Here is a 69,190-nt window from a genome sequence, read left to right as displayed (position 1 = left end):
AGTACACTGGAACTAGAGAAGTTCAGCTGTAAAATAAGTTCTTTCCTAAATGTCATTTACTGTAGCACAGGGCAGATGGACCTTGCCCCATTATACAACACAGACCCAATTCCTGCCAGATGCTGAATGTCATCCATCAATCTCAAATCCTCTTGCTGGAAATATTTACCTAGAAGAGGATATTAATCAGCTATAGCAGTGCCTCCCAAACTGGGTGCCTTGGGGCTCATGCAGGGGTGCCACAGTTTAGTGGTCCAGGAACAAATCAAATTATGACCAATGTGACTGGAGATACCAGTGCTGGCGTCTGCCAATCATAATATAGGTGGACAAACAAAAGTGCACCATGTCTCCCACCACTTACCCTATGGATGACAGATAAGCACAGTCCTACTGCATCACATGACTAACCCTATGGATGACAGATAAGCACAGTCCTGCCCCATCACATGACTGACCCTTTGGATGACAGATAATTGATATAATGGCAGAGTGAGGGATGCAGCTACATTGCTCTTTCAACCCAATATTGTTCTCTTTAGCCAGTCCAGCAGACACATTTAATAGCAGATGCTTGCAGTGTAAGATTATTTATTATATATGTCACATGAAAGTAAAATGATATAGTACATACAATATGGAACAAACAGGTATGTGGTGACACAGGTAAAAGCAGAGGACAGTCCTTTAGATACTTTTTGCATTGGTGTCTCTCAGTTGGGACTGGTGAACATGGTATTGCTCACTATTTGGATGATTTTCTGCTGATAGGTCTCACTGGGTCTCCTCGATGCGGACAGCTGCTATTTGACATTGGCATTGTTTACCGAGTTGGGTTTTCCGGTAATGTAACATAGTAACATAGTATCTGAGGTTGAAAAAAAGACAATTGTCCATCGAGTTCAACCTATTTGTGGTCTCCTATGCATGATGATTAGACTAAAATTTCTGACTGATGCTGCTGTCAGCCGTTGCATTTTATCCCTATTTATAGTAACTATAATGCATGACTATGCACCATACCCCTGGATATCCTTATCCATTAGGAATTTATCTAACCCATTCTTAAAGGTGTTGACAGATTCCGCCATTACAACTCCCTCGGGCAGGGAATTCCAAACACGTATTGTCCTTACCGTGAAAAAGCCTTTACGCCGTATTGTGCGGAATCTCCTCTCCTCTAACCTGAGCGAGTGTCCACGAGTCCTCTGTGTTGATCTAACCAAAAACAGGTCCCGCGCAAGCTCTGTGTATTGTCCCCTTATATATTTGTAGATGTTGATCATATCCCCTCTTAGTCTCCGCTTTTCCAATGTAAACATGCCTAGTCTTTCAAGCCTTTCCTTGTATTCCATCGTCTCCATGCCCTTAATTAGTTTGGTCGCCCTCCTCTGTACCTTTTCTAGCTCCAGGATATCCTTCTTGTAGTACGGTGCCCAGAATTGTACACAGTATTCAAGGTGTGGCCTCACTAGGGATTTATATAACGGGTGTATAATACTCTCGTCCCTAGCATCAATACCCCGTTTTATGCATGCTAACATCTTATTAGCCTTCTTTGCTGCAGTCCTACTTTGGGTACTAGATATACTTTGTGTGATATAACGGTGGGTCCTTTGACTTTTCTGGTTTATCTGGGGATTGACATTGATACAATTGGAGGGTAATACCCATGGGGCATATTTTCTGATGCAAATTGGAGTGGGTCTCGGCCAGAGTAGAGAATCCTCATCATCTCATTCGCTTGTTGAGTGAAGTGAGGAGAGATTTAGTGGTCTAGGATTAATTTTTGGTCACTTTTAATGATGTGCACATTTGGCTGTCCACCCCACTGTCGAATACTGCTCTCCAGCTGTTTTCAGATGCTGCCGGTACCCCTGGTTTTGGTGCATATCTGGACAGTTGTTGGTGAGCCATTTCATGTCCGGAGGAATGGAGGGCAGAAGGGTGGACCGGGAATTTGCTGCTGTTGGAATTTTTTCCCCATTATGCTATCTCTGGAGCTATGGCATGCTTGGTTGGAGACAAGTTGGTAATGTTCTGGTGTGACAACTTGGGGGTCAATAGGCAGTGAGCGTTGGGGTTGGAGGTGCTTTGCGGGGGGTCGAGAATGATGTGGCCAATGCATTGTCGTGCTTTTACTGGCCTAGATTTTGTCAATTGGTTCTGCAATGGGTTGCTTTGAGTGACCAATGCCCTTCTTATGTCTGGAAGGTGGTCCAGCCAACTTGGAGGACCTAGCGGATCGATCTCTGGCCCCAACCACAATTAGAGCTTATCATGCAGCCGGGAATGAATGGGAGAGATACACCTGGTTGCAGAAGAACCAAGGTAAGAGAAACACATCTGTGCTTCTAGCCTTTGTTTAGCAGTAATATAAGGACTGCAGGTCGCATGCTTCGGTTGCAAAGTTCTTGGGGGGGTCTTTCCTATTTTGTCTGTTTAGAGGGTAGATGTGATATAACCAAGTGATGTTTATTAACAAGGGTTATAAAAGAATGGGCCCGCATTGTTCTAGCTTCCCTGTATACCTGCCAGCCCATTGGCGGCGTGATGTTGCGGCGTTTATTAGGGGTACTGGGTAAGGTATGTAGTTCATCGTACGAGATGTTGCTTTTCAGGGGGCATTTCGGGTGGGTGAGTTGGTGGCTCCCTCTAGGAGGGAGAATGCCCCATTGTTGCAGAAGCATGTTGTGCTAAGAAACAATGCGGTTATGTGTAGAATACATCGCTATAAGATGGATCAATTGTGCAGGGGCACTGGGTTACCTTGTGTTGGTGCCCTGATAGTGGGGTATGTCCGGTTAGACTTGTGGAATGGTATGTGTTTCGAAGGCCTGGTACTACTGGTATACAAGAAAAAGGTGTATATCCCAGTGCAAAACTCCTAATTGTTAACAGTACAATGACAAATGATGTATCATAAAAGATTATTTTAATATACAATTTCAAGAGTAAGGTTAGTGAATACCTAATACCGGTAAACAGAAGAGCATGACATAAATAGTTAAAAATAAATACAAATAAAATGTTAAAATTAAACACTAAAAAAATTCAAAGATGAAGCAGGAAAAATGAAGGTGGGAATCCTAATGTAGTTATAAGAATAAATCCACAATACTCTGATAACAAAGTCATTTGTCCATATTTGGAGTGATATTGATCCCTAATAACCAAAATGATAGATCCAAAGGGTAATAGGAATAGTCATATAACAGTGAGGATGTCCAGGAATCTTAGGTAAAAGGTCCTGGCAATCCTTTAGCTCCTCTCACAAATGTTTCACCTTGCGGCTTCTTCAGAGCAATAGAGGATGAGCTTCTTCCTCCTGAGTCATCTTATGATGGACTGTGTTAATTGCACAGCTGAATCGCGGCAACCTGCATGACATCACTTCCGGTCGGTGACCTGCAAATGTCACGTCGAGTTACAGCTGTATCTGTAAAAGACGGGATTTAGACATAATATGTCAGTCAAGCTGTGTGTAGATATTCCATATTATTAGATGGTTCCATATTATTAGATGGATGTTGCGATTAACAGAAATGTGTATACACACACTGAATATTAAGATTGGAACTGAATACCACATAGTAGAATATAATACTCGTTTCTGGCTGAAGTTCTTATTTCACTGCAAAGGTGCTTGGGAAATGTAATGCAGGAGAGGAAAAAACATTTAAAAACAACATTAAAGGGCAAGCATAAAACTATTAGATAACAAAAATTAGATAAAAAAAAGGGTACAGCTATTATATAAATGAGAATGAGAATTCCTTAAAATATATGAAAAAATAGATAATAAGTAGGTGTTATCCAAAATAATTATAGGTGTTATAAATAAAATATAAATCAAAATAAACAGTACAGACTCTCCATGGAGCACCAATATTAAAATGACAGATAACTAAAACAATAAAGAGACGTTATATATTATTCGAAGGTTAGCATTAAAACATTATAGTATATAGAGCTGGAAGAAAATTCTGCCATATTGTGTTAATATTCAAGCCATTCAGTGTTAAATTCTCCAGGTTATAGATAAACTTAGATTCTTCTCTAGACAGCAATTCATCAAAATTTCCTCCTCTCCGTGTCTCTGAACGGTCATAAGTCCTATGATTGTTAGGCAGTATCTATCACTTGAGTGAGTTTCTGTAAAATGCACAAGAACACTGTGATTCTCCTTTACATTTTTATGTTGCAAAGATGTCTCAGTGGTGAGTTGTCTCCTGGTTTTACCAACGTACTGATGTTTGCAGGGACATTGCACCATATGCATTACTCCTTCTGTATGGGAGGTAATTTTTTCTTTTTTTACAAGTTTCCACTTGTTGGAGTAAGGTTATAGACTTTACTGGTTGCAAGCTTTATCTACTCATTTTCTTACATGCTATATAATCGCCACAAAAGAAGAAACCGGTGGTGTTGGATTTTAGCTAGGTTTCTTTATCATCTTTGATGCTCTTGTGTTGGCTACTGATGAGATCAGTTATGATAGTGGGTGCTCTTCTATACACTATCTTAGGTTTTTCTGGTAGTAGTGGCCTCAGTTTGTCATCAGCAAGGAGTACGTGCCAGTGCCGTTTTAAATATATCTCTAGGAGTCGGCTTTGACCCGTATAGTTGGTAATAAAAAGAGGATGTGCTTTATCTTTAGATTTCTTCTCTTTATATTTGTATTTTAGCTGGTGTTTTCAATCCAGATTCTTTATTTTCTGGTGGTCTTCTCTTATTTTTATTAGAATGTATTCTCTTTCTTTGAACTGTTCAATTAGATCTTCAGCTTGTTCATCAAAATCTACCTTCCAAGAGCAGTTGCGTCTGATCCGTCTTAGTTGTCCACGTGGGATATTATTATGCAAGCTTTGGTGATTGCTGGTAGCATGTAAGAAATTGTTACAATTAATTACAATTAACTTTTTTCTTGACATTTTATGTCTCTAATTTTAGATTTTCTATAAATATTGTTAAATCTAGAAAGTCTATAGTGGTTTCACTAATAGTACTTGTAAATTCGAGATTCACTGCATAGTTATTACTTTTGTTGAAAAACTCTTCCAAAGTCTCTTTGGTGCCTTTCCACATTATTACCACATCATCGATGTAGCGTAGCCAAGTTTTCAAATTTTCACTATGTCTGTTATTGTTCCATATTCCATATATTTTCTTTTTTTCCACTTCACGAGGAAAATATTAGTTTGCGATGGTGTGAATTTAATTCCCATTGGAGGGCCTGTACTGTGCCATCTTTAAACCAAACATTATTATGTGTGAGAATAAAAGATATCCATGCCATGATGAAATCTGTTTCTGATGTAATTCTAACTCATCTTCTAGGATTCTTCTCACATTATTGCATCCTTTTTGAGGGTCAATACAAGTATATAACAAGTTAATATTGCAAGTTGCTAGGAGGTATCCTTCCGATTCCAGTGCTTTGAATAAATTTAAGACTTATGTGGTATCTTTAAGATAGCCTAATTGTTGAATAACTTGTTGCAGGAAAGAGTCAATGGCTCCAAAGAGATTAGCCATAAGTGAATTTACTCCTGCTACAATCGGTCTTCCCTGAGGGTTCTCCAGACTTTTCTGTATCTTTGGTAGACAATATAGATATATATGATTGGGTGTTCCACATTGAGATATTTATATTCTCTTTTCAATAGAATTCCTTCTTCCAAATCTTTACTGAGGAGTGTGAAAAGCTTAGCCTGATAATCCTTTGTAGGATTTCCTTTCATAATTCTCCTTGTCCATTACTACCATACCTCCGCCTTTATCTGTTGGCTTAAAAATGAGATTTTTTTGTTCTCCTGAAGTTCTTTTACAGCTGTTCTTTCTTCCTTTATGATGTTATTTCTTCTTCTCTTAAATTTGTTGGGTATTCTCCTAATATTGGTCTCAAATAGCTTTTGGATGGTGTTTACCACATTTCCTTTCAAGTGTTGTGGGTAAAATTTAGTTTTTTTTCTTGTAGTGTGGAGTGTCTGAAGTTGGTTTGTTCTGAGCCGTTTGTTTCTTTCTCTATTTTCTGATTCCTCCGGAAAAATTTCTGCAAGGTAATTTTCCTAACACATTTGTGTAAGTCTACAAAAGTCTAAACTTGCTAATCCTATTTAATGGCACAACATCTAGGCCTTTATTTAGGATATATAAAAGATATATGAGTGCTAGTAAGTTTTAGGTGGCATCTGTAAAAAAAAAGGTATTGGTTAATATAATCAATGTTATACAACCCCTTTTGTTTTGTTTTTTTGGTGAGAGCCGGTAGGTTGCGTAAGAGGGTTTAGTCCTTTTACCTGTCCTTATCTTACCCTAACTCATAAGTGCTCCAGCACTGGGAGATCCACGATCAATCGTTAAAAGTGACAGCACCGCTAAACTCCTGGAAGTCTGCTCCATGATTGCTGGACTCTTCTGGCTCTAACGCATTTCATGCTATGCTAGCACTTTGTCAAGGATACCTGTGTTTCTGCCGCTACTGAGTGAATTAGTCTGAAGTTTAAAAAAACTTTATTGTTCATAGTTAAAAATGTTTTTTTCTTCCCTGATGTTGTCATATAATGAGCAGCAGGCACATGTTTTTGCTCAAATTCTGTTTGATGTTCATTCTGAATCAGTTAAAATTGTAATAAAATATTATTTGGTGCCACCTAAATGAGTGTGAGTTATATTCATTAAAACATGTATATAGATATATTTAATAATTATTGTAATGTGTTATAGAAAGACAATCACTTCTATATCTGTGTTAAGGCCTGCTGGATGTAGTGTCTGTAGCTCATAAATCCACTTGGTCTCTTGTTGTCTCAGATTTTTTATAAGATTTCCTCCTCGCCAATGTTGATGAATTTTTTGTATAATTATGCATTTTAAGCCTTTAGTGTTCTGGTTATGTTTATCCAAAAATGTTTTGAAACACTGTGGGTTGTCAGCCCTCTTTTTATATTATAAATATGTTCTACCAATCATACTCTTGCTTTCCTCTTTGTTTGTCCAACATATTGGCTCCCGCATTGGCATATAACTCTGTTTTGCATGTCAAGTTCTCTTTTATTTTATACTTCTTTCCTGTTTGATTTGATGTGAATTCTGTAATTGGTAGGGGTAAAATCCTTTTTTTCCATTCCTTTTAGTGTTGGTATTGATGTCAATATAGCTTTTGACCAATTCTTGTTTTAGATTTTTAGCTTTTTTGTAGATAAATTTGGGTTGACGAGGGATTTCTGTTTTTAAGTCTTCGTCTAGTAGTAAGATGTTCCAGTGTTTCTTTACAAAGGATTCTATTATTTCACGATTACTGTTGAGTAATAAATGCCATTGCATTATTGTTTTCTTCTCTATTTTTATTTGTATATTGTATCAATTCCTTTGTATTTAAATTTCCAACTTTGCTGATTTCTTTCTGTAATAGTTCTGTACAGTAACCTTTCCTTGTGAATTTTGCTTCCATTTCTTTGCTTTGAGTTTTATAATTCTCATCCTCAGAGCAATTTCATCTTATTCTTCTTAGTTGGCCTCCTTGAATATTGTTTATCCATTTCCTGTGATGGTAACCTGATGCTGGCAGCATACTGTTACCGTTTACTTCTCTTATGTGATTTTATGTCTGAATTGTGTTGTTTGTTGTATAAATGTCTAGATCCAAGAAGGTGATGCTCTCCTTGTATGTACAGTATGTAGTGAACTCTAGGTTGCAGGTATTCTGGTTTATTTGTCTTGTATATTCTAGTAAACTATCTTCATGTCCATCCCAAATGAAAAACACATAATCGATGTATCTTTACCAATCAACTAAATGTTTTCTGTGTACATTATTGTGCCAAATTTCGTCTTCTGCCCATTTTACGACAAATAAGTTGGCGTAGCTAGAGGAAAATTATGTGCCCATTGCTGTTCCATGTTTTTGCAGGTAGAACATTCCCTCAAACAAAAAATAATTATGTTTAAGAATGAACTCAATGTTTTCCATAAGAAAGTTTATTTGTTGGTTTGGAATGTCACTGATTGTTGATAGGTAGTGATTGGTGTGGGAGCATCCTTTGTCATGACTGATGCAGGTATATAAGGATTTCACATCGCTCATTCCAAATATATATGAATCTTTCCATTGAAGTGTGTCAAGTATTTGTAAGATGTTCAGGTTATCCTTTAAATAGCTTTGTTGTTTGGTGACCATTGGCTGCAGGAAGAAGTCAATGTATTTTGATAAGTTTGAAGTAACTGAACATATCCCTGAAATTATGGGTTGACCTGGAGGTTTGGTATTGTTTTTTGTGTAGCTTAGGTAAGTAATAGAAGGTGAGCATTCTCTAATTTTTTTCCAATATAACTTCATACTCCTTTTTTTCTGATAATGCCCATCTGAAGAACCTCATCCAATGTACATTCTAATTCTTTGGCGTATTTTTGTGTTGGATCTGCAGTAAGTTCTCATATGTTTCTTGGTCTGATAGTAAGCGGTGTGCATCTTGATTGTAATCTTGTCTGTTCAGTACCACTATGCCATCTCTTTTATATGCAGGTTTTATGATAAATGATTGGTCTTCTTTCATGTCTTTGAGTCCTTTTCTTTCCTGGGGTGTGATGTTATATTTTGGTTTTACTCCTTCTGGTATTTCTCTTATTTCTTTTTTTCTATTAGTTTTTTTAAAATATTTTCGATGTGTGGTCCTTTTGCTTGTATTGGATTGAAAGTTGATTGTGTTTTGAATGTTGTGTGCTGATAATATGTATTTTGTTGGAGGGTTGATCTTGTAACTAGAGATGAGCGCCGGAAATTTTTCGGGTTTTGCGTTTTGGTTTTGGGTTCGGTTCCGCGGCCGTGTTTTGGGTTCGACCGCGTTTTGGCAAAACCTAACCGAATTTTTTTTGTCGGATTCGGGTGTGTTTTGGATTCGGGTGTTTTTTTCCAAAAAACCTAAAAAACAGCTTAAATCATAGAATTTGGGGGTCATTTTGATCCCAAAGTATTATTAACCTCAAAAACCATCATTTCCACTCATTTTCAGTCTATTCTGAATACCTCACACCTCACAATATTATTTTTAGTCCTAAAATTTGCACCGAGGTCGCTGGATGACTAAGCTAAGCGACCCTAGTGGCTGACACAAACACCTGGCCCATCTAGGAGTGGCACTGCAGTGTCACGCAGGATGTCCCTTCCAAAAAACCCTCCCCAAACAGCACATGACGCAAAGAAAAAAAGAGGCGCAATGAGGTAGCTGTGTGAGTAAGATAAGCGACCCTAGTGGCCGACACAAACACCGGGCCCATCTAGGAGTGGCACTGCAGTGTCACGCAGGATGTCCCTTCCAAAAAACCCTCCCCAAACAGCACATGACGCAAAGAAAAAAAAGAGGCGCAATGAGGTAGCTGTGTGAGTAAGATAAGCGACCCTAGTGGCCGACACAAACACCGGGCCCATCTAGGAGTGGCACTGCAGTGTCACGCAGGATGTCCCTTCCAAAAAACCCTCCCCAAATAGCACATGACGCAAAGAAAAAAAGAGGCGCAATGAGGTAGCTGTGTGAGTAAGATAAGCGACCCTAGTGGCCGACACAAACACCGGGCCCATCTAGGAGTGGCACTGCAGTGTCACGCAGGATGGCCCTTCCAAAAAACACTCCCCAAACAGCACATGACGCAAAGAAAAAAAGAGGCGCAATGAGGTAGCTGTGTGAGTAAGATAAGCGACCCTAGTGGCCGACACAAACACCGGGCCCATCTAGGAGTGGCACTGCAGTGTCACGCAGGATGGCCCTTCCAAAAAACCCTCCCCAAACAGCACATGACGCAAAGAAAAAAAGAGGCGCAATGAGGTAGCTGTGTGAGTAAGATAAGCGACCCTAGTGGCCGACACAAACACCTGGCCCATCTAGGAGTGGCACTGCAGTGTCACGCAGGATGTCCCTTCCAAAAAACCCTCCCCAAACAGCACATGACGCAAAGAAAAAAAGAGGCGCAATGAGGTAGCTGTGTGAGTAAGATAAGCGACCTTAGTGGCCGACACAAACACCGGGCCCATCTAGGAGTGGCACTGCAGTGTCACGCAGGATGGCCCTTCCAAAAAACCCTCCCCAAACAGCACATGACGCAGGGAAAAAAAGAGGCGCAATGAGGTAGCTGTGTGAGTAAGATAAGCGACCCTAGTGGCCGACACAAACACCGGGCCCATCTAGGAGTGGCACTGCAGTGTCACGCAGGATGGCCCTTCCAAAAAACACTCCCCAAACAGCACATGACGCAAAAAAAAATTAAAGAAAAAAGAGGTGCAAGATGGAATTGTCCTTGGGCCCTCCCACCCACCCTTATGTTGTATAAACAGGACATGCACACTTTAACCAACCCATCATTTCAGTGACAGGGTCTGCCACACGACTGTGACTGATATGACGGGTTGGTTTGGACCCCCACCAAAAAAGAAGCAATTAATCTCTCCTTGCACAAACTGGCTCTACAGAGGCAAGATGTCCACCTCATCATCATCATCCTCCGATATATCACCGTGTACATCCCCCTCCTCACAGATTATCAATTCGTCCCCACTGGAATCCACCATCTCAGCTCCCTGTGTACTTTGTGGAGGCAATTGCTGCTGGTCAATGTCTCCGCGGAGGAATTGATTATAATTCATTTTAATGAACATCATCTTCTCCACATTTTCTGGATGTAACCTCGTACACCGATTGCTGACAAGGTGAGCGGCGGCACTAAACACTCTTTCGGAGTACACACTTGTGGGAGGGCAACTTAGGTAGAATAAAGCCAGTTTGTGCAAGGGCCTCCAAATTGCCTCTTTTTCCTGCCAGTATAAGTACGGACTGTGTGACGTGCCTACTTGGATGCGGTCACTCATATAATCCTCCACCATTCTTTCAATGTTGAGAGAATCATATGCAGTGACAGTAGACGACATGTCCGTAATCGTTGTCAGGTCCTTCAGTCCGGACCAGATGTCAGCATCAGCAGTCGCTCCAGACTGCCCTGCATCACCGCCAGCGGGTGGGCTCGGAATTCTGAGCCTTTTCCTCGCACCCCCAGTTGCGGGAGAATGTGAAGGAGGAGATGTTGACAGGTCGCGTTCCGCTTGACTTGACAATTTTCTCACCAGCAGGTCTTTCAACCCCAGCAGACTTGTGTCTGCCAGAAAGAGAGATCCAAGGTAGGCTTTAAATCTAGGATCGAGCACGGTGGCCAAAATGTAGTGCTCTGATTTCAACAGATTGACCACCCGTGAATCCTTGTTAAGCGAATTAAGGGCTCCATCCACAAGTCCCACATGCCTAGCGGAATCGCTCCGTGTTAGCTCCTCCTTCAATGTCTCCAGCTTCTTCTGCAAAAGCCTGATGAGGGGAATGACCTGACTCAGGCTGGCAGTGTTTGAACTGACTTCACGTGTGGCAAGTTCAAAGGGCATCAGAACCTTGCACAACGTTGAAATCATTCTCCACTGCGCTTGAGACAGGTGCATTCCACCTCCTATATCGTGCTCAATTGTATAGGCTTGAATGGCCTTTTGCTGCTCCTCCAACCTCTGAAGCATATAGAGGGTTGAATTCCACCTCGTTACCACTTCTTGCTTCAGATGATGGCAGGGCAGGTTCAGTAGTTTTTGGTGGTGCTCCAGTCTTCTGTACGTGGTGCCTGTACGCCGAAAGTGTCCCGCAATTCTTCTGGCCACCGACAGCATCTCTTGCACGCCCCTGTCGTTTTTTAAAAAATTCTGCACCACCAAATTCAAGGTATGTGCAAAACATGGGACGTGCTGGAATTTGCCCATATTTAATGCACACACAATATTGCTGGCGTTGTCCGATGCCACAAATCCACAGGAGAGTCCAATTGGGGTAAGCCATTCCGCGATGATCTTCCTCAGTTGCCGTAAGAGGTTTTCAGCTGTGTGCGTATTCTGGAAAGCGGTAATACAAAGCGTAGCCTGCCTAGGAAAGAGTTGGCGTTTGCGAGATGCTGCTACTGGTGCCGCCGCTGCTGTTCTTGCGGCGGGAGTCCATACATCTACCCAGTGGGCTGTCACAGTCATATAGTCCTGACCCTGCCCTGCTCCACTTGTCCACATGTCCGTGGTTAAGTGGACATTGGGTACAACTGCATTTTTTAGGACACTGGTGAGTCTTTTTCTGACGTCCGTGTACATTCTCGGTATCGCCTGCCTAGAGAAGTGGAACCTAGATGGTATTTGGTAACGGGGGCACACTGCCTCAATAAATTGTCTAGTTCCCTGTGAACTAACGGCGGATACCGGACGCACGTCTAACACCAACATAGTTGTCAAGGCCTCAGTTATCCGCTTTGCAGCAGGATGACTGCTGTGATATTTCATCTTCCTCGCAAAGGACTGTTGAACAGTCAATTGCTTACTGGAAGTAGTACAAGTGGGCTTACGACTTCCCCTCTGGGATGACCATCGACTCCCAGCAGCAACAACAGCAGCGCCAGCAGCAGTAGGCGTTACACGCAAGGATGCATCGGAGGAATCCCAGGCAGGAGAGGACTCGTCAGAATTGCCAGTGACATGGCCTGCAGGACTATTGGCATTCCTGGGGAAGGAGGAAATTGACACTGAGGGAGTTGGTGGGGTGGTTTGCGTGAGCTTGGTTACAAGAGGAAGGGATTTACTGGTCAGTGGACTGCTTCCGCTGTCGCCCAAAGTTTTTGAACTTGTCACTGACTTATGATGAATGCGCTGCAGGTGACGTATAAGGGAGGATGTTCCGAGGTGGTTAACGTCCTTACCCCTACTTATTACAGCTTGACAAAGGCAACACACGGCTTGACACCTGTTGTCCGCATTTCTGTTGAAATACTTCCACACCGAAGAGCTGATTTTTTTGGTATTTTCACCAGGCATGTCAGTGGCCATATTCCTCCCACGGACAACAGGTGTCTCCCCGGGTGCCTGACTTAAACAAACCACCTCACCATCAGAATCCTCCTGGTCAATTTCCTCCCCAGCGCCAGCAACACCCATATCCTCCTCATCCTGGTGTACTTCAACACTGACATCTTCAATCTGACTATCAGGAACTGGACTGCGGGTGCTCCTTCCAGCACTTGCAGGGGGCGTGCAAATGGTGGAAGGCGCATGCTCTTCACGTCCAGTGTTGGGAAGGTCAGGCATCGCAACCGACACAATTGGACTCTCCTTGTGGATTTGGGATTTCGAAGAACGCACAGTTCTTTGCGGTGCTTTTGCCAGCTTGAGTCTTTTCAGTTTTCTAGCGAGAGGCTGAGTGCTTCCATCCTCATGTGAAGCTGAACCACTAGCAATGAACATAGGCCAGGGCCTCAGCCGTTCCTTGCCACTCCGTGTGGTAAATGGCATATTGGCAAGTTTACGCTTCTCCTCCGACAATTTTATTTTAGGTTTTGGAGTCCTTTTTTTACTGATATTTGGTGTTTTGGATTTGACATGCTCTGTACTATGACATTGGGCATTGGCCTTGGCAGACGACGTTGCTGGCATTTCATCGTCTCGGCCATGACTAGTGGCAGCAGCTTCAGCACGAGGTGGAAGTGGATCTTGATCTTTCCCTAATTTTGGAACCTCAACATTTTTGTTCTCCATATTTTAATAGGCACAACTAAAAGGCACCTCAGGTAAACAATGGAGATGGATGGATACTAGTATACAATTATGGATGGACTACCGAGTGCCGACACAGAGGTAGCTACAGCCGTGAACTACCGTACTGTGTCTGCTGCTAATATAGACTGGTTGATAATGAGATGTAGTATGTATAAAGAAGAAAGAAAAAAAAAACCACGGGTAGGTGGTATACAATTATGGATGGACTGCCGAGTGCCGACACAGAGGTAGCTACAGCCGTGGACTACCATACTGTACTGTGTCTGCTGCTAATATAGACTGGTTGATAATGAGATGTAGTATGTATAAAGAAGAAAGAAAAAAAAACCACGGGTAGGTGGTATACAATTATGGATGGACTGCCGAGTGCCGACACAGAGGTAGCTACAGCCGTGGACTACCGTACTGTACTGTGTCTGCTGCTAATATAGACTGGTTGATAATGAGATGTAGTATGTATAAAGAAGAAAGAAAAAAAAAAACACGGGTAGGTGGTATACAATTATGGATGGACTGCCGAGTGCCGACACAGAGGTAGCTACAGCCGTGGACTACCGTACTGTACTGTGTCTGCTGCTAATATAGACTGGTTGATAATGAGATGTAGTATGTATAAAGAAGAAAGAAAAAAAAAACCACGGGTAGGTGGTATACAATTATGGATGGACTGCCGAGTGCCGACACAGAGGTAGCTACAGCCGTGGACTACCGTACTGTACTGTGTCTGCTGCTAATATAGACTGGTTGATAATGAGATGTAGTATGTATAAAGAAGAAAGAAAAAAAAACCACGGGTAGGTGGTATACAATTATGGATGGACTGCCGAGTGCCGACACAGAGGTAGCTACAGCCGTGGACTACCGTACTGTACTGTGTCTGCTGCTAATATAGACTGGTTGATAATGAGATGTAGTATGTATAAAGAAGAAAGAAAAAAAAAAACACGGGTAGGTGGTATACAATTATGGATGGACTGCCGAGTGCCGACACAGAGATAGCTACAGCCGTGGACTACCGTACTGTACTGTGTCTGCTGCTAATATAGACTGGTTGATAATGAGATGTAGTATGTATAAAGAAGAAAGAAAAAAAAACCACGGGTAGGTGGTATACAATTATGGATGGACTGCCGAGTGCCGACACAGAGGTAGCTACAGCCGTGGACTACCGTACTGTACTGTGTCTGCTGCTAATATAGACTGGTTGATAATGAGATGTAGTATGTATAAAGAAGAAAGAAAAAAAAAACCACGGGTAGGTGGTATACAATTATGGATGGACTGCCGAGTGCCGACACAGAGGTAGCTACAGCCGTGAACTACCGTACTGTGTCTGCTGCTAATATAGACTGGTTGATAATGAGATGTAGTATGTATAAAGAAGAAAGAAAAAAAAAACCACGGGTAGGTGGTATACAATTATGGATGGACTGCCGAGTGCCGACACAGAGATAGCTACAGCCGTGGACTACCGTACTGTACTGTGTCTGCTGCTAATATAGACTGGTTGATAATGAGATGTAGTATGTATAAAGAAGAAAGAAAAAAAAAACCACGGGTAGGTGGTATACAATTATGGATGGACTGCCGAGTGCCGACACAGAGGTAGCTACAGCCGTGAACTACCATACTGTGTCTGCTGCTAATATAGACTGGTTGATAATGAGATGTAGTATGTATAAAGAAGAAAGAAAAAAAAAACACGGGTAGGTGGTATACAATTATGGATGGACTGCCGAGTGCCGACACAGAGATAGCTACAGCCGTGGACTACCGTACTGTACTGTGTCTGCTGCTAATATAGACTGGATGATAATGAGATGTAGTATGTATAAAGAAAGAAAAAAAAACACGGGTAGGTGGTATACAATTATGGATGGACTGCCGAGTGCCGACACAGAGGTAGCTACAGCCGTGAACTACCGTACTGTACTGTGTCTGCTGCTAATATAGACTGGTTGATAATGAGATGTAGTATGTATAAAGAAGAAAGAAAAAAAAACCACGGGTAGGTGGTATACAATTATGGATGGACTGCCGAGTGCCGACACAGAGGTAGCTACAGCCGTGGACTACCGTACTGTGTCTGCTGCTAATATAGACTGGTTGATAATGAGATGTAGTATGTATAAAGAAGAAAGAAAAAAAAACCACGGGTAGGTGATATACAATTATGGATGGACTGCCGAGTGCCGACACAGAGGTAGCTACAGCCGTGGACTACCGTACTGTGTCTGCTGCTAATATAGACTGGTTGATAATGAGATGTAGTATGTATAAAGAAGAAAGAAAAAAGAAACCACGGGTAGGTGGTATACAATTATGGATGGACTGCCGAGTGCCGACACAGAGATAGCTACAGCCGTGGACTACCGTACTGTACTGTGTCTGCTGCTAATATAGACTGGATGATAATGAGATGTAGTATGTATAAAGAAGAAAAAAAAAACCACGGGTAGGTGGTATACAATTATGGATGGACTGCCGAGTGCCGACACAGAGGTAGCTACAGCCGTGAACTACCGTACTGTGTCTGCTGCTAGTATAGACTGGATGATAAATAATGATATAAAAAATATATATATATCACTACTGCAGCCGGACAGGTATATATTATATAATGACGGACCTGCTGGACACTGTCTGTCAGCAGAATGAGTTTTTTATAGAATAAAAAAACACCACACAAGTCACACGACGAGTGTTTAACTTTTTCAGGCAGACAATCACAATATACTGGTGGTCAGTGTGGTCAGGTCACTGGTCAGTCACACTGGCAGTGGCACTCTGGCAGCAAAAGTGTGCACTGTTTAATATGTACTCCTGGCTCCTGCTATAACCTATAACTGCTCCCCAGTCTCCCCCCACAATTAAGCTGTGTGAGCACAGTCAGATATTATACATAGATGATGCAGCACACTGGGCTGAGCACAGATATGGTATGTGACTGAGTCACTGTGTATCGTTTTTTTCAGGCAGAGAACGGATTATATTAAATAATAATAAAACTGCACTGGTGGTCTCACTGGTCAGTCACTAGTATAACTAACTAACTACTATCAGCAAAATTCTGCACTCTCTGAGTACTCCTCCTAAGCTCCAGTAAATGAAGTGTCTCACTCTCACTCTCCTATCTATTTCTAAACGGAGAGGACGCCAGCCACGTCCTCTCCCTATCAATCTCAATGCACGTGTGAAAATGGCGGCGACGCGCGGCTCCTTATATAGAATCCGAGTCTCGCGATAGAATCCGAGCCTCGCGAGAATCCGACAGCGTGATGATGACGTTCGGGCGCACTCGGGTTAACCGAGCAAGGCGGGAAGATCCGAGTCGCTCGGACCCGTGTAAAAAAACCTGAAGTTCGGGCGGGTTCGGATTCCGAGGAACCGAACCCGCTCATCTCTACTTGTAACGGGGTCTTTCATGTAAAATTAATTTATGCAGAGTTTCCGAACAAACTTCTGTGCATCAATGTATAAATTAAATCGGTTTACTCTCGATTAGGGAGCAAACTTTACTCCTTTTTGTAGAACTGAGTTCTGAACTTTGGAAAGTTCCCATAGATTATATATAACTGTTTCTTCTGATGCAGTTGTTATTTTGTTCTTCTTCTTGCTTCCTCTTCTTTTTCCTCTCCTTCTATAGAAGAGCAAGTATTTTTATTTTTGTAAGATGGAATTTGGCCTGGTGGTTTCTCTGTTGCTTGAGTGAGCTCTAAAAAAGTCTCAGTCACTTTTATCATCTTTTTGCTCTTCACAGTAATTCCACTTCATTAAATTTTTTCTGAAGACTTGTGGTGATTGTGTGCCTCGTTCATGTTATTTCTGTGTAATACTGGGAAGTAGTGACTGGTAATTGGTATTCTATTCTTGTAGTGCTGCTGTTCTTCCCTGTAGAAAGGATTTTTTTATCTCCAGATATTGAATTCTCCATACAAGAAATTCCTTTCATTGAATGTTTTATAATTTCTTGTTAGTCTTTGGTGTTATAGGTTGTTCCTTAATTAATGGTTTCTTTAATCTTTGTTCATTGTGGTTGTAGGTCTTCTGTATTTCTGTCTAATATTTGTAGTTTGTGTTTTGTCTTTTTTGTGATATTGTCTGTTTATAATTTGTATGTCCTCTCCCCTTTGGAAAATTCTATTTGAAGTTCTCTTTCCATTTTTTCTCTCCTTTAGGTTTTGTGTTGCATCCTTATCTCTTTTACATTTTCTCTGGTCTCTTCTAATTTTTGTGATTTTGTGTTTGTCATGGTCATAAAGTTTTTTAAAATCTTCCATACCTGTTAATCTTTCGAATTTGTTCTCTATCATACTAATGCTCTTATTTATTTGATCCAATGATTCCTTTCTATCTTCAATAATCAGTTTGATTAGTTTTGTTGAGCATTCATCCAGTATATCATTCCATTTGGAATGAAATTCGGTTTGCGTGGGATCAAAGGTGGGGGTTTTAATCATCCTTAGGGGAGACGGTCACTAGGTCAACAATCATTGAGTCGACCACTATATGTCGACATGCATTAGGTCGACAGGGTAACTAGGTCGACATGGTCATTAGGTCGACCTGTACTAGGTTGACAGGTCAAAAGGTCGACATGAATTTTAATTTTTTTTTTTATAGGTTTTTTATTTTTCCATACTTGTCGATCCACGCGGACAACGATTGGAATGGTAACCTGTGCTGAGCGAAGCGAGGCACCTTGTCCAAAGCATGGCGAGTGAATCAAGCCACGCAAGGGGACAGAGTACACTATTTGGGGTTCCCTGTCACTTTACAAAGAAAACTACACCAAAAAAATCCAAAAACTGATGTCGACCTTTTCACCTGTCGACCTAGTACTGGTCGACCTAATGACCATGTCGACCTAGTTACCCTGTCGACCTAACACATGTTGACCTATCGTGGTCGACCCAATGACTGTAGACCTAAGTTGAGTCGACCCAATGACCCATACCCATCCTCAATCCCATTGGGATCATATTGTTTGGCTTCTTGCATATATAATTTTTCTAATTTTAGGAATTGGGTGTAGAATTTTTCATCGTCTGACGATATTACTGCAGGTGTTTTGCAATTCGAAAACACATTTTCTATATTATTTCTTTTCTGCCCATGTGAGATGTGTCTGTGTGTATAATGCATGTTTAATGTGATAAGCTACAGAATTAATAGGATACTTGTCAAAATAAATGAAAATAATTCTGCGCTGTTGATAAACAGCTGCTCATTAAAGAAATGGTAATGTATAAAAGATATATGAGTGCTAGTAAGTTTTAGGTGGCACCTGTAAAAAAAAAAAAAAAAAAAAGGGAATTGGTTAATATAATCAATGTTATACCGCCCCTTTTGGGGGTTTTTGGTGAGAGCTGGTAGGCTGTGTAAGAGGGTTTTCCTTTTACCAGTCCCTATCTTACCCTAACTCACGAGCGCTTCAGCACTGGGAGATCCGAGGTGCCCCTGGCCGCAGTCGGCCGTTGGAAGTGACGTTACTGCTAAACTTCCAGAAGTCTGCTCTGTGATTGCCAGACTCTTCTGGCTCCAACACGTTTCGTTTATTCAGGATACATTTGTGGACTGGTAAGGAAGGATCTGTTGACTTAAATTGAAAACTCCTTTTTATTCTTTTTTTGTTTTGTCTTTGTTCTACCTCACATTCCCCGTTTGTAGATTAACTTCTTTTCTTCGTCTGGGGTTGTGGATGGTTATGATGTAATTTTGGCTTTGTTGCAGTATCTGGTTGGTGATGTTGTGTCCTCACCAATTCTAAAAAAACATCCAGAGTATCATCTGCATCAGGGTATGTGTTCTGTTAAAATCTTCTCCTTATATGTTGAAATATGATCCATTAGGGTATTAGCCATTTGTTGTAATTCTAACTGATGGCCTTATCTTTCATTCTCAAAAATATTTTATCTTTATGTTTTTTGTTTGTCCTTTAATGTTTTTAAATGTTTTTTTTTCTCTCCTACACTACATTTCCCGAGAACCTTTGCAATGAAATAAGGACTTCAGCCAGAAATGAGTATTATATTCTAATATGTGGTATTCAGTTCCAATCTCAATTCCAGTGTGTGTACACCATTTCTGTTCATTGAAACATCCATCTAATAAAATGGAGCCATCTAATAATATGGAATCTCTATACACAGCTTGACTGACATATTGGGGGATATTCAATTGTTTGAAAAGTCAGTTGGTTTTCTGTTTTTTCCTATCTAATAGACAGGAAAAAATAGACACCTAACCGACTTTTCAAACATTTGAATTCCCCCCATTATGTCTAAGGCCTGACTTTTCCAGAGACAGTGCAACCACAAGTGATGTTTGCGAGTCACTGACCAGAAGTTGACATGACCAAAAGTGATGTCACGCAGGTTGCTGTGGTTCAGCTGTGTAATTAATACAATCCATAATAAGGAAGGGGTGGAGGGGGGGGGGGAGCTCATTCTCTATTGCCTGAAGAAGCAGCAAAGTTAAATGTTGGTAAGAGGAGCTAAGGAATTGCCAGGACCTTTTGCCTAACATAAATGGATGTTCTAGTCTTGTGGGCAACCCCCCCTCCTTCTTATAAGTATACACCTGTGCTTCCTGTGTGAAGAAAATCCTATATCTATTGAGCGTAAGTCCCATTTGGAATTACCATCCTCACTGTTATATGACTATTCCCATTACCCTTTGGATATATCATTTTGGTTATTAGGGATCAATACCACTACAAATATGGACAAATGACTTTGTTATCAGAGTGCTGTGAATTTATCCTTATAACTACATTTGGAGTCCCACCTTTGATTTTCCTGCTTAATTTTTTAATTTTGAAGTTTTTAATTTTTACATTTTATTTATTATGTTGATTTTTTTTTTCCATTTTGTAACTATTTATGTTGCAGTGTCTTGTCTGTCTTTATACTGGTATTCTTGTCTGTCTATATACCAGCTAACCTTATTCTGTGAAATTGTATATTAAAATACTATTTTATGATACATTTGTTATTGTATTGTTAACAATTAGAAGTTTTGCGCTGGGATATACACCTTTTTCTTGTAGCCTTTACCTTGAGGGATCAGGGGAACCCTCCATCCCACTAGCTGCACACTTCTTACTGATACTGATTTCTCTATTAGCTCAGCCACTACCATCCTTTTTGTGTGTCCAGGTACTACTGGTGCCTGGTTTATTTCATCTTGATTAGTTACTGGTCACCAGCACTGTGTTCTGGCCTTGGGGTTTTCTCCGGGAGACTTTGTGATGCATTCATCCGGGACTGATGCGGCACCATCGGCAGCTGTGGCTGGGTGGTCGGCCTACAAGATTCGGTCATTGGACCAGTTGAAATCTAATGTATTTTGGAGGTACATTTGATTCTAATGTGTTTCCAGGGTGTGTTAAAACTTTTCCTGGAACAGAGTTCCTGATTTGAGGATTAGCTACTTGCCATCTTTGATGGGGGTCTTGAGGAATTTTTGTTTCCTGATGGGTGCATTAAGCCTTGGGTAGTATACTCATTGGAAAGGTTTTGGGGGTTTTGCCCTCGTCAAGCCAGGATTCTGCTCCAGCCCTGTCCCTCCCAACTCACACATACAGTATATCCCATCCACTCTAGCTGTACATACACGTTGCATGTATGGTTTTGGTGGTATTAGGTTTTCAGTGTTAGGGTTAGTGAGTTTTGTTATGGGGTTTCATTAGTTTGCTGCAGGGTTTTAAATTGATGGTGTGATTGGTGTTTGTTTGGGGGGTTATTAAGGTTTTCTTTTGTTCATTTGTGTATTTTCTTTGTTGCATTAAGCCTTCAGATTGATGACCTTCCCATATGGTTTGTGGGTCACTTATTTATTTACTGGGCTGCCAGGTTCCCAGCAGCTGTCGACTTGGTGTCCTTTTCACAACTAGCATTGGTACGCTGGATTGGACTTAGAGGTTTCCAGTGGACTGCTTTTATGTGGATGTTCACAACCTGGTGTGGAGACTGGGTTTTACTCTCATCATGATCATTCATATTGGGGGAAACAATATAACAACACAGACCTGCCTGGCTTTGCATACTACCATCAGAAGAGACATATTAGTGATAATGGGATGGTTTCTGTTTATTCATGTGGGTTGGTCTGTAATTATTCCACAACTTCAGTGGAGAGTGGCTGTGCATCCACCTGCAATTGAATTGGTTCATCACAAGATCAATTTGGTTGTGTGGAGTGCGTTTGTCTCAGCAGGGGGATTTGTGGTTCCACACCCAGAATTTAATTTAGGGAGCCACAATTATATCAGTGAGCAAGGAGTGTGCATTTTTTGGAGGACTTAAATGAGGCATTGAGGGCATTAGATGCTCAGGAGGTCCTTCCTGCTCATTTTTAGGTTATCTCTGCCTGTCTTTTGGATAGATTCTTCAGGTTTTAGTTGAGATTGAGTTATGGTATGGTGGAGGAGTTCTATTAACCTTGGCAGATGGGACGGCCTAAGATTATAGCCATTGGTTGAATGATAAGGGGATCCCTGAGATGTCTTGAACCAGTAAATAGTTGTAGAAGGGTAATGGCTCTGTGATGAGTGGGGGCTCCATTGGTCCCTCCTTTTAACTAGAGAGTTTATAAGTCAGCAATGCATCTCAAGCTGGGTAAGGGTAGGGTGGTCAATGGGTCACCACTCTTATGGTGTTGAGGTGGCAGTAGGCCAATTCACAATCCCTTTCAAGTTGTAAATGGACACTGGGCTCCACCCTCCTTTGTCAATTTAGTTGATTAGCTTTGCTACTATATATCGGTTTTTATTGGTTTTGGGTTTACACAAACATTTAAAAGTACTGCTTAAATAGGCCATCCCTTTCTGGCCACCACACCCCCACTCCCCTTTTTGTCATTCAATAAAAGCTGACATTATTTTAATTTGGCAATTTGGTTACCAGTGTCAATTATTTCATAGAGGTGTGAATGTGCGTATAGGTTACGTCTGCATACCTAGGATGATACAGGTTTTATGGGAGTGATAATAATATTCAGGAGAAGGGACACATTTTTTAGATAGTAACAGCACATATCAATGGACCAGAAAATGGCTACAGCACACATAAAATGTTACAAATTTTATATGGCTGACATTATAAAAAAAGAATGCTAATGAGATATTATGTACCGCAGAACTGTGGAATCCTCACATTGAATGAGACATTGGATCTTCTAGCACTGCTATATTTGTTGCTATCTCATAGCTCTGTGAAACATTCAAAACATTTGTTGCCTTGTGAAATATTACCTGTTGCAGGAAATTCTGCTCTGTGGTTAATAGGACAGATCTACAGAACCATTATTAACTAGATTTTGTATGCATTGTTCCACCTAACTTCATTCTGCCTATAGTCATTGGCAAAATCTGTCTTTTTTTCACAGTTCTTTTGCTGTTTTTCTCTCTATTTTGTGAAAATCATTTATGCTGTATTGAATCCTGCTTACTGAATATTATGACAGGTGCTTGAAATCGTCATAGCAAGACATATATTGCTCTGTGATAGCACACTATCTTTTTCCTATGTAACAATAGCACATAATTATCGTGCATTAACTCCTGTATAGGACTTGCCTACGAATCAACACATCTGACATCTATTCTTGTTACTAATTTTTCTGTACTCTCACCATCAAGTCATTGGTACACCGAAGCTTCTCGGCAAAGCACCATATACTTACCTCTGTCTAACGCTGGCAGCAGATCCGCCTATCTATTTTCTACCATTCTCTATTTACTATTTTATATATATATATTTTCATATCTTTTCTTCCGTGAACTCTCATCAGTGATCCCAGAGTAGAGATCATATTCCTTTTTCTACTATCATACCACACTGTAAACGCCCGAATCTGTCCGATCTTGGAAGCTAAGCAATGATGGGCTGGGTCAGTACTTTGGTGGGAGACCCCCTAGGAAGACCCAGTATTATAGAGTTCAGATTGGCCGATATACTCTGTGCCTAACGCTGACAGAAGATTCACTTCTCTCTGCACAGTTAGGCACCATCATTTGTCTTCAGCTCGCATAGCGGCAAGCCCTGTAATGGTATAATTCTTTATACAATTCCAGTGAGAAATTGGCACACAGGCAAATTTTGGACATTAATTTCTATCAGTCAAAATGATGATATTATTTATCTCAAACACTATTCTGTAAGCAAACTTGTGAGTTCACTCATCATGCCAATTTGGGTCCTGACCATACATACCCTGACGTCTGGTCCACATAATTCGGGTTTACCCTACCAATTACTGATAGCAGGAGACCACTGATGTCATGGTTTTAATTTCTATGCACAATACTTATGTGTTTGTTTTGGATACACCAAGGGCCGTCAACAGACATCTTGGGGCCTGGTTCAGTGATATCTCTGGGCCCCCCTCAGAGCAACGGAATTTGCTGCGCTATATAATAAACTGTTATTAAATAAATATATATATTTTTATTTATCTACAGTATACAGATATATAAATATGTATATCTCTCCTTCCTCCCCCACACACACCACGGTCTGTCTCTCCCCAATAACTCCATGATGATTTGATGCTCACATCCCTGCTGGACACTAAGTGGCATATAGTTGGGGCCCCTCTGATCCTTGAAAATATCTAGAAAATATATGCCCATTGGTACAAGGTTCCCATGAGATTGCACTCTATCTAATTCCGCAACCTAACCTTTGTTGGTGCAAATGTGGAGATATAGGCTCCTTCCTTCATGTTTGGTGGGACTGCCCACTCATATTTAGGTACTGGGATGATATAGCTATTTATTGCACAAGTTACTGCTGTACAAATACCTAAAAGACCCACGTCCAGCCACGTCAGCTGGACTCACATTAGGGATCTCTGCTGGTAGGAAACGGAGATCCCCGAAGGGAAACCATCTGACGGGGAAGTGTAGAGGAGAGATGCGGCTCCCAATAAAACAGCTGAGCTGTGAGTGGGTAGCAGAGATCCCTATTAGGCCAGTGGGAATAGAGGTTAACCTGGGATGCGAGGTGGCTATGGTTCAGAAGCCTGTGAAACACGGGGGGAGAGCGGTAAAAATAAATGGTTGATGAATAGTCAAGTGCCAGCGGACCTACCACAGAGGCAAGGAAATTTGACAAAAAGAATGCAGTGTTGGAAACTTTAAAGACCATTTTAATTAACATAAAAAAGGATTTTTTTTTAAATCTCGTTACACCTAAGAGACACATACTTTCATCTACCAATTGGACACCAACATCAAAAATATTTAAGATTTTGTATACTAAACAGACATTTTCAGTTCACATGCCTCTCTTTTGGTCTAGCAATATCACAGAAGATATTCACAAAGGTGTTACGACACTAATAGACCATCTACGAATAAAGGGGATGTCAGTTTGGCCATATCTCGACTATATATTCATTTTGGGAAGAATAGAGCAAGAAGTGCAAAGAAGTCGGGATCAGGCCTTAATAATAAATTGGGAAAAGAGACAATTAACGGAGTACAAACAAATTTTGTTCAGTAAGAAATCACAGTTTCAGAAGAAAGATACAGAAAGATCCAAAAGTCACATTGATACACAGGTGCAACAAAATACAGTTACGCACAGGTTTGTTCCTTCTAGGAGTCATACCATGGGCAAGATGGTGATAAGGGTGCTCCAATGGAAGAGTCTAAAATTCAGTCGCAGAGGACTATCTCTACATTATCACATAAAACTGGAGCAATGCACAAAGAATTCACTACAGTGGTGGAAGATATTAAAAAGGAGACAGGTCAACATCACTAGAACAGCCACAATTCCTAAGATTATCAGTCGCAAGCTCAAAGGCTGGGGAGCACATCTGTTGCATTTAGTTACAAAGGGACAATGCCCTCAAAGGAGAGATTAATATCTTCAAATCAAAGGGAAATTAGAGAAGTATGGAGAGGAATAATTTTCTTCCAAGAACAAATCAAGGGCTCTCACCTGAAGATTTTTTCAGACAATATGACAGTGGTGGCCTACGTGAATCGTCAGGGTGGCACCAAAAGCAGTAGTCTTATGGGCAAGATAAAGAACATTGTGACATGGGCAGGAAATCATCTTCATTACTTTTAGCCAGTCATGTACCAGGTGTAGAGAATGTGACAATTTTCTCAGAAAGGAAGTGCAATCAGGAGAATGGGAATTGAATGCACAAATATTCAAAGAAATAGTAAAGAGATTTGGAATGCCACAAACAAACAAAACAAACAAACAAACAAACAAACAAACAAACAAAAAACTTCCTCAGTTCATTTCCAGATACCCTATACCAAGGACTCAAGCAATAGATGCTCGGTCAGTAAAATGGATGTTTCACCTCCAGTATTTTGTGTTTTTCCATCATTTCCTCTGATATCTCGCATACTGAAAAAGATCAGAGAACAGGCAGAGATAATTTCAGTTGTGACTTATTGGCCGATAAGGGCATGGTTTTTAACAGCCCTGGATATGTCAATAGAGGAACCCTGAATTATACCATTCAGGACGGATCTGTTGATGCAGGGACCACAACTTCATCCAAACATAGCATTTCTCAGTTTAACTGTGTGGAAATTGAGTGATCATCTCTAAAACAGAAGGGACTTTCTGATCAGGTCATTCAAATCTTATTAAAGGCAAGAAAAAGAGTTTCCTCAGAAGCATACTATAAAATTTGGAAGACTTTCATAACATGGTTTGGATCAGGGAGAAATGCCTCAAGTCCTACAATTTTTATATACAGATTTATGAAAGGTTTGGCAGTGGCAACTCTCAAAGTACAGAATTCCGATTTAAGTGTATTATTGGAAAGAAAATTGGGATAAGAACCATTAAATCAAGATATTCTGCTAGGCCATAAAGAGAATCCATCAGCAAATAAGATCTTTTGTAGCCCCATGGCATTTAAATGTAATAGTAAATACTTGATGCCAGCTCCATTTGAGCCACTACAGGAGATGCCTTTGAAATGCGTAACCTGGAAGTTGGTTTTTCTCATTGCAATTACATCAGCAAGAAGAGTAAGTGAAGTGCAGGCCTTATGGGCAGAAGAACCATTCTTAAACATATTAGCAGATAGGGTCATGTTAAGGACGAATCCGGCATTTCTTCAGAAAGTTGTATCATCTTTTCATTTGAATCAGATTACGTTATTTACTTTCTTCCCTCAACCGAAGAACGAGGAGGAGAGGAAACTGCACAAGATAGAGCTAGTAAGAGCTATATCGAATTATTTGAAGAGGGTGGAAGATTTCAGAAAAACAAAAGCTGTTCATTATTCCTGCAGTAAAAAAAGGTTGCTTACCAACTAAACAGACTATTTCAAGATGGATCAGAGAGGTAATCATCTTCGGCTATAAGAAAGAAGGACGTAATGTTCCAACTATTGTAAATACACACTCAACTATGGCAATATCTATGTCATGGGAAAGGAAGGCTCAGGCTTCAACCAAGGGTATTTGTGGAACAGCAACTTGGTCCTCAATACACACATCTACAAGTCATTATGCCTTACATGTTATGGACCCCCACTTTGGAAGTCAAGTACTCCAGGAAGAGTTAAATAAATAAGAATTGCAGCATATTCTAGCATCTTGACTGTATCAGTCAAGCCCTTCCCGTATATTTAAGCTTGGGTACATCCCACTTTAAGGGCTGCCATGGAGACTGAAGAAGAAAATAATGAATTATACTCACCGATAATTCAGTTTCTTTGAAATGCTCCATGGCAGCCTTTAGATTGCCCTCCACTGATTGTGTTTTTTCCACAGAGGTGTTGATGAAGAGACGCTCAAAAGACACAGGGGAACAGGAGGAGCTAGCTTATGTACACCAGGTGGGAGGTCTCTGTGGAAAAAACTTTCTGTCTATCTCTAGGGAACTGGAGGACTTACCCACTGTAAGGGCTGCCATGGAGCATTTTGAAGAAACTGAATTGTCGGTGAGTGTAATTCATTATTTTAGAGACTCCCCCTCAATGGATAGAATGGTTCAAGGAATTTGTGTCTCCCTTCCTCAGTCTATGGCTAGATGGTGGACAAGTGAAGGGTCTCAGAGTCCAGCATGGATAGCTCCCAATCTACGTGATCCAGTGCTTGAAAGTGACAACGCGATGGGGGGCTTGGAGCTGGGTGAAGTGATAAACTTTTCCAGAAGAGAGTTTGGGAAGAGAATTCTGCAAACACACTTCCATGTACCGCTATCCCTGAGAGACTGCCCGGTAGGTGTTTGCACAGCTGGGTTGAATCTGATTAATTCACAGAGGATCCCACTGTAGTTTAGAGACATAGCCTCCTTCCAAGGAAGGCATTTTGTGAAAGAGAACCTCATGTCTAGATGTGCCAATGACCGTGGTTGCCCATGAGAGGAATGTATAGGGGAGGTGGAGACAATGGACCATTTCTTGCATGAGTGTCCCGTTAAATAAAGGTTTCCAAAACAGTATCAAATGCCATACGTATCTTTTGTCTTTCGGGGCTGAATTACCATGAATGGGTTTATGGAACATCCAAAAGGTATAGGAGATTTGATTTGAACACCATCTTTCCAGTAAGCTTAGCAGTTAGAGTTCACACGTGTATTGCACAGTGTCAGATATCCCTAAAAGGCAAGGTCCTCCCCTATGAGGAGGTGATGGGGTTGATTCTGCATGAGGTAAAACAGATGATGGATACAGAGAGGGGAAGGATGGATGCTATCAGTTGGTCCCGATTGTGGTGCCGTGTAAAGCCCCCTTTAGTGGGTGGCAGAAATCCTTTGTTTCTGGATGCTTTTGGCTATCTTCTTTCACATCCCATATCTTTTATATAAAATTGCTTTATATATATTGTACAGTACACAATGTGAAATTGTATGAAAGGAATACAATGTTGTTATATATGTCTTTAATATCTGCATACAAAAGTCAAATTTGTGAACAAAATATATTTTTTTGTTCTTTTCACACAACCTTGCAGCACGTGCAATCCCAATTAGTGTACCAATTTGCTCACCATGCTTCGGCCAAGTAGTCCACATGGAAGGTTAAGTATGAAGAAGTTGAAAAAATGTAGAAAAAAAAAAACTCTGATGTTGACCATACACTGTATTGATCATTGTCATGTCGACCATTTGAACCTCTTGATCATATGCATGTTGACCATTTGGTGTCGACCTATTAACTGTCAACCTATCATCCGAATACCATGTCAACTAGTGGGACCTGCCTGCTGCAGCAATGAACCACCTAATTTAAGTGATCCTACAGATGCACATATAAAGAAAGTTAGAAGTTTTAAGTAAGGAACACAATGAACCAGAACATGATTTGGAAGGAGGATGGTTCAATTGGTTAAACCTTTCAAATTGATTTAAGGGATGGAGTAGATGGGTAGGAGGAATCATACACAGTAGTTTATGTGAAGGTGTGAAAGTGTTTCTCATTATAATTTATATAGTGATAAAATTGGTGTTTGTATTGAGACGGTCCTACCTAAATGTCTTCCCCGGCAGTATGATGATATCACCAAATACTATTATGTTTAATGACATGTAAAGGCCAAGGGTGGATTGTTACCTGAATGACTCCATCTTATAATGTCTTTTACATGTCCCTACTAGGCGATGTTAGAATCTATTTGTGTAACACTGGAAATTCCAAGACACATCACTATCTGTGTTTCAGTTATATGCACATGTGTAAGACAATGATTATTTATGTTACATTGGAACTAAGACTAACCTAATATGGGGTTAAGGTCTAATGGCCACCAACTATATTCCAAATTAAATACTGGGGGTTACTACATAAAACTCTCAGCCTTGCATTGGGACATAAGACTGCAGCATATAGTGTCCATACTGTACATTTCCTTGATTATCCAGGTGTTGATAGTGGCAGGGACTCCTTGGAATAACACCATATGTTAAGAAGCGCAATAACCTGTATTGCCTGAACACTTAGTTGAAGCTCAGTATAATTGTTTAATCTTTTACTTATAATAAAGTGTCAGTTGATTTGACTCAGTTCAGTGGTCATGTGCTTTACCATTAACTTCAATCAAGCATTTCCACAGTTAACCTATCCTTTACAAAGATGGCCACCATTAGGTCTTCTGTGCATGCAAGGCACCATCCTGCTACTGTGTTTGAGTGCCACAATACTACATGGATATGTAATACTCAGCTCTGTGGGGGACCCTGTGATATTCTGCATTGTCTGTTAACATACAAGAAAGGCTGGTCCTCTGTATGCTCCACTCCATCTCTGCTTCTTGTCTGTGTAACTGTCAGCATGGCTATACAAATCCTGTGCAGTACAATAAACCCAAAGCTCCTTGTTAAGTCTATCTGGCTGGTGTGTCTCCAACACTTCTCTTCTACTGGTGTCTACTATTTACCAACTGTGTACACCACAAAATAGTACACACCTATCAATAGTCTTTACACTAAATCAGTAAAGTTGGCAAAGCCCATAATAGAAAGTGGTACATGATGTAATTGTACTTGATTCCTCTCTTTCTTATTTTGTATATTAAAAAGAACATGCACAGTTTAACCAAGCAAGCACTTCAGCGACAGGGACTGCCACTTTTGTGGCTGAAGTGCTTGGTTTGTTTGGGCCTCCACAAAAGAAAATATTTTGGTGGTTTGGTTAAACTAAGCTACCAATGGGCTTAGAACTAACAGTGTTAATCATCCTCAAAGTTGAAGATGTCATCATCGTCATCATCACTCTCATCACTGTTAATATCATCATCATACAATATTAACTCATTGCCACTGGAATCCACAGTTACAGTCTCGGCAAATGACAGCACGTCTTACAAATAAAATTTGTCATTACTTTTGATGAACATCAGTTTTTCTACATTTATTGAAACTATCCTCCTACACTAATGGCTTACAAGATTCCTGACCTTGCTAATCACTCTTTTTGAGGACATAGTGGAGGGTGAGCAGCTTAAAGTAAACCATAGCTAATTTTACAAGGGGCTCCAAATTGCCTTATTTTCCTCCCAGCATTCAAAGGGACTGTGTGAGATGCTAAATTGTACATTATCATTAAGGTAATCCTCCACTCCACCATTCTATTTATGTTCACTGTATCAGATTAAGCCAAAGTATATGTTTCAATATGTGTGGGGATTTCTTTTAAGCCTGACCAGTTGTCGTAATGCAAGATATTGCAAACCCTCTGGTCCTGACAAAGAACTGGATCTACAAGTCCAACAAACTTAGCAAACTTGCTTAGTTTCATCTCTTCCTTCAGCTTCCCTATCTGCTTTTCCAGTAGTTTAATTAAGGGTATAACCTAACTCAGGCTGGCAGTGTCTGAACTCACATCATAGGTTACAATTTCAAATGGTTTCAGTAGCTTGCATAAAACCAAGAGTACTCTCCAGTGTGTTGCACTTATGTAACATGTCCCCCCTCTCCTTATATCATGGCTTGATTTGTACATCTTGATGGCTTGTTACTATTCCTCTAGTTGCTGAAGCATATAAAAGGAGGAATTCCACCTGGTTACTACCTCTTCCTTCAGTTCAGAGGTTCTCAAACTCGGTCCTCGGGGGCCCACACAGTGCATGTTTTGCAGGTCTCCTCACAGAATCGCAAGTGAAATAATTAGCTCCACCTGAGGACCTTTTAAAATGTGTCAGTGAGTAATTAATACACCTGTGCACCTGCTGGGTTACCTGCAAAACATGCACTATGTGGGCTCCTGAGGACCGAGTTTGAGAACCTCTGCTTCAGTTGGTGGCATGGCAAATCAAACTGTTCTAGCAGATACTGCAATCTCCTATGTGCGGTTGCTGAATTCTGTTAATGCAAAGACATTATACAGGCCGCAATCAGCATCTCCTGCATGGACCTGTTATATTTTAAGAAATTTTGAACCACCAAGATTATTGTGTGCACCTAATATGGTACATGATGAAAGTCACCCAGTTGCAATGCTCATTCAATGTTCATTTAAATGACAAATACTGAAGGGAGTCTTAGGGGGAGTAAGCCATTTTGCTATCACATTCCTGAGTATTTCCAGTATATTAGCACCAGTATGCCTCTTTGTGAAGCCAGTGATGCAGCACGCAGCCTGCCTGTGAATAAACTGGCATTGTGTGTTAGATACAACTGCTGCTGAAGGTGACACACCCACCCTGTGGGCTGTCATAATCTTGTAATCTGTAGTTTGACCAGTAAAACTTGTCCACATATCCGTAGTTATGTGGATAGTTGGAACAATGCTATTTTCTAAGCAAAGAATAACTTTTTGATTAATGTACCGATACAGATGAGGTATTGCTGTTCTGGAAAAATGCAATCAAGATGAAATTTCGTAGCAGAGACACATGACCTCTACTAATTAGGAAAAACCCGATTCATTGATGGCAGATATTGGATGCAGATCTAATACTAAAATAGCCATTATGGCTTCAGTGATTTGCTGTGCAACAGGTTGTCAGCTGTCATACTTGGTTCCTCTTGCACAGGGATGGAGAACCTTCGGCCCTCCAGCTGTTGTTGAACTACACATACCAGCATGCCTTGCTACAGTTTTGCTATTTAGCCATGCAAAAACTGTTGCAAGGCATGCTGGGATGTGTAGTTCAACAACAGCTGGAGGGCCGAAGGTTCTCCATTCCTGCTCTTGCAAATGATTATTTTGTGATGAAGACTCACCCCCAGCAGCAGCATCCCTTGCACGTAATGATTTTTCTTGAGATTCGTAAATTGCATTAGAGGAGTCAGTTTGCCTTTGCAAGTTGGATGTGGGAGGACTACTGTACCTACAATCGATAATGAGGAGGTTGATGAATAAGGTGTTGGCGGTGGAGATTGATTGTTTTGGTATCTATCCATGCTGCTGGTAGCTGATGCTAGACTGCTTGTTATTATATTTGATCTTCCAGATTTTGATAAACAACTTGAAATAACGCACTGCAAAAAAATAAAAAGAGCCCCATATATCAGCAATTGATTGGGGCAATTTGCCAGTTTGCAGACGATTGTATACATTAATCTGCAATATATGAGCATCACAGATCGCAGACTCAGACCAAAAATCGATTGGGATTGTTAAATCAGGTTGTCCAACATGGTGTATTTCACAGATCAATTGGGGCAGTAGATTGCTAGTGTATGGTAACAATTAGCTGATTTGCAGACCAATTCTAGTAAACTGCTGAGTCTTTTAAGATTGTTAGATCTGTAGTTGCTGAAATCACTCAAAAATATATGTAATGTATGGGCACGGATTGGTGGATTATAGAATCTAGAAATTTGGGATAAAAAATCTCAGAACCTGTGCATTGCTTTTTTTTTTGATTGCTGATATATGGGGGCCTTAACTTAACAGGGAGGAGGTGCCTAGATGGTTAATGTATTTACCTCTACTTACTTTGGCACTACAAGTGCTACAGATGCCTTGACAAATGTCAGGATTTGGGAAAACTATTCCACATGGAAGGGGTGGTTTTCTGGTCTTATGCCCAGGTAGGACAATATGCTTCTTATGACTGGCATGAAGTGCTTCTATTGGTGGTTGACATACAGTCCTCCTGAATTTTATTAACTTGTTCTTGCCCACATTAATCATCATCCTCATTAGTGGCAGGTACACAATTATCCCCCTCATCCTGTTGCCTATTTGCAACTTCCAAGGTAGCATCCTCAATTTCTATGTCTAAACCATCAACATCATTACTTTTACTACTAACAATCCCCACATTTGCAGAGGGTTCAGAAATGGTGGAAGTAACGTCTCTAGGATTAGTGTCAGACTCGCACACATGGTTGCTGACAGCTCTTCCAGGCCTTGGTACTGGGAGGGGGCATGGCCAAAGCGGGGAGGTGTGGCCAGATTCCCTCCTTAGAAAATGGGGGGGGGATAGCAGGACACCATCTTTGACAATCCTCAGGAATCTGTGAAATGTGAATACACAGCTTGTTCTTTAGCTTTAGTGCTCTTTTGTGCACTGATTTACCTGTTTCAGAGGTGACACATCTAGACTGAGAGCAAGCGAATGGTGCATGAGAGGTTACAGAAGATGCCTTACTGGCCTTCTAGTGCTTGAAAGAGCAGTAATCAGAGCACATCTTGCAAATAAAGGACATGGTCTGGGCCTTTCTTTGCCACTGCATGTGGTATATGGCATGTTGGCAATTTTAAATTTTTCAACAATAACTTTTCCCTTCATAGTTAGAGGTGATGTTTTCTTAAAGATTTCAAACATTGTATAGATTTGGAGTGTCCTTTCTTGCACCTTATTCTTACCCCTTTACCTTTTTTAAAAGTAGATGTTAAAGAACTATGACTGCCAGAGAATGCATTGAAACTGGATTGAGGTAGGTTCATTTGAAATTGGCAAATAAATGACTTCACAGAAAGGGTAGTGGGAAAGTGGAATAGCCTCCCATCAGAGGTGGTAGAGGCTAAGACAGTAGAGCAATTTAAACATGCATGGGATAGACACAAGGGTATCCTTACAAAGAAATACGGATCAAATAGGGTTGGAGGTAACAACAGTTAAAAAGAGGCACACTAGATGGGCCAAGTTGTTCTTATCTGCCGTCATATTCTATGTTTCTATGTAACTAGCACTGGGGTGCTCCTGTTCTTCTATGGACCGATTCAAGATTGATTTACACCAGGACAGGAGTAAAACTGTTGTACTTGAAGTTGTACCTGCCACCGCACAGAGTTAATATACAATGTGATAGGGAAACGAGGGACTGTTACCGTTTCCCTGCAGTTTTATTAAAAGACTTGTCTTCTTTCAGATCTTATAATTTTGAGGTGCAGCTGATGGAGCTGCAACACCCAATAAATACAGTATTTGATCCCTTCCGGGTAGATATACACTGTCCCTCAAACACACACAATCTTACCCGAAAATCTATATTATAAAGTTTGAGACTTGAGAATATTTTTAAGCCAGAAAAATATCTTTCAGCTTTTATTTATTATTTGCATGCAGCTGACAGAGCCACAACACCCAATAAGTATTTCACCGCTTGCTGGCAGATGTCCAAATGAACATATACAGGAGGAGCCTGTATTGCAGATTAAAGATGCCTTCTTTTCCACCCACCTCCAATTCTTACCAATGACCACTACTGAAAATTACATTTTGCCTCATTTTACTAACCGAATTTGTGGAATAAACTGAGCCATGACTCGATTCTATATGGTAATCCAAAATTCGGTACTGTCAGATTTTTCCAAACCAGAACCTCTCATCTCTAGGTTATACACAATATTATGTCCATGGAAAATTACAACAAAACTAATGAAAACCAATGATAGAATTGCACAGATAATTGCATACATGGGGCATTATTCAGAGTAAGATGTGTCTTTCCTGTCTGCAAGTAGCAGACTTTTTTAGTGCACATGTTTCTTTTCCGCAATGCATGTGTTTTTGGAGGCAAAAGCTGGACTTAGCAGGCAGGGACTGTGGCTGGAATGGACATGCAGATGCAGACAGTAGGGGTGCAGACATGGCCAAAGCAAGTAGGGGCATGGAATAGCAAATTGCAACAAAAACAGCAACCAAAAAGTTAAATGTAGCTTGTTAAAGGGGTATGACTTGTGATGCTACTGTATAACCCTGCACAAGTTTACAACACAAATAGTGTTTAATTCAATGTTGCAAGACTATGACTCAGATTTATCAAGCCTTGGAGCAGGGGTGTTTCAACAGAGGAGAGGGCCTGTGTGCACCTCCGGGTGGTCCCCCTCCTCTGTATGGCGCTGTAGACTCCATACCTCCTAACATGACCCTCTCCAGGAGGGACAGAATGCTCTGCTCCTGGACTTCCCTCTTAATGTATGATTGCCAGCACCTGTGCTGAAACACCTTTCTTATCCATTAACCTGTTCAAAACAGGTGATGGCGGAACGTTAATCTGGAGAGTTGTGCTGTATCTGAGCTCCAGCTAGTTAGGTGTTAAACCTGCTTATTGCTGCTGGCCCCTACAACTAATCAACCCTACTCAGCTCTACCCACGACTGTGGCCAGTAACCTCTGCCCAGGGACACCATCGGGTGGCCCTTCCGGCTTGTTTTGTGACTGAGGCCTACCACTCATCCTGAAGCCGGGGCCTCGATTTTGGAGCCTTCCCGGCGCCGAGCTCCGGGACCGGAGCGCGGCCGAAACGGGACCCGCAGCTGCTCACCCTCTCGCCTGGGAGCTCCCTCATACCTCCTCCAGCCTGCCTTGGACCCTCGGGCACAATTGGGGCAGGGAAGATCCACTGCCTGTCCCCTGGAACCGCAGATACTGTGTGAGATCCTCTGCCTGTATATATAACGGCAGCCATCTTTGATCCCACAGCTAGAATGTAAGTGGAACTGTTTTACATTCAATCTTGCCGCACAGCTCCTCCACACACCTCTCCCCTCACCCCCCCAGAGTGACTGAGAGCTTACCCTGCTAGGGCCCTACACGGCTGGGAGTACATCCTGCGGGCTGTCATTGGGAGATGGCCACACAGACGCTTGCGACCTTTAGCCGGGTCACGGAAGGTTCGGCCGAGTCGTGGATTCTGTGACCTCCGTCCTCCAACTAACTGCTGCGACCCCTAGCGGATCTCCTGCCACCTTGAATCCCTCTGTTACCTCCTGAGGACTTCCCCCAAAGCCGCGACCTATTTAAAGAGCCTAGCTGAGGCACATTATATGAACTGCCTCCCTTGCTACTCCGCGGCGGCCATCTTCCTAACGGCCGCTGGTGCCAACGCGGCTTCCCCACCGAGGCTATGTGAACACCAAAAGCGGAACATGACCAACCGGGTTCTATATGCTGCCACACTGCTGACTCCAGTGCTTACAGGCTTTCGCCTGACGTATATTATGCTATAATATGACCAAGCCACGCAGAGGGGATAGCGGGTTATACTTCTAATTGGGATATGTACTAATGTTTTCTTCCTCGGGGCCCTGTTCTGGACTCTGTTCTCTTCACTCAGACAAATGACAAGACGGCGCCGCTCTGGTAACGCGTCAAAAGCTAAATCCGCAACCACACAAGCTGCAGCCTTTCATACTCTATTTGGCACCCCCCGTTCCTGACCCCACCACCTCCACCCCTCTCACTGACTCCTTGCCGTCAACCATCATGGAGGATGCTGAGGCCCCGCCCTCTCCAAAACACAGACAAGCTGGGTCTGCCAGTAAAGACTCTGCCGATATGGTGGCAGTCCTCATACAGCTACGCTCTCTTCCGACTTGCCAAGACATTCAACAAGATTTATCCAACATGGAAAAAAGAATTCATGATTACCTACAAGCGAGTCTCTCCACCATCCAGTCTGATCTCACGCAAGTAGCAAACAGAGTGGTCGACCTGGAAGATCACAGAGATGAAACGGACTCTAAGCTCGCCGACCTCCACGATCTTGTATCTCGATACTCACGTACCACCACTGAAATGAGACGTAGACTGGATGATATAGATAACAGAGGTAGGCGGAATAACTTGAGGGTCAAAGGTCTACCCGAAGATGTGCAGCCCCAGGGCTTGGTTGCGGCATTGACTACAATATTCAACGTCCTTCTTGGTGCCGACCCCAGCTCTCAAATAGTGTTTGACAGAGCACATCGGGCACTACGGCCGAGGGGAGCGCCCACGGAGCGGCCTAGAGATGTCATCTGCCGGCTACATTACTTTCAGGTGAAAGAGACTATCCTACAGAAATCCAGACAGGCCTCGACCATAGATTTTAATGGCCACCACATACAGATTTTCCAGGACCTTTCCTGGGTGACCCTACAACAGAGGCGTCTTCTCCACCCCCTCACGGAAGCTCTTCGGAAAAAGGATATCAGATTCCGCTGGGGCTTTCCTTTAAGCGTCCAAGTCACCCGTGATGGGAACCGATATGTTCTTGAGGACTATGATGGTGTCCCATCATTCTGCACCGCACTGGGTCTACCGTTAATCTCACTGCCAAATTGGACGGACCCCCTGCAGCTTCCCACTACGGCACTACCCCGCAGGGAACCTTGGAAAAGAGTGGGCGCCTCCAGACGACGCAATCGGACTGGCAGAACTGATGAAACATCTGAAATTTCATGACTGCGTTTGCCATCCTAAATTGTGATATCCTTTTTTTTCCCGGTTACCTCACTGAATGCTCACATTGATCTTTTTACTGGTTATTTAATGTATGAGCTTCAACTGCCCAGAGATTGCCTACTATTCTCTTAATGTTAGAAGTTATTTACGTAACTAACCTGGGAGGTTTCTTGTGGGCTGTGTGGGATTAGGTGGCGAGGTGGGAGGAGGTGGTTGATTGGTTTCCTTCCGCCCAATTCCTTCCTGATCATGATGTATCCCTTTAAAATACCCTTTTACTTAACTATCTAAAATTGTTGAACCCGGTATCACCCTTTGGACCCCCCTCTCTGCTGTACATTTCTTAGACCATGGGATGCTCAATTTATACCCATGGCTATCAATGCAGAGACTGCTATTATATGTTGTTGTCTATGTTTCTTTTTTGGTTTCTCCTCTTCTTTTTCTATGTTAAAATACCTATGTCTTCCTTTCTTTCCTCATGTGTTTACCCACCTACCCCCCCCCCCCCCCCCTCCCGTGCCACTACCAATTTCAGGTTATTTATGGTGCGGCACTGTGTCGGAGTTGGAGTCAAGGTATATTGTTCAGTCAGTTGATCCATGCTTTCTTTTCTATATGGCTAGCTTAAAAATTGTTTCATACAATGTGAAGGGTTTAAATATCCCTGAAAAGAGATCAGGCCTACTACACACCTTACATACCGATGGAGCAGAGGTTGTTTTCTTACAGGAAACACATTTCAAGCAGGGGCCTCCCCGGGTCTTTGCTCTCGTCATTTTCCCAATGGTTACTTTAACGATTATTCTGGAGCGAAGGGCTAGGGGTGTTGCCATTCTTTTTGCCAAGCATCTGAGACTGCTGGATGTCTCCGAAATGTTGATAGGTGATGGGAGGGGGATTCTGGTTAGAGCTTCCATAGCCCATCAGACATTCACCTTTGTAAATCTCTACTTTCCTAACCGAGGCCAAACTCGGTTTCTTAGGGAATCATTAGAACTAATAGAGCAAAACCTGATGGGTACTTTGGTAGTGGGAGGAGATCTTAATTGGGTCCTTGAACCCCGCTTGGATTTCTCCTCTGGGTCTCCACGGAATACTCTTAGAGAGACCAGACGATTTAGAGCTGTTTTACATGATTTTCAACTGGTTGACGCTTGGAGTCTTCTGCACCCTTCAGATAGAGATTTTACTTTTTACTCACCCCCACATAACTCATATTCTCGAATAGATTGCCTCTGCGTGAGCCATGCCCATCTGGATCTATTGATTGATGCAACTATCGGCCAAATAACAATATCAGGCCATGCCCTAATTCTGCTCACACTTTCTCTCCGTCATCCCCCCCCCAAACACTGGCGCTGGCGGTTCAATGAACAACTCCTTCGGGACCCTGTTTGCCGAGCCCAACTTGAGACAGCAATAGACGACTACATCTCTTTGAATGCGACTGGTGATGTATCCCCGGTTACATTGTGGGAGGCACATAAATGTGTGATTAGAGGACAGTGCATACAACTAGGCTCGCGCCTGAAAAAACAGAAGGTTGAGTGTAGAAACGCCTTACTAGAGAAAATAAAAAAACTGGAACTGACTCATAAGTCCACGTTGGCGTCGGACACCTTTGCCGAACTCCAAACAGCGAGGCAAGCTCTTAATACTTTACTCAGCGACGGTACCCGCAGGGCGTTCCATAAATGTCGACATAAATATCATAGATGGGGAAACAAACCCGGTAAACTTCTGGCACGTGCTCTTAGAGCTCAGAGATCTTTAACGTACATATCTAAACTCACGGGTGCTGACGGGGTATCCCGGGCCTCTGATACAGAGATAGCGGAGATTTTCCATAATTATTACTCAGCCTTATACAACCTGAACTCTACGAGGACATCAACTGCACGCAAAGATCACAAACATAACATACAGAAATTTTTGGAAGAAATCACTTTCCCGACTCTCCCAACGGACATTGCTCGGGCCCTAGATGACCCTTTTACTTGGGAAGAACTGCAGGCTGCCCTAAAGTCGTCTCCTAACGGTAAAAGCCCAGGGCCGGATGGTTTCCCAGTCACATATTATAAGGCCTTTCAGGATAAACTCGACCCCCTTCTCCTGCAGGCCTGCAATGCCATATCATCAGCGGCTCCTCTATCGAGCCAGTCCTTGAGCGCCCATATTACTGTCATCCCAAAGGACTCTAAAGACCCGACGCTCCCTTCCAGCTATAGGCCGATATCGCTATTAAATGTAGATGTTAAATTATTTGCAAAACTCATGGCTAATCGCCTTAAGCCATTACTGCCAGATATACTACACCCTGATCAGGTCGGCTTTGTTATGGGCAGAGAGGCAAGGGATAATACTATTAGAGTCATTGATCTGATAGCACACGCGCAGATAACCGATACTCCCCTCATGCTCCTTTCCACAGACGCAGAAAAGGCCTTTGATCGGGTGGATTGGGATTTTATGGAGGCAGTGCTTCGGCGCTTGGGTCTGGGAGATGTTTTCCTGCAGAGGATTCTCTCATTATATAGAGCCCCGTCTGCTCGGGTTAGGGTGAATGGCGTCCTTTCTGAACCCATATCAATCTCCAACGGCACACGCCAGGGTTGCCCGCTGTCACCCTTAATCTTTGTTCTATGCATGGAGGCCCTGGCTCGTGCGATCAGATGCAACCCTAACATTGCAGGCCGGCAGGTTGGCAAAACTGACCATCGTCTGGCCCTCTTTGCAGATGACTTATTGGCGGTCATAACGAATCCTTTGATTTCACAACCCAACCTTATGAAAGAATTTGCGCGGTTCAGAGACATGTCGAACTTTAAAATTAATTATTCGAAATCCATGGCAATGAATGTCACGCTCCCACCTGCCACGGCATCCCTCTTGTCGCAATCATTCCAATTCACATGGCAAAAATCCCATATTACATATTTAGGAATTCAAATCCCATCGGCACTCACCACTATAGCTAATATTAAACATACCCCTCTACTTCGCAAACTGAGACAGGAGATGAGGCACTGGCTCACGCAGAGGTTCTCATGGCTAGGCCGTATAAATATAGTGAAGATGAACATTCTCCCAAGGTTGCTATACCTTTTTCAAACCGTCCCTTTGAAACTTCCCCCTCAATTCTTAGCTGAAGCACACAAGGCGATAAGCCATTTCATTTGGGGCGGCCGGAAGCCTAGGTTCAAGCATAGCCATTTATCTAGGCTGAAATCTCAAGGCGGACAACAATTACCTATGATTACTACATACTACCATGCCACACTATTACATAGAGTTGTAGACTGGTCCCGCCCCACTTCCCATAGGAAGCAGTGGGTTGACCTGGAGTCTTCTTCCACCAATCTTAACCTACAGGCAGTGCCCTGGTCCCCTAGATTTAGTCGCTCATCACATCCCACTGTGGGGCCCACCTTAGCTTTATGGCGGACGCTTCGCTACAAGATGGGAATCTCGTCTAAACGAACATCCCTTATGCCTATTTTCGATAATCCGTTATTCCCCCCGGGAAGGTCTAATAAGATTGCTTCTAGATGGGGGGGTGGGTGTGACTAGGGTAATTCACTTGCTTGCACATGGCAAACTCAAAACATTCTCTGAAATACAGAGAACGGGCGACATACCCGCTAAAGATTATTGGTTCTACCTTCAGGTACACCACTTTGTTACCTCACAGCGAGAGGCGATAGACCTTTATAAGGCTCTCACTCCCTTTGAATCCATGTGCAGTCAAGAGATAGCTCCCTCACATGTAGTGTCGGGTATCCACAAGATTCTTCAACGGGGTTCCTTTCCTACGGTCCCTTCTTTTTGTGACGCCTGGGATAAAGATTTAATACATCGGGGAATCAAGATCCAATGGGACACACACTGCAGGGTTATGGCACAATGCTCCACTAGCCTGGACGTTGTGGAAACACAATACAAATTACTGACGAGATGGTATAGATGCCCGTCTCTTCTACATAAATTTTACCCCTCAGTTTCCCCTCTATGCTGGCGATGTAGTAGGGATACTGGTACACTGATCCACATATGGTGGGACTGCCCGTCAATTGCCCCATTTTGGAATACAATTATGGATCTATCAGCAAAGATTTTGGGAGGCCCAGTTCCACCGGGTCCGGACTTTTGGCTATTATCTCATTCAGATATACCCCTTTCACGCTACAAGAAGTCCCTCCTTAAGCACTTAAATAATGCGGCAAGAGCTGTACTCCCGGTGCATTGGAGATCCACTAACCCACCGACAATATGGGAATGGTTCCAACGCATTGACTTTTACATGCATATGGAAGATGTTTATTCTGCCGCCTTAGACAAATACTCAGACTATATAGCTACCTGGTTTCTTTGGATTGACTTTAAAACCACTAAGACCTATGCTGACTATGCACCCTGAATATACACTGATGATGGAGGTTGTTAAGGCCCCCGCATTGCCCTCTAAATGTTTTACGTCTGTGGCCTATCTGCTCCCCCCCCCCCATTCTTCTTCTCCCTTTTCCCTTCTTCCCCTTGTCCTCCTCTCTTTGTTTGTTTCCAAATGTTTACTACCTCACACTTTGTTTAAATACTGTGTTACTAAGCGACATTGCTACGGGGTTGCTCTTTATTTCAGATTCTGTAACTTCTGCCGAACGTTACACAGTTTAAGATAACATATATGAATCTGTTAATCTCTCCTTTTCGCAACCATTTACTGATGTTTTATAACTACAGTTGATAAGATATGAGACTGCTGTCTACGTTCTATTTTTGATATGTATGTTGACATATTTGGAAAATGTTCTATATGGCAAAATGAAAAATAAAGAATTTAAAAAAAAAAAAACAGGTGATGGCAATCATAAATTAAGAAAAAAGTCCAGAAGCAGAGCAGTGTCCCTCCTGGAGAGGGTCATGTTGGGAGGTATGCTGGAGTCTACTGCGCATGCGCAGGTCTCCGGAAACATGGAGCCCAGCATGATCCAGAGACCAATTTGGCTACCGCATATGCGTGGTGGCCATTTTGGCAGCGATTTCTGCCACGATCACAGCGCCTGACGCTGGAATCCAGAAAGGTAAGTATTAAAATGAGTTCAATGTGCACGGTGATAAAAGTACCAGCCAATCAGCTCCTAGCTGCCATGTTACAGGCTGTATTTGAAAAACGGCAGTTAGGTGCTGATTGGCTGGTACTTTTATCACCATGCTATTTATCACTGTCCAAGGCTTGATAAATCTGGGCCTAAGTTTACACAAAATAAAGAATACAGCATACTCCATTGGGGAAAAACCTGTGAGGCTGCAGCGCAGTCCAAGCTTCAAATAGAGGAGCAACACTGACTGCCAGTGGGTCCCAGCCGGTGATGTCTGGCAGTGTTTGGGGAGGCTCCCCTATTTGAAGTTTGGACTGTGCTGCAGCCTCACCTCTGTAACTGCCACTTCTTGTGTCTACTTGCATTTCATATACTTCAAGCTAAATCTTCAATCTGTCCATTAACTATGTGTTTGCATTGTACAGTATACAGCGATTTGCAGCATTCTTAGTGATGCCACACATCCAGTCATATTCCAGCCACACTTAAAGGTACACACATGGTAATGGAGATACAGCTACAGCCACAACTCTGCATAGGGTAGGAAATGCTCACAATGTTTTAGTGTGTTAGATTTACACCATAGTTGCCGTAATAGTGGAGAAACATTTAGTTCTATCTACACACCAAACAAGAACATAACTAATCTCTTCGTTCCCAGGAAGATGTATCTTTACCTGCTATAGCATTTCCACAGAAGTAAATTGTCCAGCGTGCAATTTTCATTACTGGAATGGTAAAATCTGTATACCAATCACACAAGATAATACAAATTGCCAATATATTGCTGTCTGATAGTAAAGGTGGTAGGCACTGTTGTATAAAGTATATGAATAACCACCTGGTGTGGGTGGCTAGACAAATGTAGGTATTTGCGGATAGATTATATATATATATATATATATATATATATATACACATTTTTTTTTTTTTTTAGAAAAAACATGTATTGTGTGGATTGAAATAAAATCTTCATACATTTCTTAAAAGGACACTGGAATATACAAAAACCTGGTTTCCCAAACTCAGTCCTCAATATACCTTAACAAGCCTCTTACTTGTACACAGATGGGTCTAATCAAATTGACTCTGTTACTAATTAAGTCACCTGTGCTTTAACCCTGGACTCTTTCAGGTGCCTTGATAATCTAGTTTGGGAACTGCTGTAGAAAGATACATTTATTGGAGTTACAAATTGTCAGAGAAATTGCCACAATTTACATGTTGTACTTAGTATGAAAGCAAGATAATGTGGATATATATACTGTAGAGTGGCATTTGGGCAGTGATAATTATGTCCAGTGTCAGCATCTTAATGAGAGTGACTGAAGTCTCCTTAAGTATCTGAAAAGTGACAGTCTGGGCTCAGTAATAGAACAAAGAGTAAAAACAAAACTATAACCATAGCTCCCAACATGACCCTCTCCAGGAGGGACACAATGCTCTGCTTCTGTACTTTTCTCTTAATGTATGATTGCCAGCACCTCTGTTGAACAGGTTAATGGATAAGAAAGGTGCTTCAGCACAGGTGCCAGCAATAAGCAGTAAGAGGGAAGTCAGGAGCAGTGCATTCTGTCCCTCCTGGAGAGGGTCATGTTGGGCGTTATGCTATAACTACTAAGTAAAAGTCAATAACAAATGAAAGTTAGCAGCTCTGAGATTGTTCCTCTTATCCATAGGCAAATGCAGGGGGTGCGGGGGGTTTTCAGTTGCCTGTAAACCCCCCCCCCCCCTCGCTAGCCCACACCATGACCACTATAGCAATTGTATATAATACAATTTTACTACGTTTTAGATATCTCCTCAGTATCACAAATAAAATAATTAGAAACACCAGTGGATAATTTAAAATGTGTCAGCCAGTAATTAATACGTGTGTGTACCATATAGGAGATTTGTAAAACATGCACTGTTAGGGGTGCTCTGCTATAGACCATCTGTAGGGTTAATTATTCATACTGTAATGTGTACATATGCTCTGGATTGGTGCCCACATCTGATATAAAGCATTCAGCTCTGGCAGGATATGCCTATTACCACATGTAATAGCTTACTGTGATCGCTGGACCTGTATATGTGGGAATTCTGACATATAGTACATTGCACTTTGTATGATGCATGTTATAGCTGCTTCTTGCTACTTATGCCCTCTTCATGGACTGGCCATATTTACATATATAGTGTCAGCATATTCTATTGCACTTGGGAACAAAGCCACAATAAAACAAAACAGGGTAATAATAGACAGAGGTTAGAGGGCCCTGCTCACTAGCTGTTACAGCAGAGCATTGCTCCCTGAAGCTATGTACATGTGGCTCCCTTCAACATAATGCCACCAATAATATACAAGTGCCACTAATATGGAAGCAGCCCACACACATCCCTACTAGCCACATCACACTTCTTCCTGTGCAGTGAGGTGTGCCAAACAAACCCTTTTCTATTTAAAGGTAAGCTATCCAATCACAGGAAAGCGATTAGATTGACTGTTCACCTGGCCAATGAAATCTTTTAAAACAGTACACAGCATGGGAAAGATGGAAAAAGAGGAAACAAATGTCACTTTGTTAAACGTTTCTAAAGTATATTTAGAGCAGAGATGAAATGATATGTGAAGGTGCAGGAAGAAGTGTGAGTGCATATTCAAATAAGCCAAAAAGGACATAACCATAAGAACTGCAGTATGTAATAGAAAGTGTGCTGTTTCTTCTAACAGATCAGTGTGATGCACCATGCATTGCTGAGAGTATGTGAATACAGAATGCAGAAGGCATTGTGGGGCTGTTTCTGAGATGGGAGTAAAGCAAGACACAGCAAGTAATGGGGCACCTCGGTAAATCCATGCAGCGGGGGCAGATGTAACATGTGCAGAGAGATGTAGATGTGAGAGGGGGTGCCCCAATTTAAATCTATATTGCAGTGTAAATATAAAGCTATCCAGCTTGTATGGGCTACATGCAGAAGCAGCCAATATTTACCATGCATACAAAATACTAAATGGATTTGCACCCCCTGTATTCCAACATGGTTTGTCCAGGTGCAGTTACTTGCATTACTCCCACCTCAGAATCGGGTCCTATATGCGTAATTGTAAACAAGCGCAGGCTAGAACTCAGATGCACATAGAGAAAGCCAAATTGTTTGCAGTTAGTGTGATACAGTTGCAATTAATGAATACTGATGACAGTCGCCCACGCCAGCGAAACATTTATGATTGGTTGACTGCAAATGCATGGCTGACATTGATAGGGGGATTCTTTTATCCTCATGTATATGGGTGTGGATCATAGGGTCGACAGTCATTAGGTTGACCACTATTGGTTGACAGTGATTAGGTCAACACCTGAAATAGGTTGACACGGTCATAATGTTGACATGGAAAAAGGTTGTCATGAGTTTTTTATATATATTTGGTGTCGTTTTCTTTGTAAAGTGACAGTGAACCCCAATTAGTACAACGTGTGCGCTCGCCATGCATCGGGCAAGGTTACTATTCCCAATCGTAGTCCACGTGGATCGTAAAGTAAGAAAAAGTTCAATAATTAAAAAAAAAGTCAACATTTTCATGTGTCCACCTAGTGACCATGTCGACCAATAGTGGTCGACCTAATGAGTGTCGATCTAAGTGCTGTTGACCTAAAGACCAGATACCATGTATATATTGCGCATTTATAGAACTGTTTCTCCAGTTTTATTTTTCTGTTATTGCGCAGGAGACCGGAGTTGCTGTTGCAGTACTGTACCCTTTTCAGACAGAAAGTCTAATTACCGGGTGAAGCAGTTCTACCCGGTAATTTGCAGATTAACACGGGTCCTTTTTCTGAGTGAAAGGGTCAACCCAGGTTGAAATTCCCGGGACTGTGACCCAGGAATTTACCAGGGTCGGAGACCCAGGAATTTTGACCCGGATGGACCCTTTCACACAGACAACCCGCGTTGATCTGCAAATTACTGGATAGAAATTCTTGATCCGGTAATTTGCTTCTCTGTGTGAAAGGGGGGTCAGGCAAGGCCCAGCAAAATTATGCAGCACTCAAATGCCACGTAAATGCCAGGATTTTCCGACATTTCTATCTGAAAAGGGTATTAGAGAGGTTTGAAGTGTCATTGATGCCTTATACAGGTTGAGTATCCCTTATCCAAAATGCTTGGGACCAGAGGTATTTTGGATAACGGATTTTTCCGTATTTTGGAATAATTAGATACCATAATGAGATATCATGGTGATGGGACCTAAATCTAAGCACAGAATGCATTTATGTTTCATATACACCTTATACAAACAGCCTGAAGGTAATTTTTGTCAATATTTTTTATAACTTTGTGCATTAAACAAAGTGTGTGTACATACACACAATTCATTTATGTTTCATATACACCTTGTATATACAGCCTGAAGGTCATTTAATACAATATTATTAATAACTTTGTGTATTAAACAAAGTTTGTGTAAACTGAGCCATCAAAAAACAAAGATTTCACTATCTCACTCTCACTCAAAAAAGTCCGTATTTCGGAATATTCCGTATTTCGGAATATATGGATATGGGATACTCAACCTGTAGTACATTTTGCAAACAAAGCACATAATTAAAAACATGCAGAAGAAAGGGCCACACAAGGACAGAAAAGCATTACCGCTCCCTTGCAAGACACAACCCAGCAGAGGAAAGAAGCTGCCCCAGTCCAGCTAGGGTAAATTAGGGACAGCGCCTCCAAAGCACTGGACCATAGCAGTAACTGGCCCCCCAACCTATCCTAAAAAGGCTATAATCATTGCGTTTCTTGACCCATTGTTTTTAATTCTCTGGCTATTCACATCTCTTCCTCTTCACTTCCCTATCCTTATTCTTAACTTTGCTGCATTATTTATTTAGTCCAACTTTATTTATTTTTATATTTTTTATATATATTTTAAAAAAACAAAAACTTTTTTACTTTTTTTTTTATTTTATTTTTTGTTTAGTACTCAGTCCACAGCTGCAAGGCTGTAGTGTACTGAAAAGAATGTTCATTCAGTGCAATGGTTTATTAACATTTACAGGAATTAAAAAATTATCTCCCAATACCGTACTTCCTAAAACTGTCTGAGCATTATCACTTTAAAATGGTTCCACACCTTCAACACTGATGTTAGAACAATTTCTCGCAGCATACAGAGTAGAGAAAGAAGACATTTCACAGGTATGTAGTGAATTAAACCCCTAGTATGTGTGGGCAGCTCCTGGTACTGCAAGGGTTACAGTTATGTGTAGGTGTGCTGTCAGTTAGGCTTGTTGTTGTTTGTTAGGGGATTGCTGTCTGTGGAAGCAGGTGGGATAATTACTAACTCAGCAAAATAGATTAACTCACCTACTTGTGATAAAGGTGCGTACACACGGTGAGATTTTGCCTGATGCTAGGTACACACTATGCAATTAGCTGCCAGATAATCTGCCAGATCTAGCTGGTTGGAATGAAAATCTGATAATGGATAAAAGCAAATGACAATCGACCACTTGCTCACATACACTACAAAAGGGAGTTCATCCAAGTTGCCTAAAATTGTGTTTAACCAATTGGTATAAATGACAGGTTTTGTTCGTTTTCCAGAGTTTGGAAGTAAATAGTAGATTGTAATTTGCTCTCATCCATTATCAGATTTCCATTCCAACAAGCTAGATCTGGCAGAATATCTGCCAGATAATTGTATAGTGTGTACCTAGTATGAGTGTCAATTTTAACTATGCAATTTCCCTTGAAGTCCCCTGAGCCCAGAACCACCAATTATGAATATATTTACTTGCGATTTTGACTGTATACAATTTTGACTATACTAGAAGAAACTAGATTGTACACAATATAGTCAAATTGCCTTGCCAGCAGTGTATTTTTTCTTGCGAGACCGACTCATGGGAGCACGCATCGGTATCGCAAGCTGTATACACATGGTGCAATATGTGCTAACTTTTCTTGCGATTTTGACTGTACTGTATAGTCAAAATCGTAAGCACTCATCGCGCCGTGTGTATGCACCTTCAAAGAGATCCACAAAACATGACCTGGTGTGGGGACGTGATGACTGATGTTGAGAATCCATGACTTTGGTAACAAGAATCACAGAGTCACTGAGTAATATTGCAGGAGTCATCATGTGGAAAAAGCAGTATAAAAATTCTAGGAACAGTAAGCGATCCATGCTGTAAGACCACACCCCTTTTTCAGTGTGCACCAAAGGCGCGTGCTGTCCCTTTGTAAAGTATGGGAGGGCGCAAATTTATAGTTTGCAGGAGGGCGCCGAACACCCTAGCACCGACCCTGTAAGGCATGTTGGCAATTTTACATTTTTTAACAACAACACTTCCCTTCATAGTTAGATGTGATGTTTTCTTAAAGATTTCAAACATTGTATGGATTTGGAGTGCAAAAGTAGATGTTGGAGAAGAACTATGACTACCAGAGATGGCACTGAAACTGAAGGGAGGGAGGTTCAGGGAAAATTGGAGGAAAAATTACTTAACTGAAAGGGTAGTGGACAAGTTGAATATCCTCCCATCAGAGGTGGTAGAGGCTAAGACAGTAGAGCAATTTAAACACGCATGGGATAGAAATAAGGGTATCCTTACAAAGAAATAAGGATCAAAGAGGGTTTGAGATGATAATAATAAAGTTATTAAGGGGCAGACTAGATGGGCCAAGTGGTTCTTATCTGCCGTCAAAATCAGTGCCGTTTCTAGCGGCGGGCGAGGCGTGCAACTGCACGGGGCGCCCGCCGTGGCACTTTTTTCCTGTCCATACTACTCTCCTCCTCCCTGACATAGTACTCCGCTAGGAGGGTGGAGTTACGAGGAATGACACGTTTGCATTGTGACATCACGACGCAACACATAATTTCTCGAATCTCCGCCCCCCTGAGTGGAGTAATATGCAGAGAGGAACAGGAGCAGGCGCAGGCAGTAGCGGGAGCTTTAACAAGAAAATGAGTAATGGAGGAGCTGTACACACATGCACAACTGGCAACTAGCATTACTGCACACCACCTACCAACTAGCATTACACACCCCTGCCAACTAGTATTACACACCCCTGGCAACTATCATTACACACCCCTGGCAACTAGCATTACACACCCCTGGCAACGAGTATGACCCCTGGCAATGAGCCTTACCCCTGGCAACGAGCATGACTCCCATCCCAGAGCATGAAACTCCTGGCAACGAGCATGACACCCAGTGCATGAAACCCCTGGCAACGAGCAAGACATACAGCGCATGAAACCACTGGCAATGTACGAGCATGACATCCAGTGCATGAAACCCCTGGCAATGAGCATGACACCCAGTGCATGAAACCCCTGGCAACAAGCAGGTAATTTAAAAGTAATTAGAAGCTTTACTGTAGGTCATAATGTATCACGGGCATCACGGTATGTGGCAAAATGTGGTGCAGGGCGCATAATATGGTACATGGGGCATTACTGTGTGGGGCTTAATTTCTTTGGAGCAGATTTTGTTTATGTATATATGGGGGGCGTGGTACATTTTTAAATATCGCACTGGGAGCCAAATTGTCTAGAAACAGCCCTGGTCAAAATCTATGTTTCTATGTAACCAGTACTGGGGTACTCCTGTTCTTCTATGGACTGATTCAAGATTGATTTACACCAGGACATGAGTAAAACTGCTGTACTTGAAATTGTAACTGCCACCAATGTACAATGAGACAGGGAAATGAGGGACTGTTACATTTACCTTGTAGTTTTAGTAAAAGACTTGAGAATTTTTTTTAAACCAGGAATATATGTCTTCTTCCAGATCCTTATTATTTTGCGGTGCAGCTGATGGAGACGCAACACCCAATAAATACAGTATTTTACCCCTTCTGGGTAGATATACACTGCCCCTCAAACACACACAATCTTCCCTGGAAATCTATATTATAAAGTTTGAGACTTTTTTAAGCCAGAAAAATGAATTTCAGCTTTTATTATTTTTTGGGTGCAGCTGAGCTCACAACACCCAGTAAGTATTTCACCTCTTGCGGGCAGATGTCCAAACAAACATACACAGGAGGAGCCTATATCGCAGAATAAAGATGCCTTCTTTTCCACCCACCTCCAGTTATTACCAATGGCAACTACTGAAATTTACATTTTGCATCATATAAAGAACCAAATTTGTGGGAGGAACTGAGTCATGACTCGATTCTATATGGTACGCCAAAAAATCAGTTCTATCAGATTTTTCAGAACCAGAACCTCTCATCTCTAGTTTATACAAAATATTATGTCCATGGAATATTATATAACAAAACTAATGATAGAATTGCACAGATAATTGCATACATGATGGGTCATTATTCAGAGTAAGATATGTCTTTCCTGTCTGCAAGTAGCAGACTTTTTCGTGTGCATGTGTCTTTTCTGCAATGTATGTATTTTTGGAGACATAAGATGGACTTAGCAGGCAGGGACTGTGGCTGGAATAGACATGCAGATGCAGACAGTAGGGGTGCAGACATGGCCAAAGCAAGTAAGGGCATGGAATAGAAAATTGCAACTAAAACAGCCAAACAGTTGAATGTAGCTTGTTAAAGGGGTATGACTTGTGATGCTACTGTATAACCCTGCGTCTGATTGATTGCACAAGTTTAAAACACAGATAGTCATGTAACATTGCATTAAACACTATGACCCAGATTTATCAAGCCTTGGAGAGAGATAAATTGCACGTGATAAAGCACCAGCCAATCAGCTCCTAACTGCCATGTCACATGCTATGTTTGAAAATTGACAATTAGGAGCTGATTAACTGGTACTTTATCACTGTGTAATTTATCACTCCCCAAGGCTTGATAAATCTGGGCCTCAGTTTACACAAAATAAATGCAGCACACTCCATTGGGGAAAAGACTGTATACGTGACCAGTGCTGGGCTCCAGAGGTGGGGCTGCAGCACAATCCAAACTTCAAATAGGGGAGCCACACCAACTGCCAGCGAGTCCCAGCCAGCGATGTTTGGGGTGGCAGTTGGTGTGGCTCCCCTATTTGAAGTTTGGACTGTGCTGCAGCGGGTCTGGGACTCAGGGTCGACAACAAAAAGGTTGACACACCTTAGGTCGACACCAATTGGTCGACACACCTTAGGTCGACATGGACAAAAGGTCGACAGGAACAAGGTTGACATGGACAATAGGTCGACAGGAACAAGGTCGACATGAGTTTATGTTTTTTTGGTGTCGTTTTCTTCGTAGAGTGACCGGGAACCCCAATTAGTGCATGGTGCCTTCGCTCCGCTCAGATTACCGTTCCAATCGTAGTCCACGTGGATCGTTAAGTATGAAAAGGTTCCAAAAAAGAAAAAAAACACATAAAAAACTCACGTCGACCTTTTTCCTGTCGACCTTTTGTCCATGTTGACCTTTTGTCCATGTCGACCTAAGGTGTGTCGACCAATTGGTGTCGACCTAAGGTGTGTCGATCTTTTTGTTGTCGACCTGGAGTCCGGAAACCGCTGCAGCAGCCCCACCTCTGTAACTGCCACTTCTTGCGTCAACTTGCATTTCAAGCTAAATCTTCAATGTGTTTCCATTGTAAACAGCGATTTGTAGCATGCTTAGTGATGCCACACATCCAGTCATATTCCAGCCATACCTAACAAAGGTACACACATGGTAAGGGAGATACAGCTGCAGCCACAACTCTACGTAGGTTAGGAAATGCTCACAATGTTTTAATGTGTTTGTGTTACATAGTTGCAGTAATAGTGGAGAAACATTTAGTTCTATCTACACCAAACAAGAACATAACTAATCTCTTCATTCCCAGGAAGATGTATCTTTACCAGCTATAGCATTTCCACAGCAGTAAATTATCCAGCATGCAATTTTCATTACTAGAATGGTAAAATCTGTATACCAATCACACAAGATAATACAAATTGCCAATATATTACTGTCTGATAGTAAAGGTGGTAGGCACTGCTGTATAAAGTATATGAATAACCACCTGGTGTGGGTGGCTAGACAAATGTAGGTATTTGCGGATGATATACAGTATATTATTTAATTAGACTTTTTTTTTTATTTGAAACAAAACACATTTTAACAGACAAACACCCACTGGTATAAGTCAAATGGAAGTTTTTGGAATTTATTTTGTGGATTGATTGAAATAAAATCTTCATAAATTTCTAAAAAGGACACTGGGATATACAAAAACCTGGTTTCCCAAACTCAGTCCTCAATATACCTTAACAAGCCACTTACTTTTACACAGATGAGTCTAATCAAATGGACTCAGTTACTAATTAAGTCACCTGTGCTTTAACCCTGGACTCTCTCAGGTGCCTTGAATCTAGTTTGGGAACTGCTGTAGAAAGATACATTTTATTGGAGTTGCAAATTCATTGTCAGAAAAGTTGCCACAATTTACATGTTGTACTTAGTATGAAAGCAAGATAATGTGGATATATATACTGTAGAGTGGCAATTACGCAGTGATAATTCTGTCCAGTGTCAGCATCTTAATGAGAGTGACTGAAGTCTCCTTAAGTAACGGAGAAGTGACAGTTTGGGCTCAGTAATAGAACAAAGAGTAAAAACAAAACTATAACTAGTAAGTAAAAGTGAATAACATGAAAGTTAGAAGCTCTGAGATTGTTCCTCTTATCAGCAGACCTCTCTAAAATAAGGGATCTAAGCAGAGATCAGAAGGTGAAACAGCGTCATTACTAAATTTATTCATATTTACATATATAGTACCAGCATGTTCTATTGCACTTGGGAGCAAAGCCACAATAAAACAAAACAGGGTAATAACAGACAAAGAGGTTAGAGGGCCCTGCTCACTAGCTGTTACAGCAGAGAATTGCTCCCAGAAGCTATGTACATGTGGCTGCCTTCAACATAATGCCACCAATTATATAGTGCCACTAATATGGAAGCAGCCCACACACATCGCTACTAGCCACATCACACTTCTTCCTGAGCAGTGAGGTGTGCCAAACAAACCCTTCTCTATTTAAAGGTAAGCTATCCAATCACAGGAAAGAGATAAGATTGACAGTTCACCTGGCCAATGCAATCTTTTAAAACAGTACACAGCATGGGAAAGATGGGAAAAGAGGAAACAAATGTGACTTTGTTAAATGTTTATAAAGTATATTTAGAGCAGAGATTAAATAATATGTGAAAGTGCAGGAAGAAGTGCGAGTGCATATTCAAATAAACTAGAGATGTGCACCGGAAATTTTTCGGGTTTTGTGTTTCGGTTTTGGATTCGGTTCCGCGGCCGTGTTTTGGATACGGACGCGTTTTGGCAAAACCTCCCTGAAATTTTTTTGTCGGATTCGGGTGTGTTTTGGATTTGGGTGTTTTTAAAAAAAACAAACCCTCAAAAACAGCTTAAATCATAGAATTTGGGGTTAATTTTGATCCCATAGTATTATTAACCTCAATAACCAGAATTTCCACTCATTTCCAGTCTATTCAGAACACCTCACACCTCACAATATTATTTTTAGTCCTAAAATTTGCACCGAGGTCGCTGGATGACTAAGCTAAGCGACCCAAGTGGGCGGCACAAACACCTGGCCCATCTAGGAGTGGCACTGCAATGTCAGACAGGATGGCACTTAAAAAAATTAGCCCCAAACATCACATGATGCAGAGAAAATTAAAAAAAGAGGTGCAAGATGGAATTGTCCTTGGGCCCGGGCCCTCCCACCCACCCTTATGTTGTATAAACAGGACATGCACACTTTAACAAACCCATCATTTCAGCCACAGGGTCTGCCACACGACTGTGGCTGAAATGACTGGTTGGATTGGGCCCCCACCAAAAAAGAAGCAATCAATCTCTCCTTGCACAAACTGGCTCTACAGAGGCAAGATGTCCACCTCCTCCTCATCGTCCGATTCATCACCCCTTTCACTGTGTACATCCCCCTCCTCACAGAGTATTAATTCGTCCCCACTGGAATCCACCTTCTCAGGTCCCTGTGTACTTTCTGGAGGCAATTGCTGGTGAATGTCTCCACGGAGGAATTGATTATAATTCATTTTGATGAACATCATCTTCTCCACATTTTCTGCAAGTAACCTCGTACGCCGATCGCTGACAAGGTGACCGGCTGCACTAAACACTCTTTCGGAGTACACACTGGAGGGGGGGCAACCTAGGTAAAATAAAGCCAGTTTGTGCAAGGGCCTCCAAATTGCCTCTTTTTCCTGCCAGTATACGTACGGACTGTCTGACGTGCCTACTTGGATGCGGTCACTCATATAATCCTCCACCATTCTTTCAATGGTGACAGAATCATATGCAGTGACAGTAGACGACATGTCAGTAATCGTTGGCAGGTCCTTCAGTCTGGGCCAGATGTCAGCACTCGCTCCAGACTGCCCTGCATCACCGCCAGCGGGTGGGCTCAGAATTCTGAGCCTTTTCCTCGCAGCCCCAGTTGCGGGAGAATGTGAAAGAGGAGCTGTTGACGGGTCACGTTCCGCTTGACTTGACAAGTGTCTCACCAGCAGGTCTATGAACATGTGCAGACTTGTGTCTGCTAGAAAGAGAGATACAACGTAGGCTTTAAACCTAGGATCGAGAACGGTGGCCAAAATGTAGTGGTCTGATTTCAACAGATTGACCACCTGTGAATCCTGGTTAAGCGAATGAAGGGCTCCATCCACAAGTCCCACATGCCTAGCAGAATCGCTCCATTTTAGCTCCTCCTTCAATCTCTCCAGCTGCTTCTGCAAAAGCCTGATGAGGGGAATGACCTGACTCAGGCTGGCAGTGTCTGAACTGACTTCACGTGTGGCAAGTTCAAAGGGTTGCAGAACCTTGCACAACGTTGAAATCATTCTCCACTGCGCTTGAGTCAGGTGCATTCCCCCTCCTTTGCCTATATCGTAGGCAGATGTATAGGCTTGAATGGCCTTTTGGTGCTCCTCCATCTTCTGAAGCATATAGAGGGTTTAATTCCACCTCGTTACCACCTCTTGCTTCAGATGATGGCGGGGCAGGTTCAGGTGTGTTTGCTGGTGCTCCAGTCTTCGGCACGGCTTGACAAAGGCAACACATGGCTTGACACCTGTTGTCCGCATTTCTGTTAAAATAATTCCACACCGAAGAGGTGATTTTTTTTTGTAATTTGACCAGGCATGTCAATGGCCATATTCATCCCACGGACAACAGGTGTCTCCCCGGGTGCCTGACTTAAACAAACCACCTCACCATCAGAATCCTCCTTGTCAATTTCCTCTTCAGCGCCAGCAACACCCATATCCTTATCCTGGTGTACTTCAACAGTGACATCTTCAATTTGACTATCAGTAACTGCATTGTGGGTGCTCCTTTCAGCACTTGCAGGGGACGTGCAAATGGTGGAAGGCGCCACCTCTTCCCGTCCAGTGTTGGGAAGGTCAGGCATCGCAACCGACACAATTGGACTCTCCTTGGGGATTTGTGATTTAGAAGAACGCACAGTTCTTTGCTGTGCTTTTGCCATCTTAACTCTTTTCAGTTTTCTAGCGGTAGGATGAGTGCTTCCAGCCTCATGTGAAGCTGAATCACTAGCCATGAACATAGGCCAGGACCTCAGCCGTTCCTTGCCACTCCGTGTCGTAAATGGCATATTGGCAAGTTTACGCTTCTCCTCAGACGCTTTTAATTTAGATTTTTGGGTCATTTTACTGAACTTTAGTTTTTTGGATTTTACATGCTCTGTACTATGACATTGGGCATCGGCCTTGGCAGACGATGTTGATGGCATTTCATCATCTCGGCCATGACTAGTGGCAGCAGCTTCAGCATGAGTTAGAAGTGGATCTTGATCTTTCCCTATTTTACCCTTCACATTTTTGTTCTTCATTTTTTAATGTGTGGAATTATATGCCAGTAATATATCAATAGCAATGGCCTACTGTACTGTACTATATGTGTACTGCTGGTCACCAAAATGCTGCACTGTCCTACTATATACTGCTCACAATAATGCAGCACAGAGATAGTATACTTGACACAGAGCTGCAAGATACAGCAATGGCCTACTGTACTATATGTATACTGCTGGTCACCAAAATTCTGCACTGTCCTACTATATACTGCTCACAATAATGCAGCACAGAGATAGTATACTTGACACAGAGCTGCAAGATACAGCAATGGCCTACTGTACTGTACTATATGTATGCTGCTGGTCACCAAAATGGTGCACTGTCCTACTATATACTGCTCACAATAATGCAGCACAGAGATAGTATACTTGACACAGAGCTGCAAGATACAGCAATGGCCTACTGTACTGTACTATATGTATACTGCTGGTCACCAAAATGCTGCACTGTCCTACTATATACTGCTCACAATAATGCAGCACAGAGATAGTATACTTGACACAGAGCTGCAAGATACAGCAATGGCCTACTGTACTGTATTACTATAATTATTTACTGGTGGTCCCCAGTCCCCACAATGCAGCACACTGAGCACAGATATTTGCAGCACACTGAGCACAGATACGGAGCTTTTCAGGGAGAGAACGCAGCCACGTCCTCTCCGTTCAATCTCCAATGCACGCGTTAATATGGCGGTGACACGCGGCTTTTTATATAAAATATGAATCTCGCGAGAATCCTACAGCGGGATGATGACGTTCGGCCGCGTTCGGGTTAACCGAGCAAGGCGGGAAGATCCGAGGCTGCCTCGGAACCGTTTTAAATAGGTGAAGTTTGGGGGGGTTCGGATCTCGGAGAACCGAACCCGCTCATCTCTAAAATAAACCAAAAAGGACATAAACATAAGAGCTGCAGTATGTAATAGAAAGTATGCTGTTTCTTCTATCAGATCAGTGTGATGCACCATGCATTGCTGAGAGTATGTGAATACAGATGTAGAAGGCATGGGGGGGCCATTCTGACCTGATCGCACGCTGCAGTTTATTGCAGTGGTGCGATCGGGTCAGAACTTCACATGCCAGATGGCGCTACGATCGCCTCGGCCTGATTGACAGACAGAGGCAGTCGCTGGGCGGGGTGGAACGGCGGCGTTTGGTGCGCAGGTGTGGCCGGACCGTGCGGGGGGTAGGCCGCAGTGGCTGCGTGACGTCACACGCTGCCGCTGCGGGCCAGGGAGCGATGAGTAGTTCCCGGCCAGCACGCTAAAGCTGCGCTGTCCGGGAGCTACTGTACTCCTAAAGTGCAAAAGCATCACCGCTGTGCGATGCTTTTGCACTTCTGCAGGAGGGGGGGGGTGGCACTGACATGCGGGGCGGGATAGCCCGGTGCTGGGCATCCCCCCGCATGTCTATATTCAAGATCGTAGCCCTGCAAAATTTTGCAGGGCTACGATCAACTCGAAATCACCCCCATTTTGGGGCTGTTTCTGAGATGAGAGTAAAGCAAGACACAGCAAGTAACGGGACACCTCAGTAAATCTATGCAGCGGGGGCAGATGTAACATGTGCAAGAGAGATGTAGATATGAGAGGGGGTGCCCCAACTCAAATCTATATTGCAGGTTAAATATAAAGCTATCCAGCTTGTATGGGCTACATGCAGAAGCAGCCAATATTTACCCTGCATACAAAATACTAAATGGATTTGCACCCCCTGTATTCCAACATGGTTTGTCCAGGTGCAGCTACTTGCTCTTTTTTGCCTTACTCCCATCTCAGTATCAGGTCCTGTGGGGGTCATTCCGAGTTGATCGCACGTAGCAACTTTTTGCTGCTCGTGTGATCAACTAGACGCCACCTATGGGGGAGTGTATTTTAGCATAGTAGGGCTGTGATCGATTGTGCAGCCTGCTATGCTAAAAAAGTTTCTTGCAAAACAAGACCAGGGTCAGACCTACTTACGCTGTGTGACGGAAGCAGCGACGAAGGTCCCAGGATTGACATCAGACATCCGCCCTCCAAACGCCTGGACACACCTGCGTTCGAATCTCCATGCCCAGAAAATGGTGAGTAGATGCCCCGGAACGCCTCCTCCCATCAATCTTCTTGCGTTCGTGCAATCGATCACTTTCTTTTTTGTTCTGGCCACTCGCCGGGCAACAACGCGCATGCGCAATGTGGCCGCCGTGCATGCGCTGTTCTGACCTGTTTGCACCACAGCGAGAACCACTGCGTGCGAATGGGTCCGAATGACCTCCTATATGCGTTATTGCAAACAAGGGCAGACTAGAACTCAGATGCACATAGAGAAAGCCAAATTGTTTGCAGTTAGTGTGATACATTTGCAATTAATTGATACTGATAAAAGTTGCCCACACCGGCAAAACATATGATTGGCTGACTGCAAATGCACGGCTGATAATGATAGGGGCATTCTTCTTTACTCATGTATATATTGCGCATTTATATAACTGTTTGTCCAGTTTTATTTTTCTGTTACTGCGCATGAGACCGGAGTTGCTGTTGCAGTACTGTACCCTTTTCAGACAGAAAGTCAAATTACCGGGTGAAGCAGTTCTACCTGGTTATTTGCCAATTAAAATGGGTCCTTTTTCTGTGTGAAAGGGTCAACCCGGGTTGAAATTCCCGGGACTTCGACTCAGGAATTTACCAGTGTCGAGGACCCAGGAATTTTGACCCAGGTTGACCCTTGCACAGAGACAAAATATCCACAAATTACTGGGAATAAGTTCTTGACCCGGTAATTTGCTTCTCTGTGTGAAAGGGGGGTCAGGCAAGGAAAGGCAAAATTACCCGGCACTCAAATGCCGGGATTTTCTGACAGAAAAGCATTACCGCTCCCTTGCAAGACACAACTCAGCAGAGGAAAGAAGCTGCCCCAGCCCAGCTATGGTAAGTTAGGGACAGCGCCTCCAAAGCAACGGACCATACCAATAAATAGGGGCATCGGAATGGGGAGGAAGCATGCCACCCCCAAACTTGACAGCAAGACAGGCACTGGGGAGGGGGAGCGCTTACTGGCGGATCACCGCGGAGACTCCAGTCCCACTTTGGAAAGTCTGCCGCCACTTCGTTCTGCCCCATGTCCTGTGTCCTGGCCGGCTCTTCACACAGATGCATTACAGGGAGGAGGCGTGGCCATGCTGAGCCTGCTGGGACATCCCGCCTCCTCCCAATAATGCATCTGTGTGAAGAGTCGGCTAGGACAGGACATGGGGCAGCATGCAGCGGCGACAGACTTACCAAAGTGGGACTGGAGTCTTCGCCCCTCCACAGTGATCCGGCGGTAAGCGCTCCCTGCATGTGGGGGGAGGGGGGTAGCTGTAATCGATGGGGGAGCGCCAAAGGTTTTTTTTATGCCCCCAACCAGTAATACTTTCACACTGCAAAAATAACCCGGTATCGACCAGGTTTATTGCCAGGTCGACACGGGTCGCTGTGCGGTGTGAAAGGGTCACTCCAGAAATCCCAGGTCGCCTGACCCGGTAATTCAACCAGGGTTATAAGAAGGGTTATTGCCGGGTTATTACCGGGTCAGGCGCAGTGTGAACGGGTTACCCAGGTCGATGTGACCCGGTACCCGTTCACTGCATAAGGAGAGGCAGCACGGAGATGATCTCATCTCCCTGCGCCACCTCCGCACCCACCGCCATGCCGGCTCTGTCCCGGATGGGAACCCGACCCAGCATATTCCTGAGTCGGGATGACGGTGTGTGTAGGGTCCAATGACCACCCGGGAAGGACCCATGTTCATTTCCCGGGTGGGACCCGGCATTGCGATCTGAAAGAGGTATAACTGCTCCTCCCCCCAACCTATCCTAAAAAGGCTATAATCATTGCGGTCACATGACCCATTGTTTGTAATTTTCTGGCTATTCACATATGTACCCTCATCTCTTGCTCTCCACTTCCCTATCACCATCCTTCCCCATCCTTATTCTCACAGTTGCTGCATTCTTTTCTGCTTTATTTGGTTAAACTTTATTTATTTTTATAGTTTTTATATATATATATATATATATATATATATATATATATAATACCAAGATGATCCGGCACTCCTAATAATATCCAGCCGCCTGTGTGCCTTTGTCCAAACTAGTATACATGGTGGAGTCAGAACAGGTGAGTGTTCAGAACAGGACACAGCACTCCAGGACTATAAATCAATGCATATATTTAATATCCAAAATGAATCAATAGCCTGCATATATACATATTCTGGGTGAGCACAGCCACAGATGTATGTAATGCAGTGTGAATAAATCAAAGCACAGGCATATTTAACAATGCAGCATTTCGGGCCACAGCGGGTCCCTTCCTCAGGTAATGCTAGTGCTTGCAGAAAGACAACACAAACAGACATAAAACATCAATCTTACCTATATAGCGTCCCCATGCCAGCACACTCGATCAAGGAGCAGCGTGGAACTTCCGGTCAGGCCGAGGCGCCTGAAATCTGACGTCATCGGGAGGCGGCGGTAGCCATAGCAACCCGATGCACGGAGTTGCTGACGCTGTTCCTGGCTGGTTAGCCTGACAGGGGAAGCCACATATCTGATACAAAACATAATGTGAAAAATGAAATACAGCAACAGTGGAGATATAAAATTACAGTATAATACATAAAAAGTGTGCATACGAGAATGGTGACCGCCATGTGCTGCAACATGTACAACATTATACCTACACACCCTATGCCTCATGTCACACCCTAGCAAACATAGTGAAATACTATTTGCTAACATGAAAGAGGGAAAGACCTAAAAGAGTGTAGCTATACTATAAGGAAACCTATTACTTATCAAGCAATAGTAACATCTGTATTGATCATGGCAGTATTCAATGGAAATTACTATAAAGTCAAACCAATGTACAGAAAACATATAGCATGCCGAAAAAGAAACCCAATACGGTTACTCATTTATATTGCAGATAATTCTAATTAATTTTTTCATTTAAACCTGAAGGGTGCAACGTATTTAGCCTGATAATCCACTTGGCCTCCAACCTATGTAGTGCCAGAACCCTGTCCCCTCCTCTCAATAACTGTGGAACATGGTCTATCATTTGATAACGGAGTTCAGATAATGTATGTGCTTTAGCACAACAGTGTCTAGACACAGGTTGCTCATTAGAGTTGCCTGCTAGGGCCTGATTAATATTGGAATGATGTAATGCCATACGTTCGCGTAACGTGCGGGTAGTAAGGCCAACGTACAATAGTTTACAAGGGCAGATAATATAATATATGATAAATCTGGTCGTACAGTTCAAAACATGTCTGATCATAAATTTTTGTTTAGTTACTGGATGTGTGAAAAAAGATCCTGTAATCAAAGAAGAACATGTGATACAGGAGGGGCATTTGTAACAGCCAGCCTTTTTAACTGATCCAAAAATACCTGGTTTAGGGGTATAGTCAGTGATGTCAGTTTTGACTAAATGATCGCGCAAATTGCGGCCACGTTTGTAGCTGGTCATGACTTGAGTATGCTGAAAACACGGCAAAGATTTATCGGTTTTAATTATGGGCCATAAAGCTTTACTGGCACGAGGTATAATAGGGCTAGCGGTAGAATATCTGGTAGACCAGATGAACGTATTTTGCTCACATTTTTTCTCAGATGCTTCTTGGAGCATCGCGGCCCGATCTTGTCTCATCACTCTATTTTTAGTCAACTCCAGATTTTTCGAATTATAACCCCTGCTTTTGAATTTTCTGACCACCGTTTGTAATACATCCTCTAGTTGCTCAGGGTCGCTAGTTATGCGAGCCACTCGTAGCATCTGAGAATAGGGGAGACCCCTCTTCAATGCTACTGGATGGTGGCTACTAGCATCTAATAATGAATTGCGATCAGTGTTTTTATAAAACACTGTGGAGACCAATTTACCCCCCTTCAAGTGAACTGTAACATCTAAATAATCAATCTGATCAGGTTTACAGACAAAGGTAAATTTGATTGGACCTGGTGTTTGATTGATGTTATGCATCATCTCATGAAAGGCTGCAGCACTCCCGTTCCATAACATAAATAAATCATCTATATAACGGATAAACCACAAGATTTTATCACTATATATAGAATTTTCAAAGAATAATTTTTGTTCCTGGTCAAACATAAAAACGTTGGCATATGCCGGTGCCACACTACTGCCCATGGCACATCCAGCTCGCTGTAAATAAAACATACCGTTAAACAAAAAATAATTCTTAGTGAGAACTAATTCTAATAACTTAAGAAATAATGTTTTATCCAGGCCCAATTCATCCTCTAGATTACAGATAAATCTGTCCATTGCCTCTAAACCCTCTCTATGCGGAATGGAAGTATAGAGAGAGGAGACATCCATCGTACATAATAATGTATCATCTGATAGTCCATCAAATTCCATGATCTTTCTAAGAAATGTGGTAGTGTCCTTAAGATAGGTTCGTCGTTTAGTCACATGTGGTTGGAGAAGAGAGTCCAAGAGTTCGGCAGTTGGTTGGTATAAAGAACCCCTCGCCGAAACAATAGGTCGGCCAGGGGGGTTATCTAAATCTTTGTGAACCTTCGGCAATGTATATAAGCAAGGAACAATCGGATTCCTAGGAATAAGAGCTTCTTTAAGTTTAACATCTATCAACTTATTTTGAACCGCCTGTTCTAATATAGTGCTAAGTTCCTTATGAAATCTCATTGTTGGGTCAGTTTCCAGTTTAGTATAGATATCAGTACACGCAAGTTGCCCCATGATTTCCTCAACATACTGGGCTCTATCTTTTCTTCGTTCTGGTGTTCGTAATGTGATTGACAGGAAGTGGGTGTTTCTGGGCGGAAACTGGCCGTTTTATGGGTGTGTGTGAAAAAACGCTACCGTTTCTGGGAAAAACGCGGGAGTGGCTGGAGAAACGGAAGAGTGTCTGGGCGAACGCTGGGTGTGTTTGCGACGTCAAACCAGGAACGACAAGCACTGAACTGATCGCAGATGCCGAGTAAGTCTCGAGTTACTCAGAAACTGCACAGAGATGTCTTATCGCAATATTGCGAATCTTTCGTTCACAATTTTAAGAAGCTAAGATTCACTCCCAGTAGGCGGCGGCTTAGCGTGTGCAAAGCTGCTAAAAGCAGCTTGCGAGCGAACAACTCGGAATGACCCCCAATGCTCATTCAGTGCAATGGTCTATTAACATTTACAGGAATTAAAAAAATTACCTCCCAATACCGTACTTCCTAAAACTATCTGAGCTTTATCACTTTAAAATGGTTCCACACCTTCAACACTGATGTTAGAACAATTTCTCGCAGCATACAGAATGGAGAAAGAAGACATTTCACAGGTATGTAGTGAATTAAACCCCTAGTATGTGTGGGCAGCTTCTGGTACTGCAAAGGTTACAGTTATGTGTAGGTGTGCTGTCAGTTAGGCTTGTTGTTGTTTGTTAGGGGATTGCTGTCTGTGGAAGCAGGTGGGATAATTACTAACTCAGCAAAATAGATTAACTCACCTACACGTGATAAAGGTGCGTACACACGGTGAGATTTTGCCTAAGTGCCAATTTTGACTATGCGATTTGCCTTGAACTCTACCGCAGAGCATACTTGCCGACTTCTTGGCTGCTCCCTCCGGGAGAGAGCAGCCAGGTCGGCTCAGCAGGGGGGCGGGCTCCGGCGGAACAGGGCGTGGCGGCGGGACGCGTCATGTAAGCCACCCCCCCGCTGTGTAATGCCGCTATTACCGGTATTGTCCAGCAGGGGGCATGGCTATGATGACGCGATTCAACAAGAATCGTGTCATCGCCTGCCCAGACCGCCCACTTTACTCTCTAAGTGGGCGGCTGGGCAGGGGGAGACCCCCGATATCGGGAGACTTGCCTGCTCTTCCGGGGGGCCGGGAGGGTCACCCAATTTTCGGGAGCCTCCTGGGCATTCTGGGAGAGTAGGCAAGTATGCCGTAGGGCCGGTGCTAGGGTGTTCGGTGCCCTCCTGCAAACTATAAATTTGCGCCCTCCCATACTTTACAAAGGGACAGTGAGCATTGAAAAAAGGGAGTGTGGTTACAAAAATAAGGGGCATGGCCACACAATAGTACCACGCCGGAATCCCGACAGCTGACAATAGCGACAGCTGGAATACCGGCGCACAGAGGCTATTCCCACTCATAGGTATCCATGACACTCATAAGGGCCCCATACACTTATGCGACCGCATGTCGCAGGCGATCACCTCGGCAGCCTCCCGGGGGCAGGATCGCCCAGGATACATTGTATGCTGTCTTTTTGCATACAATGTATCTTGGGTGATCCTGGGCGATCCCAGCCATGCCCCCAGGTCGGACCTGATTGAATGTGCAGCACATTCAATCTGGAGGATCTGATCCGATGCTCATGGGAACGCGCATCGGATCGGAAACACCTCAAAAATACCCGATTTCATCCAATATATCGGGCCGAATGCCCGAAATCGGATATTATCGCTCTAGTGTATGGGGCCCTATAGAGTGAGAATTGAATGTGTGGCGAGCGTCGCGAGTCTCTGAGCCTGCAAGGGGAATTGAAATGCTCACCCAGTTGCTGGCATTATGGCAGCTGGGAAACCTCTGTCGGGATCTTGACAGCTGGCATCCTGCCCGCCGGTAATTAGTATGTATTCCGCATTGTCTATAGCAGGATGGTATCAAATATGGAGGAGGCTAGATACTGCATACCTCCCAACTTCTATAGAGGGGAACTTGGGACACCCTCGCGCGGTGAAGCTGCACCCGGATGAAAATGGGTGTGGCTTATGGAAAATGGTTTGTGGCTTCACTGGAGTACTGCGATCGCAAGACACGCACCCACATTTCATCACTATGGGGGCATAGCCAGTGCTCAGTGAGCTGCTGGCATGCCACCAGTTCCTCTCACCTCCGTGAATAGACAATGTGTGCATGCCCACACCGCCTATTTACGGCTGCTCTGCTACGCAGGACAGCGAGTGACAGGAGGCTCCCAATGCCCCCACCACCACCACCACCGCGGGACACTACTGCCCGTGGGTGGGACAGCGGGACAGTCCCGCGAAAATCGTGACAGTTGGGAGGTATGCATACAGTACAAGTGTAAACCTCTCTGCATGCAGCAGCAGATGCTGCATTCTCTGCCTGAGCAGCAAAATGAGGACTGGCAGCCATGGATTTTGTCCTCAGTCAGCCCCCAGACAGGGATGTTAATAAGTTGCAGGAGACCCACCCCCTTGGGTGAGTGGTAGGCAGGAGGAGGGGAGTAAGATGGCACCAGAGAGTGCTTTGTTTTTACTACTCCCTCCCCCTCCCCCCCCACCCCAATAAATAACACACATTCTACACAAACACAGTCACACACACACAAACTCTACACAAACACTCTGTTTTCCCCCTCTCCCGCTTACAGTACCTCATAAGCAGCAGAGAGAGTACTTCATTCTGTCCTGTCCCTTTCAGGCTGGCACCCTGTTCCATGTAGCTCCACCCCCTCTTTGCCATATTGCTCCGCCCCCTTTTCTGACGAACACATCGGCTGTTAAGTGAGGGGGGAGGACTTGAGGTCGGATTGAAGCTGCCAGCACCGGTGCCTTTCACACAGGCGCAGCAGCTGGCAGCAGCAGCAACAGTGGAGACAGGCGCAGCAGCGGGGATGCAAAGCGGGGAGAGTGCCTCTCCATGCAGGCGCCTACCTGCTCTGCATACCTTTGCTGAGCGGCTAGCATCTGGCCTGCTCCCCCGAGCCCAGAACCAACAATTTTGACTATATTTACTTGCAATTTTGACTATATACAATGTTGACTATACTAAAAACTAGATTGTACGCAATATAGTCAAATTGCCTTGCCTGCACAGTGTCAAAGTCGAAAAATATTGTAATGCATATACCCTGTACTAACCCCATGCACATGCCCGCTGCGCGTGCACTCAGTCCGCCGTGCGTGCACATATTCGCAATTTGCGTAGGATCCTGCGATCATGCGCGTTGTATGGGTATTTACGGCGGAGTTTGTGAGCACGTAGAGGGTTATTAGAACATTACATATTTAACCCAAATAGTGCATTTTGTACACATAGTTCCCCTACACCACATCAGCAAGTATCAACAGTTTAAATAGTTCCAGGACTAAGGGATTCACCTTTGCATGATAGGAAGGGTCAGATAAAGGTTGGAAGGTGATGTTTAGTATCCAGCTGTAGGGTATTGTAAGGGTAACATTCCGGTGTTGGTTAGAGAAAGATCGCATGTTCCTGCGTATAGTTATGTGCAAAAGTAGAATATAGATATTAACTGTATTTACTATATATTATGTATGCGGCGGGAATCCAGTGGATACCACCCACCAGAGCAGTTGGGGAAAGACATCGCCCACCTTTTCAAATCAACCTATGACCTCTCCTGTAATGAAAAGACATATCTCTGTGTCCAATGGACAATGAGATTACAGTGACCATTGTATTGTGTATGTAAGTTGTGTATAAAAAGCCCATTGTTGCATGGCTGGTCAGAAGACTCTGAACGCTTTCTACCTGACAAGCGGAGGACCGGCCGGGTTGCGCTTGCGAACATTCTCACGTATGTACATTCTCTGTAGCCATTACTCTGTTTTAGTTTTATCTTGTTAGCCTGTAGTGTATGATTTGTACTGTTTTACCTTTTGAAATAATCCACGGTGGCCTTAGAACCTTGTGGTTTCAACTACAAATCGGTGTTGTGTCTTCACTTTCCTGCAAGGGTTTTAAAGTGTATTTATCTGTATAAGGAGTATAAGTATTGATAAGGTGTACGCACTGCGGGTACTTTATACCGTCAGCACTACTTAAGGTTTAAGGTATAACATCGTTGCAGTACTTTGCTGCTAAGGGTTTAAAGTGTAATCATATCATTGCATTGTATCACTATCAAGGTTTAAAGGTTACCAATTGTGTGTGCGTGCGCTGTGCGTACTCTGTACACTCAGCGCGGCTTGTGTACGCCAAATACGTACCACGTGCGGGACTCTGTACGCAAATAGCGTACAAAGTGCGTAGTGCGTGTATTCCGTCTAGCGCCCATAGCGGCTCCACGGTAAAAGTGTATCTAGAGGTATAGCTTTACGGTTTAAGATAATATCGACATTATCAACAGTCTATTTTTTCTTGTGATACCGACCCCACGGAACGTGCATCACAAGCTGTGTACACACGGTGCGCTATGTGTTAAAACTTTCTTGCAATTTTGAATATATAGTGAAAATCGTAAGCACACATCACACCGTGGGGGTCATTCCGAGTTGACCACTCACTAGCTACTTTTAGCAGCCATGCAAACACATAGTCGCCGCCCACGGGGGAGTGTATTTTTGCTTTGTGTGGGAACACGTGTGCAGCCTAGCGGGATGAAAAAGTTTTTTGCAGTTTCTGAGTAGCTCTGGACTTACTCAGCCCTTGAGATCAATTCAGTCTTTTTGGTCCCGGAATTGACGTCAGACACAACGCCCTGCAAATGCTTGGACACGCTTGCGTTTTTCCAAACACTCCCTGAAAATAGTCAGTTGACACCCACAAACACCCACTTCCTGTCAATCTCCTTGTGATCGGCTGTGCGAATGGATTCTTTGTTGAATACATCGCCCAGCAACGATCCGCTTTGTACCCGTACATCACACGTGCGCATTTTCGGTGCATACGCATGCACAGTAGTAACCTGTTTGCTGCGCTGCAAAAAACGGCAGAAAGCGAACAACTCGGAATGACCCCCCATGTGTATACACCTTTAAAGAGATCCACAAAACATGACCTGTTAGGGGTACCTGTGGAGTGGATTGGGGTTGAGAATCCCTGGCTTGGATAACAAGAATCACAGATTCACTGAGGAATATTGCAGGAGACATCATGTGGAAAAAGCAGTATAAACAGTAACATGAACAGTAGGTGATCCATACTGTAGGTTATTTACCATTTTCAGGAAGAACAAACGGCAACAAAAATACATATTTTAAATTTAACAAATGGAAATAAAAGCTAACTGGATTACAAACACCACTAACGGAAAGAAAGATAACAAAAGATACAAACAAAGTTTCAAAGCTAATTATGATAAGCTTCAAACAAGTAGTATCAGCTGGGAATTTCAGCAAACAGAAAAGATAGCTTTGCAAAACTGTGCAAATAAATGGCAGACTCAGTGAATACTAGGGAGGCCAATCCCGGGCCATTTTTTCAATCCCGGGACTCGGGATTGGAAAACGGTCAATCCCGGGATTCCCGGGATCTCGGGATTGCAGTAGGGACCAGTGAAGGTTGTAGGGAGCAGCGCTGGAGGGAGGGTGTAGGTAGCGATGCGGGAGGTAGGGAGGGGATAGGTAGCGGTGCGGGAGGGTGGGTGTAGGTAGTGGTGCGGGAGGGAGGGTGTAAGTAGCGGCGCGGGAGGGTTGGTAGCGGCGCCAGATGGATGGAGGGTGGGTGTAAGTAATAACACTTACTATTAGGCGGGCGGCCGCGGCAGCCATGGACACACTGAACGCAGCGACATTTCAAATTAAGCGCCGGCCGCCAGC

At 42.9% G+C, this 69,190-nt stretch overlaps 1 pseudogene; it reads left to right on the top strand.

The window, feature by feature from the left end:
* The first annotated feature begins 23,436 nt into the window (after nt 1–23,436).
* On the top strand, nt 23,437–23,555 carry LOC134968158 (5S ribosomal RNA; annotated as a pseudogene).
* The last annotated feature ends 45,635 nt before the right edge of the window (nt 23,556–69,190 follow it).

This window comes from Pseudophryne corroboree, chromosome 10 (genome assembly GCF_028390025.1).
Source record: "Pseudophryne corroboree isolate aPseCor3 chromosome 10, aPseCor3.hap2, whole genome shotgun sequence".
Lineage (NCBI taxonomy): Eukaryota > Metazoa > Chordata > Amphibia > Anura > Myobatrachidae > Pseudophryne > Pseudophryne corroboree.
This window is presented reverse-complemented; position numbering and strand designations above follow the sequence as displayed.